Source organism: Sylvia atricapilla, chromosome 17 (assembly GCF_009819655.1).
Source record: "Sylvia atricapilla isolate bSylAtr1 chromosome 17, bSylAtr1.pri, whole genome shotgun sequence".
Classification (NCBI taxonomy): domain Eukaryota; kingdom Metazoa; phylum Chordata; class Aves; order Passeriformes; family Sylviidae; genus Sylvia; species Sylvia atricapilla.
In genome coordinates this window covers 9,432,466-9,493,735 of record NC_089156.1, presented here as the reverse complement: position 1 = coordinate 9,493,735, position 61,270 = coordinate 9,432,466, and the positions used below count along the sequence as shown (strand labels likewise).

The following is a 61,270-nucleotide window of genomic DNA, read 5'->3' as shown; positions in this document are numbered from 1 at the left end:
ATTGTGCTAAATAATTTATAAGAGGACTGAGGGCAGAAGATGGCTCCTCATTTGCTCACCCAGGTGATGAATAGGGAGCAGTGCCACTGCTGGGCATAAACCTCCACACATTGGCCATGGCTTTGGGGGGAAAAGTGTTGTTTTTCCCTCAATTCCCAGCCAAGCTGCTCTTTCTGAGTGATGAATTTCTCTGAATCAAAGTCCTGAAAGAACAGCAAGAGCTTAATTACAGTGCAAGGTCTTTGTGCTCGTGTGGCACATTGCAAACCAGCTGGGGAGAGAGCTCCTGCTGCAGGAACCCTCCCAGAGCCTCGTGCTGGCACTGGGGTACCTGGAGCAGAGGGAGGGTTTTAAAGGGAATAAAACCCACCCAGCAGAAGCAAATCTTGGATCTGAGGCTCATTTGCATTCCCATTGCAGAGCTCTGGGCTGGCACTGACTGCAACCCACCCAGGCATCACCTACAGCAAAAATCCAAAACTGGGGCAAACCCGTGCCGCTGAAAATGCTTTTCCTAAGGAATATTCATGTTCTCATCTGCTGGCTGGAGTAGCCAGGGCACTATGGCTGTGCCTTGGGAGAAGGGCCCCTCAGAGCCAGGCGTGACCCTGAGCTTGTCACGCTGCTGCCACTTCCCGCTGATGTGTCAGAAATAGCTCAAGGTCTCGGGGGTTTTCAGACAAAGGTTTGGTACCTGTCCATTTTAATCACTCTCCAACAGCACCGCCTTTGTCAGCTGCCATCCTGAAGAATAAAGCCATCCTGCTTTGCCAGAGTTTCCCCAGCAGTAGTGGGTGGGATTTCACAGGGATTTTTGTCTGCCTGGTGCTGTACAAACACACCCAGGAGAGGTGCCAGGGAAGGGGCGCAGGGATCGGTGCTGGGGCGCCCCGGGCAGGCACCAGGACCAGCACCAGGACGTGGAAGCTCAGCCGAGCACGGGGAGCGTGGGCAGGGATCCAGGGAAACAGGACTCTGTGCTGGAAACCTGAACATGTGCTTTCTGGAAAGTGCCAAGAAAGCAACATTTGGAGGTTAAGAAATGGCAGAAAACAGACAGATTTTTCCATGCGAAATTCAGAGAAACGACGACTGCGAGTCTGGCGGAGCCCAAGCTGTGCAGTTTCAGTGATTAATTCATTAATATTTTTTATTTGCAGGGGGCTTTGGGCTCCTCAGATGAAAGGTGTCCGTGGCATTGCTGTGATAGGCAGGTGAGGACAGCACAGGAGTTACGGGGTGCAGGAATGGGAGTGTGGGCTCTACCACAAGCCCCGTTTGCCTCTGTGGGTTATGGGATGAGCTGCAGGTGCAAACCAGATGTGTAAGGGGGGCACACCCAGGGCACACCTGGAGGGCTCCGTGCTCAGGTCCCTGATCCCTGCTGGAGCACAGTGAGATGGCAGTGCTCACTCCCCTGCCCCAGCTCTGCATCCCCCAATATCTTAGCATTGTGGTTTTGAGCCCAAAACACCCTTCAGATTAAATTCTTTATTCCTATGAAATGTGCTTACAACTGCAGGAGGATTTTGCTTAATTGAGAGTGCAGCCAGCGTTTTAATAAAACTATAAAAGGGTGAAACGTGCATAAACAGAAGAAAAGTGTTTAATCTCGGCACAATCACTTGATGTTCATGAGAGCATTTAGCTTCCAATATAGCAAAGCAAATAATACCGAGATCCCACGAGCAAAGAGATATTTTTATCCCTTTGCACAAGCCCTGGGTTTAAATCTGACATTATAATTGTGAATTATGGTAGCCCATTACCATAGCTACAGGAGGCTCTGACCAGCCAGGGGATCACGTTACTAATGGCTGTCACAGGTTGGCTGTGGTGACAGCAATCCCTTGGGACTGCCGTGCCCTCGGTGACACCGCCGAGGTGGCATTGCAGCACGTGTCACCACAGGCACAGCACAGGTGTGGGGTCAGCGTGACAAACTTGTGTTGAAGCCACTCCTGCCTGTGCTCTAGAGGTGGGACCAGCACCCTGCTGTCACTGGATGTGGGACCAGCACCCTACTGTCACTGGATGTGGGACCAGCACCCTGCTGTCACTGGATATGGGACCAGCACCCTCCTGTCACTGGGTATGGGACCAGCACCCTCCTGTCACTGGGTATGGGACCAGCACCTTCCTGTCACTGCGTATGGGACCAGCACCCTCCTGACACTGGGTGTGGGACCAGCACCCTCCCTGGAGCTGCTGGGTGAGGGCTGAGGCTCTCTGAGCCCCACACTGGTCCCTGTATCCTCACACCAGTTACAGCATGCAGCACATCCTCCATTCAGCCTTGTTAATAGCTGGGAGCATCTTGTCAGGGCTTTGGGATTGCACAGAGCCTATTGGATCTGCTCTGACTGCATCACTCAGACACCTCTGCAAAACCAGCAGGAGCCCCTTCCCCACCCCTCCTGTGCTGAGCATCCTCTCAGCAGCACCAGGGAGGAGGCAGGGAGAAGGGGAACCCCTCCAGTCTGGGATTCAAACTCTCTGCTCGCAGCCTGCTCTCCGAGAAAAGCGTTTGTGCGGCGTACTGTAACCAAGGAGACTGGGAACTCGGGGAATGGCCAGTGCCACTTATCAGGAGCTTTTCTTCATCTCTGCTGGCGCACAGGATTGTGCTTGGTTTAATAAAGAGGTTGAAACCGCGTCGCCCTTTGCAGGGAGAGACAATTCTTCAGCAGGCACTGACGTCCCAGCTGGCATCTGCCGATAGGGAAAGATGGACGGCTCAGAAATCAGTGCAGCCACTGGCTGGATTTCTCTGCACTCCTCCAGGCACCAAAATTCTATCCCAATTGCTGGAATTACCGGGCAGCTTCCAGGCCCTGGCATGGCACCAAGGAAGGCTCCTTGTGCCAGCTGGGGTGGGGATTTGGGAGGGCTGCATCCTCAGGCTCTGCCCGAGGGAGGCCTGGGCTGTGCCCAGAAGACAGAGATCACCGGGAAAATCCCAGGGGATGCTCCACTGTCACCTCTGTGGCCCCCAGCACGGTGCTGCTCCTTCCACGCATGGGACAGAGCATTAATACATTCCCGCCTATCTCAGAGGCTGCTCCTGGGGAGGAGAGCCATTATTTAAACATTAATTCCTTGTGTGGGCTCTCCTGCAATAAAGCAGGAGTGCGGAGGTGTTGAAGGAATTACGTTTTTATTTAATCACGGAGTAATTACAGGACCAGAGCTCTATGGAACAGCTGTGATTGATTTCCCAGCTCAGCCCCAGCTCACAGGAAGGGCCAAACTGTCTGACACCAAACACACAGGGACGACCTCACCCCAGGCATGGCCACTGCAACGGTGCCGCTGCTGGAAGCCTGTCAGTGTGCCATAGAAATGTAAATAGAGAAATGTAAATATAGGTATCTGTGCACATATTTACAGTGTCCTGCAAGGAGAGCCCCAGCTCAGACAGGGCTCTGGTTCCAGGGTGGTTTTGGACCAGGCAGCTGCAGCCCCATGACCCAGAGCAGATCCCTGGGGATGTATCCAGACCATTCTCCAAATTCCAGATTTTGTACAGACACCATTTACCAAAGGGCAAAGGAATTGCCCCAAGGGTGACGAGTGTAAAAGCACAGCTTGTGGTAGGGCCAGCAGTCCTGGCTTCACTGGGAATAGGAATATGCTGGGAAATGTCTCTTCTTCCCATTCCAGGGCAATTACCGGAACTTGGGCTTGCCTTAAAAATTCCACCAGTTTTATCAAAAAGCTGATTTTGAGGTCTGAGTGTTCTGCAAGGTCTGGGCTGACTTTTGAGCACAGGCAGTAAATTCCTCCAGTTGTTTCTTGCTCAAGTGAAGCTTTTTCTAAGAAAAAAACATCCTGACTTAATTTGAAAACTTCAAGAGACTGAGAAAGCACCACTTCCCCTTGATAATTTGTTCCAGTGGTTAATTACCTCACTATTAGAAATGTGTCTTTTGTTCTAATTTAAATGTGTCTGGCTCAGGCTTCCAGTTGTTGGCTCTCTTGTGCTTTCCCTGCTGGATTAAAAGGCCCTTTCAGAGCTTGCTGTATCCCAGGAACAGTTTTGCAGAGCGGATTCAAGGCACCTCTGGATCCTCCTTTGGCTAAACCTCAGAGACCTCACTCCCTCCTCGCCTTTCAGTGGCTTTTTTTCAGTCTTCAAAGAATTTTCCTCCGTCTTTTATTCGCCCTCTCTGGTTTGCCAACCCCCACATTTCCCAGCCCTGCACGGAATATGGTGCCACCTTGGTCCCTTGGTCCCACAGGTGAATCAGGACTGTGCCAGGACCACAGCAAACCCCTCAACCTCACCAGGGCTGTGCTGGGGCCAGTGACTCCAGCCTTGGAGGGTGTCAGAGCCCTAAGAATGACTGTGGAGCTGCTTTTGCTCTTCCAGCCTCTAAATTATTTTCCCATTTGATGTTTTCTGGGACGCAGCCTCCCAGTTTGTGAGCGTGGCCTATATTTCCTGTGTCTCGACGGCAGCATTGCCTTGGATTTGATTAAAATGTGTTTTTTCTTGGATGGCAGTAGATTTACCAAGGAATCCAGACTGCCCCACTCCCACAGGACACCGTCTCGCCAGCAGTCCCAGAAAACGGAGCTTTTTACCCAAACTTCGTGGGATGGGAACTGTTTTTTAATCCCAGAGAAGCACCCTTGGCACGGGGCCATCGGCTCCTGGGCGCTGCTGCCAGCACTAACAGGTTTAGCATCAGCCTCACGGATTAAGCTCCTTAGTGGGAGCAGTGCTGGGTTTGTGGGAAGATCAGGGCTCAGGGATCCTCTCCTTACCATCCCAGCAGCCTGGGAAGCACTGAGGGAATTCCCTGCCCTGCTCAGTCCTTGTGGCTCTCCCAAAGCCGCTGCCACAGCCGCGCCACCGGCACATCCTGGCACGTGGAAAGAAGAGGGTGACAATGCACCCTGCAGGGCTCTGACCACAAGCTCGGTGCTGCTCCTGGGTTACCCAGCAGCAAACAGTCCCAAAGAGGCCAGGGGAGAGCTGTTGTCTCCTGGGGAATGCAGCTGGGAGAGCAGAGGGTGCTGTGGGTGCCCTGCAGGTGATGTCCCATCCTGGGCCAGGCGTGTGCCCACGGTGGCTGCGGTGCACTGGCCCAGCCCTGAGGTGTTCTCAGCCATCAGATGTCACCTCTAACGATGTCAGCAGCGGCATGGCCACCCTGTGCAGCGAGGGGACAGCCAGCACAGCTCTGACACCGGCAGTGGCCGTACCCTGGGGTCACCTCCAGCGCTGCAGTCGGTGCTGCACTGCCTAATTAACGATGGTGGCATCCCTGGCACCTCATCCCCCTCTCTCCCAGCACAGCCCTGGAGTCTTTACCTTCATTTCATGCCCACGTTGCGTGGGACTTTGTGTCACCTGTGCCCGGCAGCGGGGCCCTGCTTGGTGGCGGCTTTTTGATCCGTCCCTCCCCGCTGGGGACACTGCAGGGAGCTCGCTGGGAACACTCACGGATCCCTCCCGGTGGCCTCGCTCCTTCTCGCTGGCTGGGTGACAAACAGGAAGGGACCAGGCGACACCCGGGGGGAGGAGATGCGGGGGCGTCTCCACGGCAAAAAGGAATTCTCTGAGCGAGGCTGGGGCCAGTTCTCTCCTTCAACCAGTCAGTTCCTCTGTGCGAGGCAAAAAGAGACCTCTGCCCTGCACAGGAGTTCATAAATCATCAGGGAATTGCTCAGCCTTCCCCTCCCCAGCGCTGGGCTGGGAATGCTCCTGGAGGTTCCTTGTGGACCTGCCCCTCCTCCTCCTCCTCCGAGGTCTTCCACAGCACGAAACCATCGAGTAAATAAAGATAAGGCTCTTACTCACCGCTGCCCACGTGAGTCGTGGCTGGGTCCCGGTAGGGCAGCCGAGGAAAAGGCTCCGTTTTCCCAGATTTCTGCAGGCTGATGAGCGCAGCCCTGGCTGTCCCCTCGCCCTTGCTCTGGGCTGTGCCGCCGGCGCTGAGCTGCCAGAGCCCGGCACACGGAGCCTTTGCCAAGCAGCTGCAGCCGGCAGAACAGAGCCCGGGCTGTGCTCTCGCAGCCTTTGCTGCTTTCCTGCATCTCCTTTCCTCTGCCAAAGCATCGGCACGGGTGGGAAAGGCACCGAGGAGAGGCTGGCACAGGGGGGAGAGCAGCGCGTGTGGCAGGGAGGTGACCAAAACAGCTCGGGGACATGCTGGGTCCACCCAAAGGATCGGATGGCTCCAGAGCCTTGCTTGGTGCAGCTGCAGGAGCGTGGCAGGAGGCTGGAATGCTGCTCCAGGATTGCTCCATGGGATTCAGGGATCTGCTCCTGGGGTGAAACACCCAGGATAACACCCGGCCGGGGGAACAGGCCACCACGTTCAGCTGGGCTCTGGTGTGACACCTGAGCAGGTTTTCTGGCTGAACAAATGGATGATTCCCCATCCCTGGAAATGTCCAAGGCCGGGTTGGACAGGCCTTGGAGCAACGTGCTCTAATGTGAAATGCCCCTGCTCACTGCAGAGGGTGGGACAAGATGGGCTATAAATTCCCTTCCAACCCCAACTGTTCCAGGATTCCAGGACAATAGGAGCTCCTGGCGGGAGCAGGAGGAGAGGCAGAGCCGGCATCCCCCAGCCTGCTCCCCTCGCAGGGCACACGTGTTGCTGCATGATGGATGTTTGCTCTGTACCAACCCAGGAACCGAAATAAATTGCAGCTATACAATGAAGAGGCACTTTATTGCTCAGGCATTAGGCAAAGCTAATGTAATCCGAACCGATATTGAATACAAATCCTTGGCTGTGACTCACCCTGCTATTACATTGTGTTCTGCAGAGCAGCCGCGTGCCATCAGAGTCAGGCTTTAGGGAAAAATAAGAAAGGAACAGGCTTTTCTCTCTGCCTGTGAAAGACAGCTGCAATGACGGCCAAATCACCCAATCATTGCCTTAATTAATAATTATTTGGGGCCTCCTGGGATTGATTGGATCATTATGACACCAAGTGAAGCCTGAAGAACAACTCCAGGGGGAAGATGGTGCTGATTCCATGTTCCCTTTGGCTCTCTCACTTGCAGAAGGAGCATATCAAAGCTTCAGGGGCCACACAGGGGGAGAGAACCTGCATTTTTTTCCTGGGATAACTCATTCCTGCAAGCAACACGCGACTTTACAACCATCACCTGCTCTTTCTGCCTGAAGCCCAGCACGAGGCCTTTCCTCTGTGCCAGGGCAGAGCTGCTGCAGAAGGATGAGGGGACAGGGGAGCTTTATTCCCCCAGCCTTCCTCAGTCATCTCCCTCCCTCCCTGAGGCTGGAGCTCAGGTCCTGCTCAGCACAACGTTTGGTTTCAGATGCCACCTTGGTGCCTGATGCACAGCCAGCAGCCAGGATTGTGGGTCACTCTGCCAGAGCATCCTTCCCCTCTGGGAATGGGGGTGTTGAGGAGACACTGATGAATCAAGACCCCAAACACTCCTGCAAGGCCGGGGCTGTCGCTGCCCAGCTCTCTGCGAGGTTCAGAGGCCAGCACAGCCTTGTGCTGAGTTAGGAAATCTCGCCGCTCCTGAAGTCAATACTAATGCAGTCCTTGATCCCACAGCCAGCTCTGCAAATCTCCCCTCTAATACAGCCAGGAACCTTCCCCTGCTCAAACTCTCATTCTCCCTTCAAGAGCAAACAAACGTGGGTAAACCAAATCGTGAACCCCCGAGAATCCCAGCACCTTCAGCAGTGCTGAAGGGCAGAGTCCATCTCCACTCAGTCCCTGTGTCCCCGATCCCCTGCCAAAACTGCGCCCAGGCACCCCTGGGGAGAGCCTGGTCATGCTCTACACTGCTGCACAGAACTCCTTGAGGCATGTCAGGAAAATAAACATGATCCCTGAAAGAAAAATCAAAATCCCTCCCACTCCTGCGCTGGATCATCACCCCGTTGGGTACCCACACTGTGAGCTCACGGGGATGAGCTAACCATGAGTGGTGAGCGTGGCAATGGCTCTCGAGCACACTGAGGTGTCTTCCCTGGCTGCAGGCACGTTTCCAGCCCCGTGACTTCCTTGGCTGCTTTGGGTCATCCCACTGGCTCCTTCTGGGCACGAGAGCTGGAAATGGGTCATTGGATAGGGACCAGGAAGGAGCACCCCAATCTCTGTCTGCCATCTGCTCCCAGTGCCTCAGGGACGTCCCAGGCCGTGTTGCAGTGATGAACACACCTGCTGCTTCCCTGGCTTTGGAGAAGAGGCAATGAGCAGTCCTCAGGCTGCCAGCAAAGCCCCCAGTGAAGGCAATAAGTCATCTGCTCCCCTCTCCCTCCCTCGAAGTGCACCCCTGCTTAATGAGATCATCCATCAACAGGATTTTTGGGAGCTGTCAGCTTGGTTCAGGGTGAAAGACTCAGCCATCGGTCACAGGGAGCAGTCAGGGCCTGAGGAAGAGGCAGAGGCACCGACTGCTTCCCAGAGCAGCACTGCCCTGAGCTCCCGAGCCCTGTCCCACCACCAGCACTGCCGATCCCACAAAGGCCTCTGCTGCCACGCCACGATGCTCGAGGCTTTCTGGGCACAGAGCACTGACCCAGACGCTGGGATGGGGCCGGTTCCTGGCTGTGCTGCTGCTGTGGCACAGGGAAAGCTGCGTGCAGCAGTCCAGGGCTGTTCTCTGGAAAAGGTCAGGCTGGCAGAGCACAGTCGCCAGGAAAACTCTCCCAGCACTGCCAGCCCTGGGCCATCCCTCAGCTGCTTTATTTGCCCTCTGACAAACACGGGAAGCAGAGCAGAAGCAGGGAGGGGCAGGGGCAGTGGGATGAAAGCAGATGGCAAGACTGGGAGGGACCAGAAATACCTGGAAGGCTTGAACTTCAGAGAATCGGTCTAATATGCGAGTAAGTGCATTTTCCACAGTGCTGTGCGTGGCAGGAGGACAGGCAGGGGCTGCTGCTGAGAGGCTTCTGCACCGTGAAATCAATCCCACCCAGCACACACAGGCTCGTTCCGCCAGCAATCCTTCCCTGGTCCACCCCTGGTTGACACCCAGAGCTCACGAATGGAATTAGAGCAGTGAGGAGTAATTGGAGACCTTTTTCCTCAGAGCGGTGAAAAAAAGCTTATGAAAGTGAGGAAAACGCCAGGAATGACAGGGATTTAGGGAAAACGCCAGGGATTTAGGGATTTAGGGGGGGTGTGGGACAGGGCTGTGAGCAGGGAGAGGCAGCTTGGACAGAGCAGGGTTGAAGTGGCACCCAGGATGCTCAGAATTGGAGTCCCTGAGGATGCCCTGGACTGCCCTGAGGGCAGCCACATGCTAATTCCCAATTTGAGCCCCTTGGTTAATCATTTCTGCCCACCCACCTCCATCACCACCAGGTCTTACCCTGCAGCTTCCGTCTCCTCTGGACTCCCCATTGCCATCCCACTGGGACAGCCCAGAGATGTGGCTCCTCAGGGGCTGCCACCCACTCTTCCTCCCAGCTCCGCTTATCTGCTGCCAGGCTGACCAGCTCTGGCTGTAATTTCATGCTGTTATAAGCAATCACACTTGTAAAGCAAAAATCACGGCTGTGTTTCATGGCACAGAATGCGAAGGAGGCTTTTAAGCACTGGAGAAATCCCAGCTGATGGCTCATCCCTCTATCCCTCTGCTGGCACCGCTTCATCCCAATGCCCGGACATCCCCACAGCCACCCCCTCACCCACAGCTTCCAGAGCAGTCACAGAAAATAATTTATTCCTAATATTTAATCTAAACATACCCTCCTTTAGCTTAAAGCCGTTCCCACTTACCCCAGGGCTGCACACACCCTCCTCATCCTCATCCTCCTGCACAGCAGCAGCCCTGGAAGGGGCAACTCTGCTTTTTTTAGCAGCTCTCAGCAGCAAGGCCCAGGTGGAAGCAAGAATCTCCAGCCTGGCTGTGTCCCACAGCTGCCCTCAGCTCCCAAACCTGCCCTGTGACAAGGAGCGGGTGGCCCAGTGGTGGACATGGGGCATGGAGGGGACAGAGGTCCCCTGTGTCCCCTTCAGTCCCTGCTCGGGGACGTGGCTGGTCCCTGGTTGTGGCTCTCCCCGTGTCACCCAGCCTGGCACAGACACCTTGTTAGACAGGCAGGGAAACGTGTCGCGTGTTTTGGGAAGGGAACAAAACTCCGTATGGCGCTCTCCATCTGGGCTGAAAGGTTGCCTGGAAGGAAGGAAGGACAGCCAAGAGTGCAGACCGCTGTCCCAGCGTGACAAAACCCGTCCTGCTGCCAGCCCAGCCCCCTTTGCCATGTGCCACTGTCCCCACCGATGTCGCCAAGAGGGGCTGCGAGTCCCGGCCCTGCCAGAGGGTGACACGGGGGGGACACACCGCGGACACACAGCCAGGAGAAGGAGGCAGAGGATGGCAGGCTGCAGTGACGCAGCTCTTTGGCCGAGCAGGAGAGGACTGAGAGCAGCTCGGCTGAGCCCTGGGGCTCTGCGGGAGGAGGAGGAGGAGGAGGGGGAAGAGTCTCTCCGCCTGCGACTGGCGATTTTCAGCAAGGAGCTGGGACAGGGAAGGTGCAGCCTGCGGCTCTCTGGCAGGGACGGGCTGCAAACGCTGCAGTTTTGCTCCAAGCTGTGAGGTGGCTCTGACACGGTGCCCAGGGACAGCCCCCACACCCTCGATTTCCACTCTGGCATCTCTGGAGAGTCGATAGTGGGGAAATGCAATGGAAAATCTTTTTTAAGAACAGTAACGCTCCCCAGCCGCATCATTTAGATCAACGCAGGACAAGTCTGAGAGAAAAAGGTCGTTGTAATGAGAGGTGAGAAGCTCCAGGGGCTGTAATTACCCTTGGCTGGCTCCTGAGACCACAGAGACCCCCCGATCCAGCTGGACTTAATCCTCGACCCTGCCACGTCCTCACCTGACCTCATCCTCCTCTGCCTCCAGGAGGGATGGGGCTGCCATGGACCCGCAGCTTTTGGCAGCTCTCTGCCCTCCCGGTCTCCCACCAAAGCCTTCTGCAGATCCTTCCCTCTTCCAGCATCTCGCCAGCCCTGGGAGTTTTCTCCTCTTGCAGTAACCAATGAAAAACCTGAAGAGTTTTTGGCAGGAGCCCTCGTATTTTCCACCCCTGCATGCCCTGAGGGGGACTCCTGCTTTCCATCTCATTTAGACTTATAAATCCCAACTTGGGTGCAGCCAGGCTCCCCTCTGGGAGGAGATTTATGGCCTGTGCTCATGATGTGGCTCCTGCCAGGACTCCTCCCAATGGTGTTGTGTCCAAAGCTCCAAGTCAACAGCTTGTCCTGGGGCTCTGAGGATCAGGAGGAGCTGGTTGGCACTTCCCTTCTCCCATCTGTCCCCAACAGCAGGGGAACGAAGCCTTTGGAGGGTGGGGAAGAGCTGGCAGTGCCCAGGACCCTCCTGGGTTTGGTTAAGGCTTGGACTCAAAGATCTTAGAGATCTTACCCAACCGAAATTTTCCGATTGTCACCCCTATGAGCTTTCCACGCCCTCATCCTGCACCTTCCCTGGGCACCCCAGAGCCTGGCCAGCATCCTGCTGGGTGAGCCCTGTGCTGGCAGGGCCGTGTCATTCAGAGCCAGCCCCATCTCAGGAGAGGGATTATTGATCTGCATCCGGCACCGGGGCCAAAGCCTGCTGCAAAGTGTAATTAATTGATCAGTAAGTGCTCCGAGATCCCAGATGAAAGAGCCACGTAATTACCAAGTATCATCCAGTGGCCCTGAGAGTAATTGTGATAACGGCTAAGGGTTAGCACTCGGAGGCAGAATTAGCTCGGTGCTTAATGTCACCCTTCAGGGACAGACCTTGTCCTCCCTGTGCCACCTGGAGGGGACTGCGGAGCTTGGGCCCGGGAAACAAAACCCCTCTGTGCATTCCCTGGGATGCTGATCCCTGTGGAGGCATGGGGAGGGTGCTCAGGAGGGTGCAGGGTGAGGGGCTGCTCTCCAGAGTGATCCTCTGGCTCCCAAAATCACTGAGGTTGGGCAGGACCGCTGGAGATCCTCAGCAGTGAAGATCACCCATCACCGGGACTGTGGGAGCCCTCAGAGTTTCCAGAGCAAGGCACTGGAGCCTAAAACCTGTGGCTCCGGAATTTCTGATTATGCAAAAATTCAGCTCCGTGTGGGATTCTCTGACAATTCCCAGCCTTATTTTAGATTTTTACGGTCTGCCATAAAAGCAGTTATAGTAAATTATTAGGCCTAGGTGTGGGCTGCCAGGAGGCTTCTTCCCTATTAAATCGCCCCTGATGTTGTGTCCTGCCTGCACTCAGCTGGGCTGTGTGTCCCTTGTCCCTCCAGCCCGGCTCGTGTGGGGCTCAGGGCCACCAAGAGTTTGGGGACCTGGGGCTGGTGCAGCACCTTTCCCAAAGAGCTTTTCCCAGGTGCATAAAACCCTCCTGGGAATCAAAACCAGTCCTCCCTCTGTCATCCTAACAGCCAGGTCAGGGACAGCGGAGCAGGATTTGCTTCCACTGGCAAACACAAAACAAAAACCCATCTCCTGGGTCCTGGGGAGAGATTTACAAATTTCCCTGGTTTATTCCATTAACCCCGTGGCTGCTCAGGGATCTCAGCAGTGCTGACTGCAATAAAGTGACCTCCTTTAACCTGCAGACAAGGCTCCTTCCCACTCTCCCAGCCCCGCCTGAGCCACAGCCTGAGCAGCTCTGAGCTCTGGTGACAGGATGGGGACAGGGGCATCTCCCCGGGGGTCACAGAGAGCTGAGCTGCCCTGGAGCGTGCTCGTGTCACTCAGCTGACACACAGAGTAACTCAGTGCCTCACACACTCGTTTTCTGCAGCTGGAAATGTCTCCCGCGGGGGCTGGAATTGGGATGGGAACTGGGGTGAGAACCGTGCTCAGAACCATCCTGGGGTGGTGCCTCAATGGGACAGAGGGTGTGTGGCCAGCAGGGCAGGGCTGGCAGCTCTGTACCCCGTGGAGAGGCAGGACCTTCCCAGGAGTGCTGCAGGAACCCCTGGCTTCTCCCACCGACGGGCACACTCACCAAAGTCCCTGCAGGGGGACAGGGAGCACCCACAGCCCTGAGCAGCGAGGTCGATGCTCCCTGCGAGCGCTTCCCTGGCGCCTGGCTCGTGTTTGCACTCCCGAAATCTCACGGCAGCTTGTGCTGCATCTCCCACCGCAGGAACGCACACGCTGGAGCTCTGCCAGCGCCCCACACATGTTGCTTGCTGCTCCTCCTCCTCTCCCTCCTCCTCTTCCTCTCCCCAGCCCTGCCTTGCTGTGGCACCATGCCGGGATCTCTGCCCGACCCTCCCAAAATGCTCAGAACAACCTCCTGGGTAGAGGCACGGCCGGACCCTGCCCGGAGCTCAGAGCTGGCATCCAGGGATGAGCCCCTCCAGGAGCTGCTGGATGCTGTGCCCGGCTCTATGGAGCAGCAGGAGCCACAAATCCCTGCTCACAGGAGGCTGAGCAGGTGCTGGCAGCCAAGGCACCGTTATTCCAGAAGAGGAGTTTATCCAGCAGCCCTCGGGGAGTGCCGGGGGTTTATTGCCGGCCTCTCATCACGCTGACACACGCAGCAGCAGCAGCAGGAAGTTCCAGCGAGCTCCCTAATAGCTCTGCACAAGTGAAATGTTGTTCTTTTGTCAGGGATCCCTGGGAATTATTGTCCCCGTATCCACGTGAGCTCACAGATGGGCAGTGGCTCTGCCCCGGGGGTGACACTGTGCGTGGGGACACCCACCCAGGGCGGTGAGTGAGGACCCCAGCTATGGTGCTGGGACTGTGTTTTAGGGGTTTTCCTCTTAAAACAACCCCGAAGCCTCCACCCGAAGTCTCCCAGGAGGCAGAGGGACGAGGCTGGAGGCGGTTAATGGCTTTCCACCTGCGGGAGCTGCGGAAATGCTCCCAGCAAAGCACGGGCTCTGCTCCAAGCTCTTACAAGCTAATCAATGAAACATCACAGCTTGGGAGCCGGGGCAGAGCAAAGCAGCACAGTATGGATTTTATTTTTTTCATGCAAAGAGCTTTAACACAAATCCCTTTTTCCCCCCACAAAGAGAGCAAGAAGCCTCTGCAGAGAGAGCCAAGCCTGTGGTACCAGGGAGGACACAAGGGTGGGCTGGGAGGGGGCTATCACCTCCCCTGTAAGGCACAGCCACAGTTAGTGTCACTGTCGTGCTCCTTGTGCCACCCAGTTCATGGATTCGGGGTCCCTGGGTGGTGCCCAAAGCAGGGGAGGTGCAGGTGTGGCCCTGCTGGCCCAAGGCTTGGCTGGCCAGGCCACAAACACCATCACGAGTGGGCTGTGTGGGGCTGCCACTGCCTCTGCAGAGCTGTGGGGGAGCAAAGAACGGCTCTGCTCCAGCTGCAGGGGGTTTCTGGGGTTTGAGCGATGCTTTAGCCACTGCAGAGGGACATTCCTGTCCCTGGGACTCTCCAACCCCCGTTTGATGGCACAGAAATGAATTGATACGAGTGGTTGGACTGGATTTGACTGAATAATGGGCTCAGGGCTGTGGTCAGGGCTGTGTTGTGTGGCTGCACGTCCCTGCTCCCGGTAACCAGACCCTGATCCCGGCTTGTGCAGCGTCTCCAGGGATTTGGTGTTTGCCTGCAGGCCGTGGGAGCTCCGAGGAGTGACAGAGCAAACGCCAGGTCCGAGCGGGCTCATTACTAATTCCTCCTTGTGAGGATGATTCTCCTCATCTGTCTGTTCTGGGGATCTGTCAAGGAGCCAGTTCATTCCCACTTAGGATGCGCTGTGCTGATACTGCATCACTCTGATTCCAGGAGAATGTGCCTGACGCCACATCCAATCCATCACAACAGCCCACGGCAGCCATCGGATATCTCCCTCTCCTCCTCCCTCCTCCCTCAAACGCATCATCCCCTCAAAGATCACAATCAGCTGTTGGACAAAGCCTGGCGTTCGCAGTGCCATGGTTACTGGTGCCGATTGTAATCTGTGATTTCCTTCTTTCCCCTTATTTCCTGTTCCTCTCCCTTCCCACCCGCTGGTGCTCACCCCCTCTCTCTCTCCATCGTCTCCGACAACTCAGGGATTGTTCCCAATCAGCCTCACTGAGGAATGCTGATTGCATCAGTTCCTCGCCGGCTGCTTTTATGATTCCCACGGGGAAATTATTTGAGCCAGACAAATGAAAAATATTTACCTGTGGTTAAGTTCTGAGGGCCAAGGTCTGCATCCAGCTCGTCCTGTCCTGCAGACACCTCCAGCCTTCCCGGGCATTCCTGCCTGGCTCAGGGTGCTGAGCACTGGCTCTGAGCCCTCCTGTCTGGATCAGGGGGCTCTGAAATGCACGGGGAGGCACCGGTGTGAGGGAGAAAGCCAGAGCATTTTCCTGAAGACAATTAATGGATTACGGCGAGTGTAGAATAATGCAGAGGCAAAGAAATCCCTCTCTCCAGAGGCAGTGGGATAGCACTAAAATCATGCTGCACTCTGCCTCACTTCATAAAAAACTTCTTGTTATTCCTCAAGGAGGAATTGCAGGAGAGGACAACAGTTCTGTGCACTCCTGGATTTACAAATGCTGTTTTATGTATCAGTGTAATCTCTCTTGCAATTTATATGGCATGCGATGAGTAAACACCAGCAGTCCTGGCAGGAATACCGGCTCTGGAATGGATGCAGAGAATGGAGGACAAGGTAGGAAAGCCTCCCCAGAGCAGGTATTTTCCAGCTGAAAGGCAGATTTGTAGAAGGCAGATTTCTCCAGGATTTGTGGGGATGGTGAGGATGGACTGTGGAGCCACTGGCTGCTCCTTGACTGATGCAAATCCTGCTGGAGCAAAGAACTGAAAATCACAATAGAAACCTCTTGAAAACTTCTGGGACATCACAGCACAGCAGTGAGACAGGGATACAGCAACCAGAGCAACACCATGGCCTTGGGAAGGAGCCTGGCAGCCTGGGCTGGAGTGGCTGGAAATGCCTGGAGCTGGTGGGAGCCTCTCCAGGCATTGCCACGAGGAGCTTCAGTTAATTAAGCCCTGAATTATGAATTATGCATGGAGCATAAAACAATGTCCTGCTTTCTGGCTGGGGAATTAAGGAGCTGTGGGCTCAGGTAGGTGCTCCCAGGCTTCAATCCTGCTGCACGAGGAGAGCTTTTTCTCCGTGGGGGGATGTGGAGCCGTGCTGGGGCCCATGGCCCACCCAGGGACACTGAGGGGTGCAGGGGTGATGCTGGGGACACTGAGGGGTGCAGGGGTGATGCTGGGGACACAGCAGCCCGTCCCTTCCCTCCAGTTCCACAGAGATGCTGCTGCCTGCCTTCCCCTCAGCGGGTTTGTTTCCCTCAGCCTCCTCCACGCCCCAGTGGGCAACAGGGAGCCTATTTTGGAGCTGTGCAAAGTCTTCTTGTGTTGACAAGGAACAAGGACTTCCCTCCTGAGCGGGCCCCCAGCTGTGCCCGCCGGCACTGGCTCAAAGGGGCTGGATCCCAGCCTGGCCTCTGCCTCAAACCCCCCATTCAGCGCCGTGTTTGGAAGGCAAAGCAGGGAATCAGCCCCGTTCCCAAAGCCAAAGGCTGGAGTGGCTCTGCCATCTCGGAGGGACAAAGGCCTTTTCTGCCCTGGGACAATATTGCCACTCACCAGCGGTGCCCCCCAGCCGGCGGAGCCTGGGGACGGCTCCTCAGAGCCGCCTTTCAGCTGCACTACGGGGCATCTCTGCTTCCAAGTCTAAAGCTGAGGTTATTTGTCCACTTCCTTGTGCCATTGAAGCCCCCCCGGGCACTGTGGAGGAGGGGTGAAAGCTTCCCAAGGAAGCCGCAGGGAGGAGGCTGGTCCCCTGTGTGAGCAGAGGGCAGGAGAGGCAGCAGCCTGGCACCCCGTGCGTGCCCTCTGTGCCCTCGCAGGAGCCCCAGCGCATCCTCAGCGGGTTCCCCAGCGTGTTTTGGGATGAGATCTGGAGCCAGGAGTTAATTAAGGATGGTGGGCTCTGTCCCCTCTGCACCTCTGTGATGGGACAGGAGCTGTCCCAGGGTCTATCTCAGCCCACTGCAGGATCCCACAGGGTGGCTGTATCCCAGCGTTGTCCCAGGCCGGTTGGAGCCCCTGGCAGCGCTGTCCCTGCCCCGTGAGGGCACAGGGAGCTGCGAGTGGGCGACGATCAATAGGCACAACTGCAGAGCAAACGCGGCAGCACCGGCGGCTGCAGCAGCACCACGGCGGAAATAAATGAGGGATTGATTTTCCGGGCAGTTTGGATCTCATAGATCTCAGCTGCCGTGACAAGTGGAGTGCAGGCATGGCAGGCGCCGTGGGGCTGTCACCTCCCTGTCACCTCCCCAGGTGTGAGGGGCTCAGCAACCCAAAATTAAAGCAACTCTTTGGCAAGAGGCAAAGCGACTCTGAGCGCTGCCAGGAGCTCACTGCAGTGCAGGGGACAGGCCCCGGGCAGGGAGCTGGCGAGGCTGGGGACATTGGGAAGGACAGGGAAGTTCTCCCTGTGGGACTACCCCACTCCCTGTCACCAGCCCCTTCCCAAACCGCAGTGAGCAGCACCAGACAGGCACCGTCTGCCTTTAACATCTTATCTCCAAGCTGCTCTTGCTAAGTCACATCTGACTTAATTATGGTAATTAAGATTGACATTAATACAAGATTAAAATGTGAAATTAAAATTAGCTGTGAAAGTTATCTGAGTTTTTTAGCGCAGTTATTGATTTTCTCCACTGTTAATCAAAGGTCTGAGGTAATGGCCGATGAGCACGGTGCTAATTAGAGCAATGCCCATAAAGTGGCCTCGGGAGATGTTTGCCTTATTTCTCGGAATCCCTCAGGTTTCTGACCACGCAGACATCTCTGGCCCTGCTGAAGGAGATGAAGAGGCCACGTTTTTCTCACTCCTGTCGATGCTGCTCCTGGTGTGGAGCTGGGCTGAGCATGCAGCCGTGCCCAGCCGTGCCCAGCCGTGCCAGGGCTGCAGGAGCTGCTCCAGCTGCGGGGGTTTCAGGGTGGCAGCACCCTGTTTTTTTTTCGGGGAGCAGCAGGAGCACGGAGATCCCGGGAGCACCGAGGCTGCCTCTCTCCCTCCACACACCTCCCGTTGTTTCTCCGGGGGAGATTTCACAGCCCATTAGGCCTCAGCGCAGAGCTGCGGGAGGGAAATGATTCAAATCGCAGCAGCTCTGGGGAGTGCATGCCGCGGTGCATCCTGCGGTTCGTCCCAGCCCATCTCCCTACACACCCTCCTGCCTCCCAGCTCACCTGAGTCCCCAGCAAAGCTGTTGGAGGGACAGGAGGACCCCAGCAGTGCTGTGAGACCCCCAGGCAGCACAATTCCCAGCAGCAGATCCCAGGTGTGATGCCCTGGAGTCATGGGGTGCAGTCTCACAGGAGTTGGGCTCATCTGCACCCCTTAAACCTGGCTGAGCAGCCGAGGCTTGAGCCTCACCGTTCCCTCTCCATCACTAACAACTTTTGCCACTTCGTGGGCATTTCTGCATCACAAATACAGTGTTTGGTCTCTTTTCCTGCCTGTTTCCATGGCGCTGCTGTTATTATCTGGCTATCTGAGGAGTTTACTACAATGCAGATGAGCACAATAAAAATCACTCGAGGAGAACTGCTAAATGAGAGACAACTCTTATCTTTAGCACCGGCAGGCAGGTCGGGAGGGAAGCGAGGCTGGAGGGGGAGCGGTGCAGCCTGCGCTCACAGTGCCACAGGAAGCTTTGTTCGCCCAAATTAAACCTCTGAGCAGGCGAGTCCCAACTGGGTATGAGAGTGACAGTGTTAAATAACACGCTGCACCTCTCTCGCCGCTTTTCTCTCTCTTTCTTATTTTGTTCTCCTCAAGCCGGCTGCCCAACTGCTCCCAGCTGGCAGCGGCTCGGAGTGACACCGGGAATGCAAATGACCTGCCGCCAGCTCCTCAGCATCCCTGGGCTGCTTCCTCGGCTTCCAGCAGCGCCGGGGCAGGAGGGAGCTCAGCAGAGCCCGGCAGGGAAAAAGGCAGCAGGATCAGTCCCCGTGTTTGGACAGTCCCTTGACTCGGTGTGTCCTGCCTGGTGGCACCGGCGGTGACACCGGAGTGTGGTGGTTGTTGCTGAGGTAACGGGATCGGTGCAGTCGCTCCCGCAAAGGTGGCAAGGGGACTTCTCAGATGGCAGCATCAACAAACCGGCTCTTTAGGGGAGAGGCTGGGCTGCCTCTCGTGCTGGTTTGGCACCGGTGTTGTGCACTCGTGACATTGCTCTGGCGATTTGACTTGACAGGCAGCGCGGCCGGGAGGGGATTTCACTGTAAACATTTCAGGGCAGGCGCTGGGATTGTAAGAGAACGAAGCCTCTGTTTCTGTTCCACTCAAAGTCGGTGTAATCGCACCGTGTGCTCTACGGGCTCAGGAGGGGCCTGCGGGGAGCCCTGGGCAGAGGGACAGTCAGGAGGACCCTGAGAGACATCCAGGCCACAATTCCTGTACAGGAAAGAAGCTGAGGAGCTCTGGGGACACGTCTTGAGCAGGGGTCACCTGAGAGACTGAGGGTACCGCAGTGCTCACCCACGGCCACGCTGCCAGCCCAGTGTTACAGGGCCCTAAGCAGCACCCACAAACTGTGAGCTTTTGTAAACCCAGTGCTCCCACCCCACTGAGGTCAGGCAGGTCACAGCTGCAGCTCCCTCCAAGGCAGGCTTTGCTGGCTCCAGCAGCCGGGCCACAAGCCCCAGAGCATCCCAAGGGAGCCATGGGGCCTGTGGCAGCCTCCCCACTGCACCTCTGCCCTATTCCCTGATTTGAAGGAGCCAGAGGAGAAGGAAGGAGGGTTAATCTGGGCTTGAGGAGGGACTGAGAAGGGCTTGGAGTGCTGAGGGGGGCTTTGGGTGTAGGGGTGGGATGCTGAGCAGAACTGGGATGCCGAGAGGGGCTTTGGATGCTGTAGGGAGCTCGGGGACCAGGGGCAGTGAGATGGGACAAGAGACCGGCCACAGGCTGATGGGGGAGCACTGCCCAGGCTGGGAGAACACCGGCACTCGCGGAGCGGGAAAAAACCGAGGAGAACCGAGGAAACCACGGCCAACCGTGTGCGCGGTGCTGCCGCTGGTGCCGTACCGGGGCTGCTCGGTGGGGCCGGGGCGAGCGGGCGGGGGGAGCTGCGGGCGGGGCCGGAGCTCTGGGCGCTGCGCGGGGGGCCGGGGCGGCCGCCGGCGCCCTCCCCCGCCGCTCGCTCCGCGCCGCTCCGCGCTGCCCGCGCTCTCCGCTCCGGTCCGCCCTCCGCCGCGCCCCCGCGCCGCTCCGCTCCGCCGGCAGCGCCCGCCCCCGCCCGGCCCGGCCCCGCTCGGCGCGGAGCGCTTCGGATCGCATCGGCTCGGCTCGGTTCGGCTCCGCTCGCCCGGCTCGCCCCGCCGCAGGATGCCGGGGCCCCGAGGGCTGTGCCTGCTCGCCCTGCTGCTGCTGGGCACCCCCGCGGCCCCGCGCCCAGGTAAGCGGGGCGGAGCGGGGCGGAGCGGGATGCCGGGGCTGGGGGGCTCCCCGGGGCCCGCCGCCTCCCGGCTCCGGGGAGAGGGGGCACGGCCCGGAGAGGGGAGATGCAGCCGGGACCGAGGAGGGGACGGTGGGAGAGGGAAGGGCTGCGGGAACCGGCCGTGCCGCCTCCGATCGGGGACACCCCCCCGCTTCTGCTGCACCCCGGGCCGGGATGAAACTTCTGGCATTGCGGGGAAGCGCAGCGGCACCGGGAGCGGCGGCGGGGCCCGGCGGAGCGCAGAGCTCAGCACCGCGGGGCGGACAGCTCCCGCCGCCCGGGAGCGCTCCGGGAGCCGCGTCCGCACCGGGAACCGAACGCGGACGGGGCCGCGGCCTCCCGGGAGCCGTGCCGGACCCTTCGCCTCCTTCCCGCAGGGAGAGCAGCCCCGTGTGCCCCCAGCCCTCCGTGTGTCCCCAGCCCCCCGGTGTCCCTGTAGCCTCCGCTTCCATGTCCGCGCTGCTGTTCCCGACCCACCGTCGCTGTCAGGGGGTGGCCGTGGGGGGTGAGTGTTTACCCGGGGGCCGCCTGTTCGTTCCACGTGTGCCCCGTTCCCACGCAGACCCGCTCCCTCTCCCACTGCCGCGATGCCAGACCTAAGAATAGGCTCCGGGATGCGCTCGCGGGTGACTTGGCAAAGTCATTGCAAACTCGCGTGGGGCTTGGAGACGGCTGAAGCCGTGCCTGTGCCCAGTCCCTCGGCACTGCTGGGATGCCAGGACGAGGCAGCCGGGCTCGGGTGTGCGTCTGGGTGGGGTTCCCAGTGCGGATTGTTCGGTGGGAGAACGGGAGAGGCCGGTGTGTGGTGTGTGCTGGCGCTGCAGTGTGCTCGGGGCCTGAGGCTGCCCTCCGGGGCTGCCAGGGGCTTTACAGCAAACACAACCAGCTCCTGGTGTCAGGAGTGCTGTGCCGTGCTGTCTGCCCACTCCAGTCCCTGCTCTCGTGGTCAGATTGCGTTAAATGACTTTGACTTCTCGGTCTGAAACCCCGGCTCTCCAGAGAGGGATTGTGTTACAGAATCCGTCCTTTCTGGGCAGCAAAACAGCCGTGGATGTAGAGGGTGGCATTTCTCCCTCACCTGCACGGGTCTGTGTTCCGTACATGGAGGAATCAGATGCGAAGTCCCTGCCATCTCTGGCACCCTGTTCCAGCACGGGGACACACGGAGAGGCACGTTCCTCTGGTGTGTTACACAAAAGCTCTGCTCCGGGCTGCCGGCGCTCTGTGGGAGAGCAGCGATGATCCCGGGCTCCCGGGGGGCCTGGGGGAGCTGGGAAGAGAAGTCAGCAAGCACAGGCCCAGTGAGGGCTCTCAGCTCCCTCACTGCCTCGTGCGCTGAGGCAGGAGGGCTGCCCCAGTCCCACTGGGAGCATCAGCAGGCAGTCCAGCTCTCGGGAACAGGATTTGGCACAATCTGCCATAAATCTCATGGTGGAAGAACACAGTGTGCTGAATTCCTCTTTCCTTGGCAGAGAGAGGGAGCTGATAAATTGTTGACCCTTTACAAGGTTTGGTGAATTATTGCAGTAAAATCCCAACTCCTGCTTACGCAGCCTGGAGCCGGTGGCGACGTGGCAGCTCTGCCCGTGCCTGGGGGGGAATCTTGTCCATCTCTGTGGAGGGTGACACAGCCAAGGGCCCAGAGCAGCAAATCCTGCTGTTCTCCAGCTGAGGGTGGGGGGGAGCAGGATTAGACCCCGCAGAGACAGATTGCTCTGCTCCATCTGCTGTTCTTTCTGTTCGTGCCTCCAAGGGAAAAAAAAAAACCCGTTTTCACATGACTTGCACCCATCGGGTGCTTGGCTGGTGGCTTTGGGTGCTGTGCACTGGTGAAGCCGTTTCGATCACCAGATAGGAGGTGTGAAATCCTCTCCTCTGCTCTCGGCATCCGCTCGCACCCACCCACCGGCGCAGAGCAGAGCAGAGCCGGCAGCAGAGGCACGTCCCTGCACAGGGACTTGTGCCAGGAGGCTCCGGGCAGCCTGTGCTGGAGCAGCAGCATCCCAGGGACGTGGGCACCGACAGGGGCATTTATTTGTACCCTGGGATGATGGAAACACGGGGGGTGTGGGCGGCTGAGTGCAGAGAGGGCAGCGCTGCCCGTGGTGCCCATGCGGGCTCAGCCCCTGGCTCTGGGGATGGCAGGGGCACAGCTGAACCCCGGGGAGATCCAGGGTTGCTAAATACATTTGGGGTGTCCAATATGGGCTGTGATGAGATCAGCAAACCCTGCCCTAGGCTGCGGTGACGGGAGCAAAAATACAGCTAGGGGTGCTGAACTTCGGGCTCCCCTGCACCCCCAAAAGTCTGCACCCTCCTTTCTTTTCTTCGGGGCATTGGGGCGCTCCCGGCGTGGCTGTCAGAGCCCAAGAGCAAAGACAGAGATCCCCTTAGCTCTGGGTGAGTGCAGCACCACGGGAGGCTGCTTCCAGAGGATCAGGTGTGTCCGGCAGGAAGGAAAACCGAGCGTGAACTCGGCGAGGGCTGCAACAAGTGCGCGGTGAGCTCTCGCGGCAGCACCCCGAGCAACGAGAGAACCGAGCCAGGCTGCCGCGCAGATAACGAGAAGGGGGCTTGTCTGGTGGACAGCTATCAAAGGGCATGGCAAATGGCTCCTCTGCCTTCTCTCCTCCTTGGCAGAAAGGATGAGGAGAGCCTGGATCAGGAGTAAATGAAATTAGTCTCTCTGCTCCTCCGGTATTTTTTTTTTTTTTTTGCCATTATGAATATACAAAGATGCCATTTCAAGCGCAGTTTTGTGGATGTCACAGTGTCACAGACATTTCCTTCTGTGCGTTTTTAACTTCTCCTTCGCTGAGGAATCTGGTGGCAGGATTTAAGGGCTGAGGAGCCAGGCTGCGCCGAGTCAGCTGAATGTGCTTCCTTGGCATGCAGAACCGGCAGCAGAGGTCTTGGAATAGCAAAGCATGTAAAAAGGGAAGTGTGTGATCCATCCCTTGGAAGTCAGGCGGTGCTGGGTTCAGAAGTTAATGGATAATAAATGATGGATGAGGCAGAGGAGTGCCAGGGCATTGCTGGGCAGGTAATGTGGGCATCAAAATGTGAGCACGGCCCATCCTGCCAGTGAGCAGGGATGTTCCCTGGGTATTCCAGGTCAGTGCCAAGTGCTGGGGTTGCTTTGTTATCCCATTTTGTACTGACAGTCTTTTTTTTTTAATGAAATAGGCTTTGTCTGATTAAATAACACACAGCTTTTGATGTAGACTACAAGCAGCCTCAGAAATCTGTGTATTTTCCATCCTCTGTCACTGCGATGAGCACAGCTGCTTCCAGTGGGCTTTGGGAACAAAAAAAACCACCCAAACCAGAGTAACCTTCTGCGAGCAATCCCAAAGTTATTTACTTGATGCGATTTTATTTTTTCAAATATTTGAAAGTGGTTACTGAGCGGTGAAATAGGCTCCAAGGAAATCCTGTTACAAAACACAGCCTCTATTTTAATTAGCATGACGTGAGCGACACGGCTGGAGCCGGGGCTGCCACCGAGTGCATCTTTCAGGAGCTCGGAGATGTCGGTAGGAAACACGGCATGAGCACCGGCTTTCCAATTTTCCAGTCCATCAGGATGGATTTACGCTCTTGTCAGGGGTATGAAATTGCTGGGTTGTTGTGGCGGTGAGAGTTATGGGTGTGTGTGTCTTTAACCACCTGACTTTGCCAGGCACAGGGTGCTCTGCAAGGTGGGGATGTGCCTGTCCAGTCACGAGAGGGGCAGGGGGACAGTGGCACCCCAACAGCACCCGACTCAACCTTGTCAGGATTTCAGCAGGATGAGGGCTGGGATGAGCCACACTGGAGCCTGAGGAGCAAGGGCAGCACCTGGACTGGTGGAATGTGGACAGGGCAGAATGTGGGGCCAAAGCAAACGTTGCCAGCAGAAACCTCGGGGTGCAGCTGGTGGCAGCCCCTGGCAGTGGGGAAGGGGATCTGCCATCCCCCAGCTGGTGCAGCCCAAACCAGGGGGCAAAGGGCAGAGTGAGAAAGGCTCACGGGGTGAGAGCAGGTTTGAATTCTGGCCCATGCTGCTGCCCTTCTGCTGCTGCTCGTAGCTTTCCTTCCCAAAAGGACCTGCTTCACCAGATCACTTCTCCTGCTGCTGCACGAGTGAGTGGTGCTGGATTGATGGGATGCAGGGAGCAGATCCGCCTGGTGCAGGTGCCTCAGCTGCTCTCCCTGCAGCCCCGACGCAGTGGCAGGGAACTCAACCTGCAGGAAGCAGCAGGAAGGGAAGGAGAAGGGCTCTGCAGCAGGAGCCTTTCCTGCCGAGGTGCTCGGGAAGGGGAGGTGTCCTTCATTCCAGGGGACAGGCTGCCAGCTCCTGGCTGTCTGTCTCCTTTCACAGCTTGTTAACCGACAAGTTGTTAAGGATGTTCTTGCTCTGTCCCATGGGGCCGGTCCCGCTCTCTCCGCATCCTGCTCTATCCACATCCTGCTCTATCCACGGATAAAAATACCTGCACAATGGAAACGGCAGCCACAGAGAGGAGTGAGAATCTGTGAGAGGAGCAGCCCTGCAGACACCAAGGTCAGTGAAGGAGCAGGAGGAGGAGGTGCTGCAGGTGCCTGTGGTGCAGCCCAGGGTGAGGCAGCTGTGCCCTTGCAGCCCACGAGGATCCACAGGGAAGCAGAGCTCCATGTGCAGTCCATGGAGGAGCCCGTGCTGGAGCAGGATCCTGGCAGGATTTGTGTATCCATGCAGAGAAGAGCCCACACCGGAGCAGGTTTGCTGGCAGGACTCAAGACCTCGTAGAAGGGATCCAGGCTGGAGCATCCTATTCCTGAAGGACTGAGCCTGTGGAAGGGACCTGCACTGGAGAAGTTCATGGAGGACTGCAGCCTGTGGGAAGGACTCAGGGTGGGAAGTTCATGGAGGAATATCTCCCTTGGGAGCGATGGAGCAGCTTTGGTGGGCACCCAGCATCCATCCAGTGTCCAGCCAGCACATCCACAGGGTCAGCAGCGCTGCTGGGCAGACTGGGGACACAAATGAACCTCTGCTGCTCAGCTCGGTTATGTCTTGGATTTCAACTGTAAAGATTTCCAAAATCAGAGGAGAGCTATGGAATTGGGTGCCTGGAGGAACCAACAGGAGTCTGGGACTGAAGGGGCAAAGCTGGGAGCAGAGGAGACTCATCTTCCATACCGGAGAGGGACGTGCTGTGGGTTTCCAGCAGAGCCTGTGGCACTGGCTCAGAACTAAGTGCAAGTGTTGGTTATCTCTGACTTGGATCTCTACCTGTGGGCCCTGAGGTTGGGGAATTCTTGAGCAGCCACCATCAGTGCATGTGACCTGGGACAGCCTCAGGACCCCCCAAAAAGCAGGGGATGTCAGGGAGGATCTGCAGGAGCTGTGAAAGTGGAGGCTGTGTCTGGCAGACAGCGCTCCTCTGGCACTGAAGAGAAGACACCATTCCTGCCCCCGTGTCTTTGTTGGATGTCAGGGATGTGAGATAAGGAGCCCTTTGAAGCGTGCTGCTGGGAGTTAGTGTCACCCTGTCACAGCTGTGGGAACCTCACTGAGCTCTAATCCCGGGATTCATCCCAGAGTCCTGCTCCTGGGGAGTGAGGACCCGGATCCAGCCCCCCTGGGATGGGGACCTGCAGTGCTCTGTCCCCTGGTGGCTCAGGGCTGTCCCCAGTCAGGGAGGACATTGTTCCCAGGGTGCTGAGGAGTTCATTTCCCCTCTGTTCCATCTTTTTGCGTGCTGGAGCTCCCGGCAGTGGTGCAGCTGCAGCTGGCCCGCTCCCAGGGCACAGCCCCGACTCAGACATCTCTCTTTTATTCCTTTTTCTCCCTTTCCTTTCTCTGGGAAGAGGCCAGAGCAGCAGCTGACCAGCCCCGAGCGCTGGCTGAGCCTGGAGTTTCCTGATGCACAGCGAGGAGGCTCTGCCTGGATTCCCAGGTCTGCACTGAGCAGGGACAAGCACGGATTTATCCAGAACTTTCTCCCTTTTCCTGCCCCATGAACTGCAGTTGGTGCTCAACCCCCAGAGAGCCCATGAGGCTGGGCAGGGGCCTGGCTCTGTGCCTGCTCCATGGGGGTGAGGACAAGGCATTGGCACCCCAGGACAGATGGCTGCAGCAGGGAGGTGCAAGGAGACTTCATGGAAGCGCAATCCAAGCTGCTGGCAGTGCAGAGGGATCGGATGAGCAGCCTGGCCACTCAGCCCGGCTCCAGAGGCACCATTCCAAGTGCAAAGCTTTAGTCTAGGAAGGGAATTTGGTGCCAAGTGCAAAGGCATCCAAAAAACTCGAGCACGACAGAAGGGATAACTGTGGGATGGATCCCAGAGCGGCGTCATCTGCTCGGCAAGGAGGATTCTCACGGCTCGGCCCGTCTCTCTCTGTCTTGCACGCTGGGGTGGGATGTGCCAAAGTCAGGAGCTGAGGGGCTGGGAGCACCCCAGGGAGGGTGGCTCTGCAAGGGGACCCCTGTGGGGACAACAAACGTGGTCCCCAGGGCCTGCAGGGGACACTCAGTGATGTGCCCCAGCCCAAGAGCGAGGGAAGCATTTGAGGAGCTGGCACTGCCATGTGGGGCTGGGGCACAGCAGGGCAGCAACAGGGAACAGCACGGGGGAGTGAGGGAATGTTCTGGAAAAACGGTCATTTCGGGGCGATTTCAGAGCCAGTCAGAACAGCTGGAAATATTTAAAATTCAGGAGAGAATCTCCATCTGACATTTTTGGGTGGATTAATGGAGCATGGCAACATTTTGTGGATGAGATGCTTCATCTCGGGTAGAGTGGTGGCTGGGGGACAATACTGAGGACATCACTGCTGATGTCCCCTCTGCCACCCTGCATCTCTTCCATGATGATGGGGCTGCACTGGAACGGGGCTTGCATCTCCTGATGCTGATTTAAATGCAATTTTAGTAAAAAACTCAGGCTTTTCCTGACAGTCTTGAACTTCCATTTGCAAAGATACCGCATCCCTAAATTGACAGACCACTCTGGCATGAACCTTAAGAGCTCCCAGTGCTCCCAGTACGCCAGCACATCCCTGCCCTCAGCAGGAGTTCTTGGCAAAGTCCTCTTGGACACATCCAGTGCCATCCTTGGAGAGCTCAGACTATTCCCAGCGCTGTCAGGGTTAATCAGTTCTGGTGCAGGGGTCAGATCCTGGAGCAACACCGCCCAAAGCAGCCACCCACAGCAAAGCCACCCCAAAATCTGGGGCCTCAAGGCAAGGACAGGCTCCTTTCCAGGGCACACAGCCCCCACCAGACAATGTGTCTCCCTTCACTCCTTATCCATCCACATTATCCACGCAGCAGTTTTTAAATTGCTGCTGGACACTATATTTACATAAATATGTGAGCCAATGAGGTCTAAAACCCTGGTGAGCCCTAAATGGTGAATTAGGTTTTTGGAAAGAGGATTTTATCAATTTACTGCGAGTGCAAATCAACAGAACAGAATTTACAAACCCATCAAAGAGCGAGGTGACAGTTTGGAATTAATCCTCTGCCCCAGGCACAGGATGTACCTCCACAATCATCTCCCAGCATAAATATATTTGAGAAATAGTGGAGGAAAACGTAACTCCTAATGCCTGAGCACGCTGGCGGCGGCGGCAGCGGGAGATGAATGGAGTTAATGTCATCGGGAAGGTGCTGCCGCCTCCTGCTTTATTTTTATCCAAGACTCAGCGCCCAGCCCGCGCTGAGATATTGCAGTTTGTCTTCGTGCCAGAATTTCCCCCGAAGAAAATCTCCCCGATAATCGCGCTTCCTCCTCTATTCCTTTTTAGAAAATAATAATAATAAGAAGAAAAAGAATAATTTAATTCCGTTCCTCCGCACCCCTCAGTGCCTGGAGGAGCCCCGAGAGGCTGCGTGTCCTGGGGGGGATGAAAGCCTGTGTCCCTCCGGGTTGGATGTGTCGGGGGCACGGATTTGGGACAAAAAGTGGCACGGCTGGGGCCATTTGGGCGCTGATGGGTGCAGGGATGTCCTCAGGTAGAAGGGGACGCTCCTGGGCGAGGCCGAGCTCTCTGGCACCTGCCTGGCCACAAACCCGTGTCCAAACCCAGCGCAGCATCCCAAAGGCGCAGAGAGATTCCCAATTCCCGCTCCTCCTGGGCGCACGGCTCCCGCAGCGGGATGGGCCGGGGACAGAGGCTGCTCTCCTGTCCCTTGAGGGGTCCGGAGCTGCCAGAGAGATGAAATCAGTGAGGCAATAACCAGTAAAAGCCCAACTTCTCAAGCTTTCTAATCGCAACTAGAAAGGCTCCTTTTCAGCTTTTGTTTCCAGCTCACAGAGGAGCCCGTGGCTGCCAGCGGCGAGATGGCTGGCTTTGTTGTGGAGATGACTGTGAAGGACACAGGCTGTGTTCCCATTTAGGAATGCATTGAGGCTTTCTTGGAATTCATTAGGAAAGGTAGGGAGCGAAAGGGTGCAGAGAAACAAGAGTCCTTGCCGCGGCAGCCCGCTCCCCAGGGGAAGAGCTTTTCAGTTTTTTCCACTGCAAAACGTCTTTTTTTTTTTTTTTTTTTTTTTTTTTTTTTTACGAGATCTAAATTCCAAAGTGGTTCCATTCCTCCAGTGGGAGGAAGGGAAGGGGAAGGTGCGGGCCCCGCTGTTGTTCCCCAGCATCAGCGGGCTCTGGTCCCAGCAGGATCCCCACGTCTCGTCCCTCGGACCCACCTCGGGTATCCTGAACAGCTCAGCACGGAGTCATGGAAGGGTTTGGGTTGGAAGGGACCTCAAAGCCCATTTTTGTTCACCCCCTGCCATGGGCAGGGACAACTTCCACTATCCCAGGGTGCTCCAAGCCCCATCCAACCTGGCCTTGAACACTTCCAGGGATCCAGGGGCAGCCACAGCTTCTCTGGGCACCCTGTTCCAGGGCCTCAGCACCACTACAGGGAAGAATTCCTTCACAAAATCTCATCTAACCCTGTCCCCTGCAGTGGGAAGCCATTCCCTCTGTCCTGTCACTCCAGGCCCTTGTCCCCAGCCCCTCTCCAGCTCTCCTGGAGCCCCTTTAGGCACTAGAAGGAGCTCTGAGCTCTCCCTGGAGCCTTGTCTTCTCCAGGTGAGCACCCCCAGCTCCCCCAGCCTGGCTCCTTGGCAGGGAAGCTCCAGCCCTGCATCCACTCTTGGGATGCAGCACAGGGTGATGGTGACTCATTGTCCTCATGGGCACGTTGTCACCCAAGGGCACAAAACTGAATTGAGTCACACAAATATCATCTCCTTCAGCGGCTCCAGGTATCTGCTCGAGCTTCCATGAGGAAGGGCTGGATTTTTCCACATTTCCACTCCACATGCACCGAACTGGCCTCGGGAGCAAAGCCTTTCTTAAATTATTCAGTGTTACATCTCTGATCCAAGCAAGAAGCCCCAGCGAGCAGCAGGGGCAGGAGCCTGCCCGGAGTCAGAGTCACCTCAAACAGGGGGTCAGCTCTGAAAATCTGAAAATTCCTTCCTCAGTCCCTCAGCACCATCCCCAGCTCCAGCCCAGAGCTTTCTCTCCTGGAAAATCCGTGTCACAAGTTTATGTTGACCTCCTCCTGCTCGCAGGAAATCAGCTGTTGTGTTTTCCTGGAGCCAACAGCCCCAACTTGGTGCTTCCTGCCTCCATCCAGCTGCTGCTCCAGGTTCTGCTGCCCCTCGGGGTTCCTGCCAAGCACCCGGGGCAGGATGTGACTGTCCCTGCAGGGTGATGTCCAGGATGGAGCTGGACCCCGGGGTGGTTTGCCAGAGGCAGCTCAGGAACCCTTCAGCCCTGCTCAACACTGCTGTGTCAGAAAGGCAGTGCTTAAACCCAGATTTATGTCTCAGATGTGCCTGTTTTAATCACACTACACTGCTATCAAAAGGACATTAAAAATTATGATTACCCTCTAGGAACATAAACAATGGCAGCAGTGACAAACCCCTCATCCCAGGCGGGTGACACACGCGTTTGTGTCACTGGCCCATTCATTACCTGCTGGGGAGAAGAGCCAGGCCCTTCCTCATCACATTTCCCCAGCACCAGGGTGGGTCAAAAATAACACCAGGAGGAAATCTGCCCAGCCAGCAGCCACAGGAGACCAGAGAGGTGCCCAAGAGAAAGTGCAATGCTCTGCAGCAGGTCCAGCTCCTCCCCAAAACAACCCCCCAAGGCAGAGCTGGGGGTACAAACCACCCCCCAGGGGTGAGATTTAGGGGCTTTCTCTTAACCCAGCTGTGATCCAGGAACAGCCAGCCCTTCCCTTCCGTGTGTGGGTTTCTGGTTTTGATGTTTAGGGAATTTTGGGGGGTAGAGGAAGGTGATGCTGCCCAGTGCATCAGACGGGAGATCGTTTTCCATCAGCATCCTTGGAGCTGTTCCCAAGGTAAAGAAGGTGGCAGCAATGCCCCACGGGCACAGGGGAAGGTGACACGTCCCCCACCAGGGCAGGTGACACAGGTGGGACATTACCTACCTACCTGCTTGTTTATGATATCCTTTTAACCTTCTGTTCCTCAGTTTTGGGGAACCCGGGGATTTTGTGTGGGGGCTGCACTGGGCTCAGAGGGGGCTCTGGGTGTCCCACAGCCCGTCAGAATCATCAGCTGGACGCAGCAGCCCTTGGCAAAGCCTTGTCCTCTCTGTTCCTACTGTTCCTGCACCCCCCCACCAAAGCCTGTTATTATCCCTTCTGATAGAATTGAGATCAATCAAACAGAATAATAGAGCAGAGGTCAAGGAAGGCTGTTCCTTCCCCAGGGAACAAGGGGCTGCTTTCGTCAGAAGTACCAGGGAGCCAGTTTAATTGTTCCAAATCTGAGAAATTATGAACGTGCCTGCTAATTGTGTGTCCTCCTGCGCTAGAGAGGGAGGAGAGCTTTGGATGGGAGCTCTCACCCTGCATGGAGCAGCAGGGCTAAATCAGCTTTTAATCCTCCCAAAAACATGGTTTTCAGGGGTTGATGGTGCCACCCAGACTGGACTGGGAGGAAACTCTGCCCTGAGCGTGCCCAGCTGGTGCTGTGTGGGAGCACATGGATGTGGAGGGATGTAGATGGATGTGGAGGGGTGCAGGAGGACATGGAGGGATGCAGGAGGATGAGGAGGGATGCAGGAGGATGAGGAGGGATGAGGAAGATGAGGAGGGATGCAGGAGGATGAGGAGGGATGCAGGGGGATGATGCAGGGGGATGAAGAGGTGGCTGGAGCAGGGCACCCAGCAGGGTTGGGCACTGCACCCAGCCCCAGGACTGAAGCTGCTGCTCCCCATGGAGGAGGACCCTGCTTCTTTCCTGACATCCTGATGGCTAATGAAAATATATTTGCTATCTGTATTAATTAAAATAAAGTGCAGCAGCTCGCCATGAGGCTCCGTGGGAGAAGCTGTACATGGGTTATCATCATCCAGCACAGCATCGTGCAGAGATGGAATTAGTTCTGCCAGGCCATCTTTAAAACACAAATCACTGATGGCTGATACAGCTGACAATTAATTATATAAAAAACCAGCGTCTCTGGGAATGATGTGAGAGCTGAGCAGCACCAGCAGCAGCCCAGGGATGGGCCCAGGGTGGGGCTGGGTGGTCTCAGGGTCTCAGATATGGAGGGGGACAAGGATGTCCCAGCCTCCAACTGCTGCTGTGCCCCCCAGAATGACTCTGGTTTTAGTGAGAAAAACATTTTTAAAAGTTAAGAATTGAATTTCAGCCATATCGTGTGTGAAAAGGGGTTTGTTCCTGGAGGAGTGAGCCAGTGCAGGGGCACACACTGAGGGCTGGACACGGGGATGTGCTGGGGGTTGCAGGTCCCATTTGGAGCTGCTGGCAGGATGTGCCAGTGGAGCTGCTCTGCTGCCACCCCCCAAAACTGGCCTGACAAAAACCGGGTCCAGCAGTGAAATGCAGCATGTTGCTTTTTTAGAAGGAAAACCCAAGGAATGGAGGGGTGGGAACCTGCACCAAGGCCAGGCCGGGCTGGGATTGGACCAAGCTGGTCTGTGCCAGGTGTCCCTGCCCATGGCATGGGGAGGAACAGGATGGATTTAAGGTCCATCCAACCCAAACCTTTCTGGATTCTGTGGTTCTCTGATCACACCCAGGCTGTGGAAGAGCATTTGGGAGCCCGGTGTGCCCCATCTCCCAGCCATCCTGGGCAGTTCCCAGCTGTGCCAGGGCCTGTGGCGCTGGCAGCAGGAATGGGAATGGGAATGGGGAGCGCTGGGCTGTGCCCCAGTTCCTGCCAGACTCATTGCACAGCCCGTGATCGATGGAGCCCAATAACTGTAATAACCAGAGCCATCAGTAACCCTCCCTGTCCCTGCCTTCCCGATTGCCAGCAGCAGGGCCCTTCCCCAGCTGTCAGGAATCATTAGGCACCGGAGCTGCATCGTTTCAGAGCAGGCAGCAGGGTCTTTTCAAGGGCATCAGGCAGCACCAGGCAGCACCGGGCAGCACCAGTTCCTGCACGGTTCCTACGTGGCCTCAGTGAGGGGAGAAAATGCAAAGAAAATCATTGCCTGGAAAAAAGATCCCCCCTGCAAACTGGGCCACACCGATCCCAGTGCCTGTGCTGACACCTTGTCTGAGCAGAGCTGAGACCCCACTCGGTCCCCAGGAGGGAGGAACCGGCCCTGCACTGGGGCTGGGAGGTGCAGGGCACTGAGGCACAGCCTGGGGCATGGGGAATCCCCAGATTGTTCCATTCCCTCGTCCTGGGCAGCTCAGGCTCTGCTCTCTGCCCTGTGTGCTCCCAGCAGCTGCATCCCATGATGGCAAAAGCCTGGAGGAGTCCGTGGGGAGAGCAGAAAACTCCATGTGTGCCCTGTGCCAGATGTCACCTGTGCCACCCTCATTGCTCTGAGCCACCTCTCCGCCTTGGCAATGTGGCCAGGACCTGATGGGCTTCAAATCCTGCCTTGAGATGCCCCAGGGAATTTTTGGGGGTATCTATCTCTATCCCTGGACAAACCCATGGAGGAGAGCAGCCACGGGCAGCAGTGCTGAGGCCACATCCTGTCCTGTGACAAGTGACACCCCCCGAGGTGCTGCCAGCCCCTGCTCCTCTCTCAGCAGTCTGGACTGGAGCCACGCTGTGATTCCTGTTACATCCTGAGAAAGAAATATAAAGAGCTGCCAAACAGATTTAGCAGAGGCAGCTCAGCTCTCCCGCAGTTGCTGCAGGGGAGCTCAGGCAGGAGCTGGATCCTGTGGCTGCTCCAGCCAGGATTGCGGAGCTGTGAGGCTGCTCTGCTCACCTGCACCTCCAACGTCACATTGTCACCTCGTATTTCCAGCGCTGGAGTGGAAATCAAATCAAACCGAGCTGTGAAGGCGCTGCAGACAGGTGGGACAAGAGGGGAGGTTGGGAATAGCCACATACTCCGTGGATGTGACTGCCTGGGAGTGAGCCCATCCGTGATTTATGGCCAGACACAGGAGCAGCCAGCGGTGTAACCAGACTAAACTTTGTCTCTCCAGGTGTTTCAGGGCTGTGTGTCCAGTAAGTGTGTCCCAGTGTCCCCAGGAGCAGGGAGTTTGGCTGAACCCACTCCTGCATCCCTGCCAGGGCTCCTGCATCCCTCCTGGGTCCCCTCCATCACCCGAGAGGCAGTGCCAGGGCACAGCACCCCTGCCAAGCCCTTGGCTCCTGCAGCACTGGCACGGAGAGGGGCTGGCATGGCAGAGGGCACGGCTGAGCAGAGGCAGCCAGGCAGGACCCCCAGGAGTCCCCAGGAGCTCCCAGGATCTCCCCTGGCATCGGAGCAGGAGCTGCTCTCACAGGGCTGACCTGCCCACAAAGGGTTAATCCCAGCACTCCCTTCTCCAGATCTGCTCCGCTGCATCTTAACAGTGATGGGAGATTAATTATTTTAGCTGCAGAGAGCTGACTAGAACGGGGTTTTGTAGCTAAATATACTCTCTCTTTAGGAACCCATTTAATTTTATGCCCTGATGTAGACGGCTGGGCTGGATGATTGGCGAAGAAAGAAGGAGCTTCTCTTCCCCCTCTTCAATTTGTAGCCTGAAGAGCTGCCAAAACACTCGATTTCCTCTCCCCAGGTGGGCCCTGAGGAGTGAACATTCCAGCTGGGGAGCCCAGGAAAGGCACAGGAGGGATTTTTTTCCTCACCTTCATCCCTCTGGCTGCCCTGTCCCTGGAAGTGTCCAAGGCCAGGTTGGATGGGGCTTGGAGCAACCTGGGATAGTGGAAAGGTGTCTCTACCCATGGCAAAGGGTGGGACTGGATGATCTTTAAAGTTCTTTCCTAATGAACCTCCAAAAAAATGGAATTCCCCCTCGAACCCGACCTGTTAATTCCTTTCAGCTGGCTCTGTCTGTCACAAGGCACAGATGTGCCTTTCTTACACTTGCTGTCATAAAACCCTGTGCTAAACTCAAATTATCACTGCATCAAAGTCCCACTCTCTCTAATGACTTTGCTCCCCTGCTCCCTGGTCCCTTCCAGTCAGGAATATCAGGATAATTCCTGCCCCCATGAGCACTGGGATCCAGCACGGGACAAGTTGGATCAATTCCATGCTGCAAATCTCCTGATTCCTCCATAATTGGATGAGCCTCTTAAATTCCTCTTCCTCCTGAGCTGCTGCTGCTGCTCCTCCCACATTCCTTCGGGAAGGAGCTGGGCAATTCCCAGCCTGAGCTGGGCTTTCCCTGGGGATTTGGGCCATGCTGGGGGTGCCAGGGCTGGGGACACACAGACTGTGGAGCCAGGGAACCACGGGCAGGTGTCCCCAAAGCCACAGGTGCCCGTGAGAAGCTGGCATGGCCAGAGCAGATGCCTGGGAGTCAAAGTCTCATTGATTCCAGCTCCATGAAGCACCAGTGGGGAGGAAAATCTATTTTTCCTCCTAGCTCGGAGAAGTGTGTAATTTCCCGGCATCTGTCAGGGCTGCGTGGATCGTTAGAGCAGTTCCAGCTCCTCCCAAGCTCCGGGAGAGGGGGGAGAGGTTTGTGAGTTTAATTCTTCTGTTCCTTGTGGTGTCCTTGCTCCCGAGCCCAGCGAGCCAGGCACAGGCAGCGTTGATTCTCCAGTCAGGCACAAAGAGGATCGATTTGCCACTAAAGCAGGTTTCCAGGAGGGTTTTGTTGTTGGAATATTGCCCCCACCTCCAGCAGTCCTGCAGCAGTCCCCATGTGGAGTCAAATCTGCTGCTCCCACCTGGACCAGGAACCTCCTCGCCCATAGTCAATCTGAGGGGATTTCCCCTTGTCTCATCCCAGGGCTGGGACCAAATGTGGGTGTCTGGTGTTCTTGGCCATGTCCCAGTCCCCTGCCAGCACAGCAGGTCCCTGATCCCCTCCGCTCAGGCAGCTGGAGCTGCTGGAACACCTCCTGTCCATCCCTGGAAGTGCCCAAGGCCAGACTGGCCAGGGCTTGGAGTGACTCAGTTCAGTGGAAGGTGTCCCTGCCCATGGCACAGGAGGTGGATGAGATGATGTTTAAGGTCCCTTCCAGCTCAAACCAAGCCAGGATTTGGTGATTCCAAGGCTCTCTCCTCTCTGCCCTTCCCAGCGGAGATGGGTTTGCTGCTGGGTGGGCAGAGGGGGCAGAGCCTGGTCCTCCCCGGCCACGGCTCCTCGGGCTGGGCACCACTGCCAGCATCCTCACCCAGTAATGAGGGGTTTCCATGGCAACCTTATTTGAGCATCTCGAGTGACACAGATGTAAATTTTAAAATGAAATATTCAGACCACAGTCCTACGAGCATAAATAAACCCCTGCACATGGGCAATTTAACAGCATTTTAAAGCACATCCGAAGCTCCCCCGGGGCCAGCAGAGTCTCTGTGGCATTGGGAGATTCATGGGAATGCAAAGAAAAGTGTCTTGACCTCTTCCTGCCCCCAGGAATCCCAGCACCCAGTTGCATCCCAGCCTGAGTCCAGAGCAGCAGCATATCATCAAGGTGTTGGTCACACACGTGCCCTGCAGAGGCTGTGGCACAAAGGGACAGCCCGGGAGGGACAGCCAGGTGTCCCCTGGAATGGCAGGAAAACACCTCCAAACTTTCTTGTCCTCTGCTGCACTGTCTTCCTGAGAAAAAGCTGGGCATCTCTTATCTCCTGGATTATCTCCTGGATTATCTCCCGGATTATCTCCCATTAATTGCTCCATGGAACACTCCAGGTTTCCCCCGGAGGAAATTTCCCAGCACTTCCAGACTGTCACCCACATTGGGCATGACCCAGGGACAGGCACCTCTTCTTCATCCTCATGCCAGAGAGGAGAAGGGCTTTCTGTTCCCTCCAGCAGCAGCGGGAATGTCGGCCTGAAGAAATCCATGGCCAGCCCTCCCGTCCCTGTTTCACCTTTGCCGGGAAAGCGGCTCCCAAAGCCGCGGTGCCGCGGGCAGCCCCTGCTCCAGCTGTGCTTCCTGGAGCTCCCACGGGGATGACTCACCCGCATCGCATCGCTACGGGTTTATTTGCTTCGAGGAGGGAGCTGACAGGATGCTCTTGAGGAAAAGTTCTTTTCTTTCCTGTTGGAATCTGCTGGAACTGCGACTTGCAGGGAAAAACCTGGGATTCTCATCTCCTGCTTGTGGAGGCAGGCGGCCTTCGAGGCTGCCCCCGCCTGCGGGAAATTCGGGAAGGGAAAAATTGTTTCAATTAAGGCTCGTTCTGCTCTTCAAGACTCAAGGCTAAAGGCTTTTAAAATCTGAAGCTGATCACCAAGTATTTTGATGGACACAAACTCCTTTTCCTCAGACACCCCTTCCCACCCCAACCCTCTGTTTTCCTCCCTGGGGATGAAGTGTGTTGCACGTGCTGGAGGTCGGCGTGGGAAGAGGTGGGAGGGCAGAAGGTGCCCAGGTGCCCCTTCTCATCCTCCCGGCCCCTGATGATGAAGGATTGCACCAGGACCTGGCCTCGGCCTCCCTGATTTATCCAAGATCTGGAACAGCCCTGGATTAACTCATCCCCAGCAGGAGCGTTCCCTCCTTCCATGGGGGTGCATGGCAGCTCCTGCCGACCCTCCTGTTGGAATGGGGAACTCCAGGGCCTCAGCCTGTGTGCAGAGGGTGCTGGGCAGTGCAGGATAAATCCCAGCTCTCCACAAGGACTTGGAGAGGATGCCAGGAGCAGCTCCAGGCAGGATTAGCCCAGCCCAGCCCCCACGAATGCGCCTGAGCCCGTCACACAGGCAGAGCTGAACACCACCATTAATAGTGCCTGGATCAGCTTTATTCATTTCTGCTACAATCAGATGCTAAACCTTTCTGGACAGGGATTCCTGAGCTGGAGCAATCCAGCTGCCCTCCCTGGAGCCAGTGCTCACGGCGATACCATCGGCATTAGTAACGGGAGCCGTGATACGGCTGCTCCTGCCTCGGCGCTCTCAGGAGCACAGCAGCAAAATGAGGCCTTTGTGATTATCCCAGCATCCTTTTATCGGGCATTTGCAGCTCTCTAATTCCTCTAAGCCCCTCTGGCTGAGGTATCTTGGCAATCAGGTTCTCCTGGTGCCGTGGCACCTCTGGAGCAGCAGTCGTGTGTTGGCCAGGGCTGCCCACGGGACACAGGCCTGGCTGGGGGTCCTGGGGACCCTCTCACATGGGGATGAAGCTTTGGGGCTGGGGAGGATGATTTTGGTCCCTCTGTGCTGTTGCTGCTCAGATGGGCGGGTGCTTGATGCCCTCCAAACGCCCAGCGCCGTGTCTGGGTGAGAGGAAATGCTCCAAGAGCCGCTGCCCTGCCACTTCTCCTGTCCTGCTGCCTTTCCAGAGCCTGGTGCCACCACCCCAGCCTTGGGATGGGGCTGTGCCCCGCTGGCAGCTCCCACAGACAGCCCAGGCTCGACACTGGCTCTTCCTCCTTGGCCCTAAGTATAAACCACGGGTTGGAGAGGGTTGGAGACACCATCCCCAGAGCCCAGCGCGGTGTTTGCACACAGGTACCCAGGCACGGCCCAGAACAGACCTGCAGACGAGCTGTCCTTCTGCGTTAAGGTCACTTAGTGCTCCAACCTGTCCTGGCCCCGCCTGGCCCGTCCTGCAGGAGGAGCAGCCGCGGTGCCCACGCTGCCCCACACGGAGTAGCCAGGGCTGCAGGGCCACCAAGAAGCTTTCCATGGATTTGGAGAAGGGTTTCCAGTGCTGGGCCGCCTGTGGAGAGCTCCTGATGGAGATACAAGATAAACCCCGGGTGCATCTCAACAGCGTTTCTTTCCTCCAGAGCTGCTCTGGCAGATCAGATCAAGGTCAAACGTGACCATTTCTCTTCCAGCAGCTCTGGATTGATCACTTGTGAGGAGCAGGATGGGGTTTGGCAGCTGGGGAGGGCCCTACGTGGCCATGAGGTGGCAGAACCACTGTTGGAATTCAGATCATTGTGGAAAGGACCTTACCACAGCCCACCTTGCCCATGCAAACATGGAAACCCGCTGCAATCCTTCCTTAAGGATGGGGGTGCTCACTTGTGCTCCCCAAATGCAGGAAGGAGTGGGCAGGGGGCTGCACTGGGTCTGTAGGGCAGGTCCGTGGGGAGGAGCAGGCTCTGGCAGCCCAGGGAGGTGCTGCAGCTCGGGTTTGGGGATGGTGATCAATCAGCAGCTGAAATCGACGATCAATTCTCCTTCTGGTAATGCAGAATAAGCCCTTATTGATCCCGGATGCCAGGGCCCTGTGCCTCCCCCTCCCCTGCTCCAGCCTGGCTGTGTTCCGCCCTCTCCTCTTCCCTGGAATGCGCATTTGCCCTTTACAAACTGCGGCATGTTTAGTGTCTCATTAAGGAGTCGCTTTACAGAGTGTTTTATTTCATGCTTTGTTAAAGACAGAATCCAGTAAATGCATCCTGGCAAAGGATCTAATAAGGAATTAGTCAGCTTTCCAAAAGCATAAAATATGGTTTAAAGGCACAATCCATTAAGAAGTAGGGTTCACATGACAAAGAACCCAGGGATCCTGGGTCGGGGTTTTTGGGAATGCGTTGGCTTTAAGGACTTGGGATCTGTAACTGTCCTGTTGTGAGCTGGTCCCAGCATGTCCCAGCATGTCCCAGCATGTCCCACCGTGCCCTACCAGCCAGTGAGCCCTCTCCCCTCCCAGGGCTGTGCTTCCTCCCCTCTGTCTGAGAGCCCCGTCCTCTCCCATCATGGACAAAGACCCCCATCCTCTCCCATCATGGACAAAGACCCCCATCCTCTCCCATCATGCAGAGCCCTAAAGTTGTCACCTGGGCCACGGGAGAGCAACCACCGACTGCTCCTCCTGGGCTTGGGATGGGAGAGGAAGAGAAGAGCTCATGAGAACCCTGCAAAACTTCTCAGAGGAGGAGAGCTGCTACTGGCACAGCCTTGGGGACATTTCCCCCCATCAGCCCACGGCAGGGTGCCCATGGATGGCCAAGATCAGCTCAGGGTGAGATGAAGAGGGAAGCAAAGACACCGAGAAACAAGGAGAGAGTGTGGAACTCCTGGTCTGCCCCCCAGAAGTGTGGGGATACTGAGGCATCCAACCTTCCTCGGGGGAGATTATTCAGAGCTGACACAAGCTGATGGTTGCAGATGATGTGTGTGAAATGTCTCCTAATGCGCTCAGGGAATCGGTGATGGATTTGCTGAACCACTTGCTAATTAAAGAATTAATGTTTTAAATTGTGGCAAACAGCAGGAGACGCCAGGAAGCCCTCAGGGTGGGGCGGGACAGGTTTTCTGGTGGCTGCAGCAGGGTGCAGTGGCTTAGGGCAGGCACAGCTCTGTCCCTGGCTCTCCCAGGAGCAAAGGACCAGCCCAGGCAGCAGCAGAGTGTCCAAGGACTCCCCAGGACTGAGGAGCAGTGTGGGGACTGCCAGAGTTTTGGCAGCTCCATCCTTCCGGCTAATTCACCAGCTTTAGCCTTTCCCTGTTGCATTCCTTATCTTTGGTTCTTGCCAGAAACTGCTTCTATTTTCCAGAAGATGGAGCAAAGTCAGTTTTCAGCGCTGCTCAGTCCCTCTGCACGGGCTGCTTGTGCCCTCCCTCGGGCCCCCTGGGCAGTGTCACCCAGCAGTGTCCCTGTGCTTCAATAGTCACATAAAAAAACTCCTTTTTTCCTCCTTTTTCACTCCGGTCCTACCTTAATTAGCAGAATCTGAAATAGAAAACATCAAGCTAAATGTAACCCAAGAGTTGTGCTTTTGTTTAAAGCACCTGTACCACCGAGGTGAGCCGAGGTTTATCTGGAGCCTGCTTGGGAAGGAAACCCTGACTGCTGCTCCAGCCCCCGTGCAATGGAGAGCTGGTGCTGTGGTGGCCACACATCCATCCTGGCTGCCACCACGGGCATGTCACAGCACCTCGAGCTGCTTTAGGGCTCATTTGGAGCCTTGGTGTGAAGCCACAAAGAGGAGCAGGAGCCTGGGCAGCCCCAGGCCAGCAGTGGTGATGGACGATTGCAGACCCCCCCATACCCACAGAGGGACAGGGACCCTGTGTTCCAGGGGCTCCAAACCCTCCCAGGGGACATGAGGGGGCTGGAATTACGGGCTTTAAGTAGCGTGCATTAAGTGCTTTCCCTGGCAACTGCTGTTTCCATGGAAAACGTTGACTCCGGGCTCTCGGAGCTCTTGGCGGCATCTCGGGGAGCTCACGGTGAATTCCAGCCCATGGATCACAGCCCGCTCCACCCCACGGCGATGGATAAATCTGTATTTATGCAGTTACCCCCTGGCCACTCTCTCTTTCCTGCCCATCCCTGTTGGCAGCAAATGTTGGGTTGGATTTGCCCAGCGCAGCGGTGCTGAGGGGCTCTGCCGAGGCGGGTGCCTGGTGCTGTGGGGGCCGCTCGTTCCTTCTTTGGGAAGCGGTGGGTGTTCCTGCAGCCACACCTTCCCGGGGGGCTGATTTCACGCCAGCAGGCACAGCTCTAATTTCGTGCCCAGCTTTGCCCAAATCTCACTTTTCCCTGTTGTTGGTTGTTTTTTTTGCAGACAGCGGATCGGGGGCAGTGCTGGTGCCGGCCAGCCCGGAGCCTCTGGCTGGTGGAGCTGCGGAGCTCGGGCACGGCACGGGGTTGACTGGTGGAGCTGAGGATTTGGGGCGTCCTGTGGGATCAGACACTGCATTTGGAGAGCTCGGGAAGGGCACTGCCCTCAACCTCCTGCCGGCCCCGGAGGATGGTGCTGTACCAGCGGAGGAGACAACACCGCTCCTGCCCACGGCCACCGCTGCCCCCAGACCTGATGCCAAACAAACTTCCCCTGTTAAGAAAAAGCCACCGGCTCTAAAGCAAGTGAATACGGGAAGGAAGCACCCAAGGCTGAAGCCCACCCTGGCAGGGCCCCCTGGGACTGCCTCTCCAGCCAGCCCACGGAGCTCCAGGCTCCCCACGGCCGCCCCAGGGCTGCGGGTGCCAGAGGAGGACAAGGAGCGGAGCCCCCCCGAGCTGCCCTGGGGGGACCAGGCCACCACCAGCCGCCCCACGCTGCAGATCTCCCCTTCCACCCTGCCCCCAGCTCTCCTCCAGCCCTTCCCTGACAGCACGGGGGATGTCAGAGAGGCTCCGACCGTGGCTCCCGCTGGTGCTGCTGTGACCCCAACAAACAGCGCGGAGAGGGATGTGCACGGCTCTGCGTCTGAGGAGAGCCAGGAAACCACCACGTCCACCATCATCACCACCACTGTCACAACCACAGAGCCCAGCCCGGGTGAGCTGAGCTGAGCATGGGGCTATGGCAGTTTATGTGTTTAGGCAGCCCGCCCCAAAATCAGGCCAGCACCTGGGTTTGGGGGCTGCCTAAAATCTTCTTCATGTACTTTATGATTGGAGGGATAAGACCCTTGTCCAATGAGGAAAGGCTGGGAGAGCTGGGAGAAGGCTTCCAGGAAGAGCTTAGAGCTCCTTCCAGTTGCTAAAGGGGCTTCAAGAGAGCTGGAAAGGGAATTTAGACAAGGATCTGGAGCATCAGGAGAAGGGGGAATGGCTTCCCACTGCTAGAGGGCAGGGTTAGATGGGGGATTGGGAAGAAATTTTTCCCTGTAATGGTGCTGAGGCCCCGGCACAGGGTGCCCAGAGAAGCTGTGGCTGCCCCTGGATTCCTGGAAGTGTCCAAGGCCAGGTTGGATGAGACTTAGAGAAACCTGGTCTAGTGGAAGGTGTCCCTGCCCATGGCAGGGGTTGGGCTTTAACGCACCCTCCAACCCAAACCACTCTGGGATTCTGTAATTCCATGGGATCACTGACGGGGCAGGGACTTGGATGCTGGGTTTTGGGGTGTGGGAGAGAAGTGCCCTCGGTGTGACCCCACTGTGTATCCCCTCAGTGCTCTGCAGCATGAGCTTCCACGACCCTGAGGGCTACATTGACTCCACGGATTACCCCCCTCTGCCCCTGCACGGGTACCTGCAGTGCACCTACAACGTCACCGTCTACACCGGCTACGGCGTCGAGCTGCAGGTGAGTCTGGAGAGGGGATCCCCCCACAGCCAGACCCACTGGACACTGCAGAAAATGACCCCAAGCCTTGGGCATCCCTGCCCTGGGCACCTTCACTTGATAAAATACCCCTTTCCAGGGCAAAAAAATAGGTTTTTCTGAAGGCTTTGTAATAAATGAACTCTGTGAGGGATCTGGAACATCCTGAATGTCAGCGATGATCAAATTCTTTAAATGTCACGCGATTAATTTAACCGAGAGGCGCTGGCAGCAGGTTGTTAAAAAGGCACTTGATGGGAAGGGGCCACCAGCCCCCTGCCCTCTGAACCCCCCATTTGCTGGGAGGGGTTTGGGTGGCTCTGAGGGCGCAGGAAGCCCAGGAGGGCAGCCCAGGTTCCTCCTCTGGCCGGTGCAAGTGCCCAGCAAATGCCCACCCATCAGAGAAGGGGGTCTCACCCAAGCTGATTTGCATCATTGCACCATCAGGTCCCTCCAAAATGAGCATCCCTCAGCCTGGTGAAGCTGCAAGCAGAGCAGGGGCCTCTGCACATTCCAAATGCTCTCCAGGTCAAACCAGCCCAGGGTCTCCATGCTCCCTGCAATCCTCTTTTCTTGTGTTTCTCCATGTCACCATTTGAATCCAATTAAAATCCCCTCACTTTGAATTTGTGTAATTTGGAGTGCGCATTAAAAGGAGAGGGAGTTCCAGCAGGGCTGTCCCCTCTGTCCCCCGGGTGGGCACAGGCAGGGGCTGGCCCCCAGGGCACGAGGCCACTGTGGCTGCCAGCCCTGGTGGGGAGCTTGCCCTGGGAGCAGCAGTGGTGCGGAGTGAGCACTGGAGAGTCTGAGCAGCTCAGCCACTTTTCCATGGCAGTGGAAAAGTAACTAGACACAGCAACTGTCTCCTCAGATCCGCGGGGTGCTAAAGACAGGCTGCTCTGCTGTAAATTCGCCTCTGTCCATAATCCATCAGGTGACACCACTCCTGACCTCACTCCGTTGTGAGCTGAGGTTTTAATGGAGCATAAAATTGGCCTCTCCACCCCCCCCAAGCTTTGCATTTCGCTTTGCTGGTGCTTCGGAGCGTTTCAGACAAATTAAATCACAACAGCAGGTCAGTGCTGGTGGAGCATGGCCCCATCTGCAGCTGGCAGTGCCCTGTGCACCACGGGCTCAGGGCCTGGAGGTGAATTCCAAAGGGAAGACACTGGATAACCCGGGGTGTGGGGTCCCGTTGGAGGGGTTTGGGTTTGATTCCCAGCTCTGCTTCTTGCCCTGGGAGTCTCATTAAAGGCATTTGCAGGAGCAGGGAGGAGCCCCTGGGATAGGACGCCCTGCATGGGCTGTGGGACAGCCTGGTGGTGGCAGAAATGCCTGTGGCATATTCCAGCCCTGCCCAAAACTGCTCCTGCAAGGCACTGGGAGCTGTGCAGGAGGACACAGGGACTCTCCGCTTCCTTTGGAGCCAGACCCTCATTCCCTGCAGGGGAAATCTGGGGAGGAGTGGGTACAAAGCCTGGATGTCAGGGAAAGGGTTTGTTGGGATCCTGGGAAAGGCTGGGAGCTGCGTGAGAGCTCAGGGTCCCTGTTCAGCCCGCTGCCCCTCCCTGCACCCCTCCCAGCATTCCAGGGAGAGCTGTGTCCCTGCCTGTGCCACGGCAGCCGTGGGAGCGGGGAGCAGCCAAGCTCTCCAAACGCTTCACGAAATTATATTTATTTTTAAAATTCCTGAATCTTCTTGGCAGGAAATAGCATTTCCCTAAAGAGGTTTTCCAGTGGGTGAGTGAGCGAGGCTGGCAGCCTGACTCGAGGATCCCTCCTGCCTTCCCGAGGCTCTGGAGGAGCTGCTGTCGGTGCAGGCTGTGATTGAAACCCGTGCTCCCAGCCCCTGGCAGGAGCTCACACATATGGTCCCTCTCGCAGGGCTGACGGTCCCTGGCGCGGGGCCACAGCAGCGTCTGCACCCTCTGGTTCCTCCAGGCTCCTCTGGGAATGCCAGCCTGCTGCTGGCACAGGGAATGGCACTTGTGGTGACACCCTGCTCCCCTGGCTTTACTGAGGGGTGGCTGATGGCGGAACAGAGTGTGTGTGTGTGTCCTGTGACACCCAGCACTGATCCTTCCCAGCACAGCTTCCTCCCTTCCGCACAGCTCTGCCTGTTCCAGCTGCTCCCCTGGATCTCCTTCCTGGTTTCCTGGAGTGATTTGGCTCTGTGTCATGTGCATGGTGCCACCAGCACTGGAGGGAGCCAGCTGGGGAACAGGTTTGGCTTCAGGCGGTTGCAGAACAAAATCTGTTAGGAACACCTTGGAAAAATGTTCGCAGGGATCCAGACCCAGCTGGAGAAACAAAGCTCTGTCCCAGTGGGAGCTGGGGAAATCGTTAGCATCATATGGATCCCTGGACTCCAAATAATTCACCCTAGTAACACTTAAGTGGTCCCATTTATTAATAATCAGATCTAAGCCGTCCCAACACCCACAGTGTGTTCTGGCCATGCTGGGGAGGAATATTTTTGGGACAATATCTGGAAAAGAAGAAATGATCCCGGGCAGGCTGTGGGTCAGAATTGCATTTGTTCCATGCTCCAGTCAACGCTTTTCTCTGCCAGGACCCAGCTGGAAAAATAAGGCAAAATCAGCTCCTCTTGGATTGAAACACAGGCTGGGGTACTCTAAACCAGCCTGGGGATGTCAATCCAGCTTTGCAGTGAGGAATGGGCTTTTCCAGGGATTTCCCTTCAGGATCAGTCTCAGGATGCCAAGGGCTGAGGGTGACTCCTTGCAGTGCCCTTGGAGCAGGGCACACCCCAGCCCTGTGTGCCAGGGGGAGGTGGGCACGGCGGTGACAACAGCCACAAATCCCTCCAGTCACAACATCGTCGGGAGCGCTCCCAATCACGGCTGGGCTGCTGCTAAATATAGAGCCCCGGGCCTCACACACTCAGGGAAACAAACGGTCTGATGAGCATCTTTCTGCTGAAATATGAGCCCATTTATTAAGCTAAATGGACGTGAAATGTAAATGTGAGGTTACTGCTCAGCTATTTCCAAATAATAATTAAAGCCTTTTTGGAACCCACTCATTAGATGCACTCGCTGTGCGTGGCTCCCCAAGCGCTCCCCCGGCTGGGTGAGGGATCCTGGGGAGATTTCCTGGTGCACAGGGGTGGGTGGTGAGCACCAAACCCTGAGGAGTGCCCTGGTTTTGTTTGCAGCTCAGCGATGCTCTGCGGGTCTGTGTGACAGGGCTGGGATGTGACAGGGCTGGGGTGTGACAGGGGTGTGACCACCGAGGGCTCACAGGTCTCTGCTCCCCGCAGGTGAAGAGTGTGAACCTCTCAGACGGGGAGGTGCTGTCCATCCGCGGCGTGGACGGCGATGCCCTGGTGGTCTTGGCCAACCAGACCCTCCTGGTGGAAGGGCAGGTGATCCGCAGCCCCACCAACACCATCTCCGTCTACTTCCGCACCTTCCAGGATGACGTGGTGGGGACCTTCCAGCTCCACTACCAGGGTGGGTGTGCCCCCAGCGTGGGTAGGGGGGTTTGGGGTCAGTCCCACTTGGCTGCAGGGTCAAACCAGTGGGCTGTGGTTCCTGTTTCACCACCCCCCTGTGCCCAGAGCATCGCCTGGGGTGGGTGCAGGTGTTGTGCCCAGGGTAGAGGGTTCAATGTCCCTGATGTCCCCAACCCCAGTGCTGGCTGTGCCTCTCACACCCGCCTTGCCCGGTTTCTGTCCCCGTGCAGCAGCTCCTCCTGCACATACTCACACTGCCAGTCTATTTTTTACCTCGGAGAGCTTTAAAAAATAAATGAGTTCCAGCAAATTATTTTTAAAATAGAAACTGGGTCTGGGCAAGAGCAGTAACAGGTGGGGGGAAGCAGCGGCAGTGGGGGGGTTGGTGGCGCTCTGCTGCCGGTCTGTGTGACACGTGGGCACATCCAGCATGTCCCCACGGGGTGGCTGGGAGCAGCTTAGCCCTGAGCTCCCAATTTGTGCCTGTTCCAGTGTTTATGCTGAGCTGCAACTTCCCACGGAGGCCTGACTTTGGGGATGTGACGGTGATGGATCTGCACTCGGGTGGCATTGCTCACTTCCACTGTCACTTGGGCTACGAGCTGCAGGGACCCCGCATGCTGACCTGCATCAACGCATCCCGGCCCCACTGGAGCAGCCCCGAGCCCATCTGCTCAGGTACCTGCACATCCCAGCCCCAGGGGTGGAAAACTGGGCTCCACTGGGGGAAACATCAGTCCCTTTGTTTGCCCCATGGGATGAATGAGGTCCTGGAGGGGGTGAGAGCAATGCCTGAGGAGCCACAGGTGGTCAGGCAGTGGCAGCAGCATCTGTCCCCTCATTAGGCAGCAAAGGGAAAGGAAATAAGGATTTTATGTGCGTGTGTGAATATAAATATGCATTTGTGAGTATAAATATGCACAGACAGAGCAAAGCAGAGGTTTGTGCTCTGAGGAGAGCTGTGCAGAGGGGAGCACAAATGCCACTGTCCCCGTGCCCATCCCAGGGGGGCTGTGCTCTGTGTTGCAGCTCCCTGTGGAGGGACAGTCCACAATGCCACCATCGGCCGCGTGCTGTCCCCCAGCTACAGCGGGAACCAGTCTGGCAGCATGTACTGTGTCTGGGCCATCGGGGCCCCCCTGGGCCAGAAGCTGCACCTGCACTTTGAGAAGCTCCTGCTGACTGAGAAGGACAGGTGAGGAGCTGTCTCCCCACAGCCCTGCGACTGCAGAGAGCTTCCATAGGGCTCCAGGGGGTTTGTTCTGCGCAGATGGGGAGCAGGGCCTTTTGCTGGGCACTGAATACAGAAAAATGGAATTATTTGGGTTGGGAAAGCCCTCTGAGATTGTTGAGTTCAACGGTCCCCCAGCACAGCTAAGGCCACCACTAAACCATGTCTTCACATTTAGATGTCTGTTAAACCCCTCCAGGGATGGGAACTCTACCACTGCAGCCTGTTTCTATGCTTGTCAGGCTTTTTGGGGAAGAAATTTCCATTGATATCCCTGATATCCAGTCTAAACCTTCCCTGACACAAGCTATTTCCTCTTGTCCTATCCCTTGTTCCCTAGGAGCAGAGCGTGACCCTCCCTGGCTGTCCCCTCCTGTCAGGGAGTTGTGCAAAGCCAGAAGGTCCCCCTCAACCCTCCTTTTCTCCAGGCTGAGCCCCTTTCCCAGCTCCCTCAGCCTCTCCTGGTGCTCCAGACCCTTCCCCAGCTCTGTTCCCCTCCCTGGACACACTCCATGTCTGTCATGGAGAGAAGGCCCCAGAATATACCAAAACCTGGAAGTTCCCAACTTGTCCCAGCTGCTCCATCTCACCCCCGTTGTGTCTGGATGTTGCTGCAGGACATGAAATACTCCAAATATTTCAGAAGGTGAAGAGTACAGCAAAAGAAGGCTTTATTGTCTAAATTCTTACTACCTTTTATAAGGTGTTTCTATACAGACTTAACATGATTGGGGAATAGGAACGACACCTCTCTAATGCCATTGGCTGAACAGGAGAAACAGCAAAACACCAGCTGGACAAAAGACTGTTTTGAGAAAGGATAGTTGTTTGCCAAGACTGTTTTGAGGAAAAGCTTTCTTAGAGAAATTTTTCCTTGGGGAAAGGTTAGCAGCTGCTAGCAGGCTAAAATCGCTCAGGCCCACAGTCCGGGCAGGACTCAGGGCCGCTGTCCCGTGTGACACTGTCCCGTGTCCCCGCAGGATGGTGGTGTACAGTGGGGACACCAACCGCTCAGCCGTGCTCTATGACTCCCTGCGCGCTGACAGCGTCCCCTTCGAGGGCGTCATCAGCGACGGCTCCTCCATCAGGATCGACTTCCTGGCCCAGGAGCCCTCGGCCACCACGGCCTTCAACATCCGCTTCGAAGGTGCTGTTGTCCCCGTGCTGGGACACCGGGGCGGTGCCTGGCTCAGCCAGGACACCCAGCCCCAGGGGGTGGGTACAGACACGAGGCTGTAGGAATGGTGCTGACTGTCCCCAGGCTGGTGCCCCTCTGTAGCTCCATATGTCATTTCAGTGGGTCCCGCTGCAGGATCAGAGCGCTGTGGCCATGAGCAGGCTCAGTGACATGCAGCAATCCCAGGGTGGATGGTTTGGTGTGCCCAGCTTGGGAAACAGGCAGTGCCCTGAGCACATCCCTGGCCCTGATCCGCCGTGGGAGTGGGGTTTGGTTAGGCCTGCGTGGCTCCGAACAGATAAATTGTTGTTAATCCTGACTGCCTGTAAATCACTCCAGGGAAAAGGCCGTCCATGCAGGTGGGGATGCAGGGGTCAGGTTCTCATGGGAAGCTCACCCAGAAGGGGCAAGTTCTGTATCCCTACAGCTAACAAGGGATCTCTTCCAGCCTTTGAGCGGGGCCACTGCTATGAGCCCTACATCCAGAACGGGAACTTCACCACCTCCGACCCCACCTACAACCTTGGCACCACCGTGGAGTTCACCTGTGACCCCGGGCACTCACTGGAGCAGGGTCCTGCTGTCATCGAGTGCATCAACATGAGGGACCCCTACTGGAATGACACGGAGCCGCTGTGCCGAGGTCAGTCCCACCCGTGGGCAGTGCTGGCTGTGGGGTGAGCAACCCTGCGCCCCCCCTGAGCCCTGCCTACCCCTTGCCCCCACAGCCACGTGTGGAGGGGAGCTGACTGCTGTGGCTGGGGTGATCCTGTCCCCCAACTGGCCAGAGCCCTACACGGAGGGGGAGGATTGCATCTGGAGGATCCATGTGGGCGAGGAGAAGCGGCTCTTCCTGGACATCCAGCTGTGAGTAGCTCAGGAGCTCAGTGTGTGTCTCTGCCCCAGCAGTGCTTGCCCCGTTTTGCTGCTGTATCCTGCTCCCCTCGCCTCCACCATGGAATCACAGAATCACAGTTTGGGTGGGATCACCTTAAAGCTGCTCTCCCATGGGCAGGGACATCTTCCACTATCCCAGGTTCCTCCAAGGCCCTTCCAACCTGGCCTTGGACACTTCCAATGATGGAGCAGCCACAGCTTCTCTGGGCTGCCTGTGCCAAGGCCTCACCACTCACGAGGAAGAGTCTTGCCATGTCCTGTTCTCCCCCTCAGAGCTTCCATAATCCCCTTTCATGCACTTGGCACCCTGGGCAGGACTGAGTGGCGCTCCCTGAGTTCAAAGCACCATTACACAATCCATGGCAGCAGATAATTGCTGCTCCAGTGGCTTTGGAATTCTCCACGGGGAGCAGTGACACAGCAGCACGTGGCCATGTGCTACTGGGGTGACAACCCAGCACGTCAGGAGCTGGGTCATGTGGGGTTAGGAGAGCCTGGAGGCAATCATGAGATGGAAACAGCTCAATCTTTGGGCTGAATGTGAAATGTAGGCACTGAGGGAGCAGAGCCACCCAGCAAGCTCAGGCTGAACATGCTGGGGTCAGAGGGGAATGAGATCCAATGCCAGGCTGAGAGCTTTTGGCATGGTAATGCTGCTGCTGCAGCCAGAGCCTCCTTTGATGTTATTTTGGGTTTTCAAGAGGAGGACGTGTTTCAAGTAGAGGCTTAGAGTCATAAAGATTTTAAAGCTCCCCATAAAATCCCAAGTGGGAGCTCCCAGCACACCTCTCCCAGCTCTGTGGGTGCTTGGGCTGAGCAGAACTGGAGGCCAAGTGATTTGAAGTCATCAGGCATAAATGTCACTGAGAAAATCGTGTTTGACAGAAAGCAGAGACTTACTACAAATGTCAGCTTGCCATGGGGATTAGCTGGGCTCCTCCAAGAACATTCCTAATAAAACGTTGGGGATAAGCTCAGGCATCTCCTCTGTGCCTGGGAGTATCCTGTGCTCTCCTCTGGCCCTCTTCCCCCCGGGGAAGGGGAGGAGGGTTGTCCCTGCCCCAGTCTCTCCTGTGTCACCCGGCAGCAGGGCACTGGTGCCGGCTGTGCCCCCAGCCCTGGAGAGCCTTGCTGGGGCATGGACACGGCAGGACAGCGAGGAGAAGGGATGTCACTGCCCACCCTTGGGGTCGATGTGATCGTTCCCCCACGCTGCCAGCCCCGGGCACCCAGAGAACCCTCCCGACCCCAGAGCTGCGTGTCCCCCGGCGTGTGCATCCAGCCCCTGCCCTTGGCCTTGGAGCGGGGGGAGAGCAGCGCTGCACCTCCACCCCCTTTCGGCTCCAGGGCAGCCGCATTCCCGGGGTGGACCGAGGCTGCAGCCATCGCTTCCCAATGTCCCCAGCCGTCCCCGCCATCCGCGGGCCGCCACTGCGCTCTGGTGGCCGCGGGGACAAGCGCGGCTCTGCCGGGATCGGCAATTCCAAGCGCTGGGGCCCGGGAGCCGCTGGCACCGCCTGGCCTCGAAGCCCCGAGGAAGGAGGAGACCCAGAGAGAGGTCACCTGGCTGTCCCTTGAGCCCCGTCCTGCCTGGGCTCCCGGCACACGCTGCTCTCTAACCAACCTCTCCTCTCAGCCTGAACATCACCAACAGCGACATCCTCACCATCTACGACGGGGACGAGCTCTCCGCCCGCATCCTGGGGCAGTACGTCGGCAGCAGCGGCCCCCAGAAGCTCTACTCCTCCAGCCCCGACCTCACCATCCAGTTCCACTCGGACCCTGCTGGGCTCATCTTTGGCAAGGGGCAAGGATTCATCATGAACTACATAGGTACGGGGAGCAGGGTGCTGGTGTGAGGGCGTGACACACAGCCCACACTGTCCAGCTGCAGGGTCTGGAAGCAGGGAGAGTCACTGAGGCACCAGCATTCCCTTCACATCCCACCCTGAACCTCCTCCAGCGCCCCCAGCTCAGCTGCAGGTCTCTGGGTCAGTCACTTCTGGGGTCTCCCTGTATGTCTCCTCTCCTTCAGGCTGACAGCAAGGTCCCTGTTAGCCCTGGTGTGGCCCAGAGGGAAAGAAATTGCTGGAAACAGGGATGCAGGCATGAGCTGATGGCCGGGGTGGTCACTGAAGTCCCTGCGTGGGCTCCTGGGACAGCTGTTCCCATCTCTTTGCTCCAGAGAGGCTCAGACTGCACCTGGAGACGTCTGTTCCATTGTCCTTTGGGGCAACTGTGCCTGCCAGGCAGGAGCTGTGGGTGCCCACGGCAGGGACAAGGACTGGGAAGGACATTCCCAGAGCTGCCTGTGGCCTCTGGCTGCCTCTGCCCCACCCTGCTTCCTGTGCCAGGCTCCTTCCAGGCATGTTTTCCTCACTCTGCTGACAGCCCTGGCTGTGAAAAACAGAGCGAGCTGCAATGCAGAGCACTGGGAGGCTGCGGGGCCCTCCTCTGTTCTCTGCAGCACACGGGGCTGGGGAGGGCAGGACACAAGCCCTCACCTGAGCAAACCAGTCTGGGGGAAGCAGGGAACAAATCCTCCAGTGAGCAAACCAGCCGTGCTGTGACCATAGTGCTGGCACCTCTCCTGCACCCACAGCGGGAGCTGAGCCTGGTGTTCCCAGGTTATCCTGAGCCCAGCACAGACACTGCCCCATTTTCACCAGCCCAGCCCTCTGCCTGCCTGTGGGGTCAGGGCTTCAAAGAGCCCCTGTCCCCTGCTGCTGCCCTTTCCCTGTGCCCAGGGGATGCTGCCTGCAGCCCAACTGTGCCATTCGTGGAGCACGGGGCTGGGGAGCTGTGGGGGGGGACAGGCCCTTGGGAAGAGCCGTGTGTCCAGCTGGGGTGGCTCTGGGCAGGGCTGTGACATGGGTCCCACTCGGTGGGTGACAGCCAGAATCCCTCTTGGCTGCAGAGGTGTCCCGCAACGACTCCTGCTCTGACCTACCTGAGATCCAGAACGGCTGGAAGACCACGTCACACACAGAGCTGGTGAGAGGGGCCAAGATCACCTACCAGTGTGACCCAGGCTACGACATCGTGGGCAGTGACACCCTCACCTGCCAGTGGGACCTCAGCTGGAGCAGCGACCCTCCTTTCTGTGAAAAGAGTACGTGCCCCACGGGAAGGTGCTGCTGTCTCCGTCCCACACCCTGTAACAACATCAGTCTCGCTCTGAGGGGCTCTGAGGGGCTCCTAGCTCTGAGGAGCTCCCAGGTCTGAGGAGCTCCCAGCTCTGAGGGGCTCCCAAATCCGAGGAGCTCCCAGCTCTGAGGGGCTCCCCTCTCAGCCATCCTCTCTCCCCAGTTATGTACTGCACGGACCCGGGGGAGGTGGAGCACTCCACCCGCCTCATCTCGGACCCGGTGCTGCTGGTGGGCACCACCATCCAGTACACCTGCAACCCCGGCTTTGTGCTGGAGGGCAGCTCCCTGCTCACCTGCTACAGCCGCGAGACCGGGACCCCCATCTGGACCTCGCGGCTCCCGCACTGTGTCTGTAAGTCCTTGGGGGTCTCTCCTGCTCCCCTGCAGTCCAGCCCCTCTCTAGGGGTCCTGGGTGGCACTTCCCTGCAGCCAGGACCCTGCCCAGCTGTGGGGGGGTGGTGCAGATCCTTGAGCTGGAGTGGGGTGAGAGTTTGGGTGCTTCCTCACTGCCCCCAGGCTTCTTCTCTCCCTCGGCGGCCCAAGCCCTGGGCTCACCGTGGATGTGTTTCACTCCCTTTCAGCTGAGGAGTCACTGGCCTGTGATAACCCAGGACTGCCAGAAAACGGGTACCAAATTCTTTATAAGCGCCTCTACCTGCCAGGAGAGTCCCTGACCTTCATGTGCTATGAGGGCTTTGAACTCATGGGGGAGGTGACCATCAAATGCATCCTGGGCCAGCCATCCCACTGGAGCGGCCCCCTGCCCATCTGCAAAGGTAACAGGGAAGGGGATGGGGGGCAAGAGGACAGCCACCATCTCTGTCCCCAACTTGGGACAGCCCAGGGACCGTGGTCTGGCTGCAGCCCCAGCTAGGAGCTGAACTCAGCTGAGACCTAGAGCTTCTCTGAATCCGGGCTCTGCTCAGCCCTGGCCACAAGAGCTTATTAAAAACTGGGGGTTTGCAGTGTGGTTTGGGACTAAATGGGGCAGATCCCAGGGTTGGGTTTCCCAGCAGGCAACAGCTGCCAGCACCCAGTCAAACCCAGCTACAGACCAGTAACTCTCCATCTCTCTTCCAGTGAACCAAGACAGCTTTGAACACGCTCTGGAAGGTGAGTGACGTGGGTTTCCTGCATGCACAGGATCCTGGAGGAGCCTGGGAGGAGGGGGAGAGGCAGAGAGGGGATCACACGGTGCCTGCAAATGCCAACATAATAGATCTTGTCCTTTCAGTAGCAGAAGCTGCTGCAGAGACGTCGCTCGAGGGGGGAAATATGGCCTTGGCCATCTTCATCCCGGTGCTGATCATCTCCCTGCTGCTGGGAGGAGCGTACATCTATCTCACCAGGTGGGGCTGCGGGGGCTGGCACAGAGCAGGGGGCACGGCCAGGGCTGGCTCAGCATCGCCCTGGCCAGCAGCACACCCCGCCATGGAGCTGGGAGTGCTCTGCGGTGCCCGGGGCGCTGGGAGGAGCTGGGATGAAGGGATGTGGAATCTGGAATCGATCCATGCAGCCGTGACTCCGCCTCTCTCCCCGCAGGTGTCGGTACTACTCCAGCCTCCGCCTGCCCCTCATGTACTCCCACCCCTACAGCCAGATCACGGTAGAAACGGAGTTTGACAACCCGATTTATGAGACAGGGGTGAGTCCTGCTGGGCCTGTCCTCGCTAAGGACACTGCTGAGGGGCTTGGCTGGTTGGGCACAGGAGGAGTCCAGGCAGGTTCTGTGGGAGCACTGAGCCATGGGGCACGAGTCCATCCGTGTGGGTTGGCAGCCACAGGGGGCTGAGGAGTCCTGGCTACCAGGGCATCACTCCCCTGGGAGCAAAACAACACCCAGGATCTCTCTTGCTGCCTAGGAATAGGGAGATGATCTTGAAATGCAGCTGCTGCCCTCAACTGGCTTTTCCTTGCTTGCAGGAAACACGAGAATACGAGGTTTCGATATAAGGACAGCGGTAAGAGAGTCTCCAGCAGCGAACTTAATGTGCTCTCATAGAACTTCCTCAGTAACTAATCCAGAGACCACGTGGAGTTTGGTTGGACCCCCGGACCTGCTGTTGTCTTTCCTTTTGCCTCTCTATTGAAGATTTTACTGTTTTCTTCACTGTATTTATTCTATTTAAACTGCGATAGGTGTGCTGCCCAGCCCTGGGCACAGGCAGCAGCGGGAGCCGGGGCAGAGCTGGGTCCTGGTGAGGCCAGGGGGGCACGGGGGGGCACTGCTGTGTCCCCTTCCATGGCAGAATGTCCCCTTCCATGGCGGAGCGTCCCTCGGCACTGCCCGCACAGACGCAGGGGGGGGGGATTTTTTTGCGGTTCTGATGTTGTTAAAAATTAAAGATGTCTCCATTGCAAGAGCCTGCGGTTGATTGCTGGGAGCTGAGGCAGCGCAGGGTCCCCCCACAGGGTCCCATCCCGCAGCTCCCGGCTCCCCAAAGCGGGACACTGCCCCGGGAGGGCTCGGGGGGCACTGGTACAGGGATCATCCTCGCTGCAGGGCTCAGGAGAGCTGCCAGCCGGGGAGCAGGGACAGCCCGGCACACACGAGGTACGTGCTGCTTTCTTTTCCCACTTCGCTTTGGATGTGGAGATGCAGCCAGCCAGGACTCCGGGGTGATGCTCTGTGGAGAAGCACCGACCAGTGCCACCCAGCCGCCTGCCCAGCGCAGCTGGGAGCCCTGGGAGCCACCCTGGGGTGAGCAGAGCTCCCAGCTGGTGCCTCTCTGCTCTCTGCCTGTTGTTCCTCTCCAGCAGCACTTCCCGTCACCCTGCCAGGACCACCCCGAGCCGGCGTGGCCGGAGGTCGCTCTTTGCCCCCTGGCAGCATCTCAGGGTAAGCAGGATGGGCTGGGCTCCCTTGGCTCCTGCTGCAGGAGGGGCCCGGGGCTGGTTGTGCTGCACCGCTCACCCCACACCTCCCACATCCACGCCTGGCTGGGGATCCCAGAGCCGGGCAGAGGATGAAGGTGGAGGTGTTTGGAAGAAGAGGCAGGTGGGATGTGCGGAGGCTTCAGCACAGGAGCTCTGTGGGGAGCAGAACAGGCAGAACTCAGCCCCTCAGTGCCACCCTTGCCATCCCCTGCATTCCTTCACTGCGTCACCCCTGCCAGAGCCACGCAGTGGTAGGGACACGGACCCCAAAGGGCCACCCTGTCCCTGCTGTACCCCAGGCAGCCCCTGGGGAGGGCAGTGAAGCCACCGCCACGTCCTTGGCTGCTGGTGTCCTTCTTTTGTCCTTGTAGAACAATCGGAAGCGCGGGAGGCTGGGTGAGCTCGGGGTGGTTGGTGCAGCTCTGCGGTGTACAGCTGGGATTTAGGGGTTTTCCTTTCAAAACAACGAATGTGTGTTTGTAATTTGTAACAGTTAAAAAAGGAAAAAAAAAAAAAAAAAGAGGAGAAAAAAAGAAAAAGAGAAAAAAAAAACCTGTGCCAAAAAAATGTACGAAGCATTTCATTTCCCTTCATACATGTCTGTTTTTATAAGAACAATGTGAAAATTGCTGGGATTAAATATTTTTGAACATGATAAAATAGTTCCGTGGGAAGCTCTAGCGTTCAGTATAACCTCGATAACAATTGTTGTGTATTTTCAACTGTCTGAAATCAGTTTGCAGAGGCTCTGGCCGCAGGCTGCAGCCGGGCAGGGCAGGGTGAGGGCCGAGCACTCTGCATGCCCTGCTGTGGGATGGTGGCCCAATGTCACTGGCTTGGCCCTGAGTGCCAGGTCCTGCCTTGGTGCGGCCTCACAGTGCCCCCTGTTCCCGTGGGTTGGAGGCATCTGAGCCCTGCTGGGACATGAGGTGACCTGGCACAGCCTCGGGGACATCTCCCCTCTGTGGGTCACCCCACAGGAGCCACTGCTGGCTCCCCCTCTGAACTCAGCATTGTCCCTTCCCCGTGCCAGCCCAGCCCAGTGATGTCTCACGAGTGGGTGGGGGTTTGGGTGCTGCCCCGAGGCACTGGGACCCCACTGGAGACCCTTGGCCATGTCACAGAGGACACACGGAAAGTTTTGGGGAGCCCTGGTAGGCCAATCCCTTTGGGCAGGGGGTCTGTGGGAACCCATCCTGCCTGTGCCCCGCTCACCCATCGGCTGCCCAACAACCTGTGGCTGTCACCTGGCAGCTCCTATGGGAGCTGGGGCAGGGCAGCACCCCAAAACTCCAGGGAGACCTTTGGGGGGGGCAGCCTCACCTGCCCCCAGCTGCATCCCACACGGAGCAGGCGGACACAGCTCGGGAGAATCCTGGGGTGGGTGGGAAAAGGGTGTCCCCCTGCTCCCTGTGAGCCTCTCCGGGCTCAGCTGCTCTGGTGGGGGCAGAAACGAGCCCCCACGAGTTTTTCCTGCAGCTGTGGGCAGGGTAAGGTCCTGCGGGGGGACCCCGGGTGTCTGTCTGAGGGACACCCCGAGCACGTCCCTGCCTGAGAGCGTGGTGGCAGCGTGGTGACTGTCACCTCGCCAGGGAGCAGCGCCACCGGGACACCCCAGCTGGAACAGCATTCCCTAATGCCAGCAGCCCCAAGTGTCCCTGGCAGTGGGGAGGGAGGGGGATGCTCAGTCCACCCCACAAACGGGGAATTTCCCGGCCGAGGAAACCTGGAACGTCCCATCTGTCTGTGCACCTCCACACCCAAAACAATGCAACAGCGCTGCCCTCCACAAACGTGCTTTTAACCAAGGTTACATCGATAATGGCTTTGCTCAGCAGCTGCCAGGCTAATGCACAGGGGGCGAGGGAGCCAAGGCTCTGATGAAGAGCATTCCTGGGGGAGGGAGCTTGGGTTATTTTTGGACAGAGATTGCAAGAGAATTAAAATGAAGGGAAAAAAAAAAAAAAAAAAAAGCCCTTGATGCTGCCGTTCCTCCTCGGTGACGTAAAGCCGGAGCCAATCTCTGGCCTCAGGCGTTGTGCTGCGGATGGAGCTTTGTCTGGGCCCAGCAGCCTCGGCCACAGCGGCCTCCCCCTGCCTGGGGCCGGGCAGGGGACACAGCGGGGCAGTCACACGGCTGAGGGACCCCTGAGGGCAGGGACGGAGCAGCAGGGACCCCTTGATTCCTTGCAAGCTGCATCGGAGGCTGGTGAGGCAACAGCATCCCTGCCCAGCCCAGGTCAGGCACAGCATCCCTGCCCAGCCCAGAAGGCTGGGAAAAGCCCTGGGATGCACTTGGCACAGCTCTGCCAGAGACACCCTGGCAGGAGCCCAGTCTGTGGGCAGCCTCCTGGCTCCAGTGGTTCCTTCTCCCTTTTCCTGAGATGTGCTCCTGGGGCAGACACTGCCAGTGTCCTCCCCTCAGCTGTTGCCAAAATTGTGCTTGTGTTCTGCCAGGGCTGGGATTTCCTGGAATGTTAAGGCTGGAGCTGGGACAGTGCTCCTGGAGGGGCCCTTCCTGTGCTGAGGAATCACAGAAACATGGAACCATTGGTTTGGGTTGGAAAGGTTTCAACCCCTGGCCATGGGCAGGGACACCTTCCACTATTCCAGGTTGCTCCAAGCCCCATCTAACCTGGCCTTGGACACTTCCAGGGATGGAGCAGCTTCTCCAGGCACCCTGTGCCAGGGCCTCACCACACTCCTAGGGAAAAATTTCTTTTCAATATGCCATCTAAACCTATTAGTTTCCAGCCAGTCCTCCTTGTCCTGTCACTTCACATCCTCACCCAAAGTCCCTCTCCAGCTCTCTTGGAACCCTGCAGGAAATCCAGGCTGATCTGCAGGGAAGAGATGAGTGGTAGAGCTGAGGAGCAGCGGCTGGCCCAGAGGCAGTAGAAAGCTCAGAAGGCAGAGGAGAAAGGAGGGGAGAGCCCAGAGGCTGTGAGTGCCGACAGAAGGATGCGCTGTCTGCCAGGAGCAGGAGCTGTGGCTGGGGGGCCTGGGAAGGAGCAGGGTGAAAAAAACTCCCGTTCCTTTCACCCTGTAGCACACAATGGTGCCGGGGCCCTGCAGCAGCACACTGGGCTGGGGAATGTGCTGGTGGGAGCACGGGGAAGTGGCAGGAGGCAAAAAATGTGCCAGGATGGAAAACAAAGCATGTCTTAGGACTGCCAGGGATAAAGCTGCTCAGAGGAAACACACACACACACACCTGAGGGGCTGTGCAGGACAGCTCTGCTTCCACTTCCAGAGCCCAGCCTGAGCAGCGCCAGGGGAGGATGTGTGGGCAACGGATGGCAAAATCGGCAAAACAAGGCAGGGCTTTCCTTGTGCCAGGGGCAGTGCCACATGTCACATGGCTCCACGTGGCACTGCCACAGGGCAGGGCAGGGCAGCACTGCCAGGGCTGTGCCTGGATCCGGGATCTGCCTGCGGGCACTCAGCTCAGCCCCTCACCCGGCACCCGGGCAATGGAGGAAGGAGGGCCAAGCACCGGATCCCCTGGGGCTCCCAGCACTGACAGCACTGCCTTAGGGGAACAGGAAATGGGGTGGGGAGGAAAAAGGCAAGCAGGAACACTCACAACAGTTTCTCCACTAGCACTTAAGAGTTGTAAAGGGACTCTCCAACCTGGGAACAGCCTCCCCCCATCCCTGGCTCTGCAGCACACCCTCCCATCCTCGCTGAGGCATTCCCTGGCTGCCTGCGTCTTGGGCATTGCCTCGCTGGGAGCTCGTGTCCCCTGCATGCCAGATGCATTTATTCTTGGATACAAGCAGCCCCTGCAGCCCGAGGGCTGCAGCACAAGGGGCCAGAATCCCCAGAGCCAGTACTCCGTGCTCCCTGAACCCGTGTTCCTGCATCCCTGGAGCCAGAATCCTGCACATCCCAACTGCTGCATCCTTAACAGCCTGTGTCCCTGGAGCCAGTCCCCATTCCCTTGGCGGCTGCATCCCTGCGTGCTCCCACCCCTGGGACCGGCATCCCCAGACTGCTGCAGCCCCCAGCGCCTGCATCCTTGGAGTCACTGTCCCTGCGCGTCCCGCTGCACCCCCGGTGCCCCCGCACCTCCCGCGCCGCCGCCACCACCACCCAACCCCCGCGTCCCCGGGACCGTGTCCCCGCATCCCGGGGGATGCCCGCGGCCGGGATGGGCGCTCCCTCGGGGACCATCGCCTCCTCCATCCCGGGGACCCCTCCCGAGTGCCGCAACCCCGCGGCTCCCCCGCCCCTGCGGGCCCCTCCCGGCGGCGCGGGGCGGGAGCGCGGGGCGGGGGCGGGCGCGGGGGCGGGCGGGCTGTGCGGGGCCGGGGCCGCAGCTGCCGCCCGGCGCGGTCCCGGCGGGGGCGGCGCGGCCCCTCCTGCCCGGGCTGCTGGGAGTTGTGGTCCGCGGCGGCGGCGGAGCGGCGCGGAGGGAGCGCGGCCCCGCACGGCCCCGCACGGCCCGGCGCGGGCGGCAGGTCGGTACCGCAGCGCTCCGCAGCGCATCGCGGGGGGGCCGCGGGGGCGCGGGGCGGCAGCGGGGACCGCGGAGGGGACGCAGCCCGAATCCAGCCCCCGCTTCAGTCCCCCGGCCGGGGCAGGGGCTCGGCGTCGGGCGGGCGGCGCGGCCGCGCCGGGTGACAGCGCGGCGGCAGGTGCCACCGGCGCGCCGGGTGATGGGACATCGGCACGGCCGTGCCATTGCCGCGCCGGGTGATGCGGCCACACCGGTGACACCCGCTGACGCCGCCACGCCGGGTGACACCGTCACACTGGGTGAGAGCGGCGCGTGGGGTGACACTTACTCCGGTGGCAGCGGCGGGGTGGCGTGCTCAGGAGAGGGTGAAGGGAGCAGTCACTGCTCCGGTTCCGGAGTGGCAGCCGGCATCCCGCCTCACCCCAAGGCTCCTGCTCCTCGTGCTGCTCCCAAAGGCGACACCAGCCGTGCGGAGCCGAGGACATCCCCGCCACGCGTCCCCGTCCCTGCAGGCCCGCGGCCCGGGGACCCTGGCCGGGCTGAGCGGTGGCCGCTGCCTCCGGGAGATGCCGGGGCCACCACGGAGCCGCCGAGATGCAACTTTGTGCTGCATCGAAGCCTCTGCCTTCCTTATGTAACACAGCTGCTGCTGGCACGGTGCTCGCCTCCACGTCCTGCACAACTTCGGTGCAACGTGGAATCGATCTGTGCTCCCTGGAATGGCTCTGCCATTATCGTCAGCTGAGGAGCCTTTTCTGGGATCTCAGGCCAGGGGTGCTGGATGTGACCTGTCTCAGTGCAGGGCCGTGGCTGGGAGGCGACAGCACCCACTGGGTGCCCCGTGCAGCCCCAGCCACGCGGTGTGTGTGTCCCATGGGAGCAGTGCACATGTTTGGGGCCCTGCCCCGGCGCTGGCACAGCCCCTGTGGAGGTGGCTTTGGTCAGGTTTGCAGTGGGATGTCCGTGCTGGCAGCTCCCGGGCTGGTCCCACGGAGACTGTGCCCAGAGAACCCCAGGGCTCTGCAGCCTGAGGTCTCTGGGGTCAGGCAGGCAGCGTGTGGGCATGGGGGTTTGGATTTCTTGCTGCTCTGATGGTTTCCCCCTGATCTGAGGTGTTGCCTGCATCCCTGGGGCACCAGTGGGGCCGTGTTTGTGCTGTGCCACCCTTGCAGGGTGTGACTCTGACCTGGGGACCCCGAGGCTGTTCGACCT

At 57.8% G+C, this 61,270-nt stretch overlaps 1 protein-coding gene across 2 annotated transcripts; it reads left to right on the top strand.

The window, feature by feature from the left end:
- The first annotated feature begins 20,261 nt into the window (after positions 1–20,261).
- SEZ6L (seizure related 6 homolog like) lies at positions 20,262–56,261 on the top strand. 2 transcript variants are annotated; one of them, XM_066331523.1, is made up of 17 exons: positions 20,262–20,367; positions 41,304–42,020; positions 42,636–42,769; positions 46,071–46,263; positions 46,758–46,943; positions 47,295–47,460; positions 48,477–48,643; positions 49,122–49,316; positions 49,402–49,540; positions 51,207–51,403; positions 52,488–52,682; positions 52,880–53,071; positions 53,301–53,495; positions 53,800–53,832; positions 53,957–54,068; positions 54,262–54,364; positions 54,643–56,261. In XM_066331523.1, exons 1-17 carry the CDS (start codon positions 20,298–20,300, stop codon positions 54,670–54,672), a joined length of 3,024 nt encoding a protein of 1,007 aa, XP_066187620.1. In that variant the 5' UTR covers positions 20,262–20,297; the 3' UTR covers positions 54,673–56,261. The 2 variants fall into 2 exon arrangements, with proteins under 2 accessions (XP_066187620.1, XP_066187619.1); XM_066331522.1 differs by having other exon boundaries at positions 53,954–54,068.
- Positions 56,262–61,270: the final 5,009 nt, after the last annotated feature.

Excerpts from the sequence above, each read along its gene's own strand:
- SEZ6L (XM_066331522.1), top strand. The coding sequence starts at position 20,298 with ATGCCGGGGCCCCGAGGGCTGTGCCTGCTCGCCCTGCTGCTGCTGGGC. Across the intron at positions 53,496-53,799 it reads CCCCCTGCCCATCTGCAAAG|TGAACCAAGACAGCTTTGAA; the intron begins GTAACAGGGAAG and ends TCTCTCTTCCAG. Across the intron at positions 54,069-54,261 it reads GCGTACATCTATCTCACCAG|GTGTCGGTACTACTCCAGCC; the intron begins GTGGGGCTGCGG and ends CTCTCCCCGCAG.